The sequence below is a fragment of the Neoarius graeffei genome, chromosome 14 (assembly GCF_027579695.1).
Source record: "Neoarius graeffei isolate fNeoGra1 chromosome 14, fNeoGra1.pri, whole genome shotgun sequence".
In the NCBI taxonomy this organism is placed as follows: Eukaryota; Metazoa; Chordata; class Actinopteri; order Siluriformes; family Ariidae; genus Neoarius; species Neoarius graeffei.
The window spans coordinates 54,893,904-54,965,992 of NC_083582.1; the positions used below are offsets into that span (position 1 = coordinate 54,893,904).

Consider the following 72,089-nt stretch of genomic DNA (forward strand, 5'->3'; position numbering starts at 1 on the left):
TGATTTATTAAAGCATTAATACTAATAATAGAATACCATTTGATTCACCCTGCAATGTGCGCAGAGAGAGAGAGAGAGAGCTCAAAAATATCTTTCCTTGTCTTAAGGGTTTATAAAATTGTTAGAGCTGATTACATGGATCAAAACCAAATTTATCTGAAAATAAAAGGAAAAAGGACAATTCACTAGAGATAATATTAACTGCTTATATATCACACTAATTGTTCAAAAATTCTTGTACAACTTTGTATTATTGCACTTTGTTGAATAAAAGAAAGCCCAAAGTATGCAGTTCTTTTTGGCAGGAATCAAAGGTAGTTTTCGAAGTGGTTCCTGGAATTCAGTTTCAAAGCTTGGCACTGCAAATAACTGTGTGGAAAATAAATAATTAAGTTTGAAGGGTCAAACCTCAGATTCCAGACTAGAGATTCTTCCCCATGTCAGAGGTACACCTGGGGAGCCGACCCTGTAAAGCACCCTGCTGCTTGGAACAGAGACCAGATGGCTATCCTGCAGGTGTACAGGAGCCCTATACCCCCTATACACACAGTCACTGGTATGGCCCATGCAGGGGAAGATGTTGCACAACTCACCCGGTCCATATGGTAGTGGACTATGATAGGCTGGAAGGTCAGGGTAGGAGTATTGTCTATGAACAAGGCTGGAGGCCCTCCTAACACCTATGGCATCATGATGTACTGCTTCCCTGTAAGAGGGTATATAGGTGGACTGGGAATGCCTTAACTTCTGACCCTTTCTTGGCTGATGGCGGTATGACTGAAGGTAAATATGTTCCACAGGCAAAGGTTGGTATTTGTTATTTCTCCCTCTTCCATATACCTCTGTGAAAGGAAACAGATCTGGCATGTCCACTCGGTATGAAGCTTGGTCAAGGGACCGTTCATTTGGAAACTGCACCCTGCCTGGGCCCCAAGTAGCTTTAAGAAAGGAGGGTCTGCGATGGATTTTTCTCTTTCCTATTAAAGGCATGCCATCTAACCCATGATCTGTATATGTCTTAATGCAGGAATTACATGTTATATCTCCTGGTCGATAAGGGCTTTCCATAGTAGAAGGGTGTACATCATGTGCAAAATGGTTTGCTTGGACTTCTGCAAGACATACATTGCGACCTTTGTCATCATGTAATCCTCTAAGATCCACAGACTCCTCCAGACAATTTTGGGACCTCTTTTTCCAGCTGGGGCCTACAGAGGTGTGACGAGGTTCCTGATGCTCAGCGAAGATATCTGGTGCCTGTAGATCTTTATGTGAGATGAAACGAGAGGCCATTTTGGCTGACTTTTGGGAATGCAGATCATATGTTGCTAAATGAGGAGTACTAATACTAGACATGGGAAGCAGCCCATTATATAGGCCACCAGATCGGGAAGGGACAGTGGAGTGGAGTGGAGTTGGGTGTGATATCTGTCTTTGAGTGGATGCATGTGGTGGACTAGCAGTTTCAGCATAATGCTGTGTGAATTGGGGCGTTAAAGAGCACTGTACAAGGGATGAGTGGTTTTCTGTGATGTTAGTAATGTAAGAGAGATGAGCTGGGACTGTCTCAGTGGTGGTAACCTGTGGCATACGTGCTGGTAAACTTCCACCTTTCCGACTCCAGTTCTCAATGGTTTTTGTTGCTTTATCCAAAGAATTTTCCACCTTTGCTGATGAGACAATGTCTTTGGCTGTCTGAAGCATTTTAAGCATGTTAGCCTGGGCATAGTTTGCTGTGATGTCAAGATTCTGCATATTTCCAGATTTTTCCATGTCCTCAACACCATTAAAGCAGCTGTAAATTCCCTAAGAAAGACAAATTATCCAGAATTTTAATGTGAATATTTTATACATATTTAATATACATTTGAGCATAATTTTGTATGCTCCAGCTTCACAATGATGCAACCAATATGACCAATTCAATGGAGTTTTACAATTCCTTTATTCTTAAAAGTAACAAAAATTGTGAAAAATAAATGAGATCAGCAAAACAAGCAAAAAAAAATCAAATATATACAGTATATTCAGATATTAGAGAAACAAGCAGAATTGAATTATATATAAATTATATTATATAAATATACATTTCCCCCTGTCACATGCTACAGGGTGTTGGATATATGCAAATTTTCAGGCAGTTGCCTTTGTCTCTTTGGTTTTCTTGGATGATAATGGTCTCCGTAAACACTTTGATATCTTTTGATGACCTTCTCAAGCTCTGAGAAAGGTCAATATTTTCTGTTATGTGTTGTGATAGCTTTTTTCTAATCCCATTGACTTTTAACTTGACTGCTTGACAGCAAACTGCTTTGGAGTTTAAGCCTGTTCAAGCCTTTCATGACGAAATAAAACTTAACAGAGAAAACATGCTGACAGGTTTAAATCATTAGACAATAACGGAGAACATTCAAGCAATTAGAGCATGTTGATAGGGATACAGACATTGAGCAGTCTATTAAAGATATTGATGCAAATACTTTACTATTTAGTCTATGTGGCAGTAGGATTTTAATGGAAAACCACCATTAAAAATGAAACATAAATTTCTATTTTGTAGATCAACTTTAAGATGGTGTAAAGTTAAATTTATACATTCAAACTCATAATTAAATACAGAATGTTTTTGCTTCACAGTTTATCATCCAAGATTATTTTTCCTTATTTTTAAAATATAATGACATGAGCAAGAGCTCAATCGATCCAACTGTAGACATCTAACAATTTACAACCACATTAATGTAAACTGGGAGACTAGGAACAGACAGTGATATTTTACAACTATAAAACAAACAAAATGCTTCAGTATTCATCAAGAACACCAAATTTGACTTTGCTGCCTTAGTAGGAGAAAAAGCTAATTGTTTTTATGAAACAGCATGCTGTGGTTTGGCATACACCTACCCTGCTTATGGCCAAGAGGAAGTCTAGACGATCAGATTTGTGCACACAGTGTCTGATTTTCCAATAAAGCAGATGTTCCCAGGCAAAGACAAGCAGACTAAGACCCATAGCCACTAGTAGCATGTAGAAGACGCCTGCCATGTTGTCTATGTCCAACTTGGAACTCATCACCTCATTCTTCTCATTCTGGCATATTCCAGACAGCCATACAGTTTCCAGTCTCTGTGTGTCCCCTCCAAGAACATTAAAAGAAAGCCACTCAGTAATGCAAATTAGAACATTGTTCAACATGAAAATTTTAACAGACCATATGTCAAATGTGTTAGCATTTTTTTTATTTCTTTGTAAAATATCAGTCTATACTTTATACACTAATGGGTCCAGTGTGTTTATCTTCATGCTGTATTTAAAAATGATACTATGAGAGTTTTTCAAAACTAAAATCAAATGAATAGGAGCACATACAGTAAGTAAAAAAAGGAAATAGTGTGTTTAATCTTAAAAGTTAGTCATTCAAACTGTCACTGCAATAAACCTTAGGAACGCATGGACCTTTGATGATATTAGAAAGGCCCTGAGAGAGGACAGTAACAGCGTCACACTGTGATTGAGGATATTAACTGTGGAACAGATCTGATCCCCTGATGATGATTTACCATCTCCCAGGAACTGGAGGAGGGCCAGGTCTATGGGGCGTTTCCAGCGGGAGTCCTTCTGCAGAGCAATGCCATAGCCTGTTGTAGCAAACACCTTCCCACTGCCAATGGTCACCAGCTTGCAGCCCTCATCCTTGCCAGCCATGTAATTAAGCACTGCAGCATCATATATGAAGGCATCCAGCTTCCTGCAGCAAAGACCGCGTGACATTTATCTTACTGATAAGCTCACGATAAAGTAATAATTACACAGGGTTACATATAATTACATATACTTACATCAAACAAATAATTACTGCCCATTTATTTGACTTAATAGTGGCCTGTTGAAGGTGTATTAAAGACCAGCTGCCTTGGTTTATTCTAAATCGCAATAAAGTTCAGAGAAAAACACACCCTGTTTTGAGACTGTTGAGTGCATCTTCCACTCCCTTCTGGTTGTATTTGGTCATGTGGCTGTGCATGTCTGGATAATTGCTGCGAATGTTTCTCTCAGTGCTGCCATTTGGGACTGTGCCGAAGCGAAAAGGGGGGTAATGCTCCTGGGGCTTCTGAAACTGCAGGATAAGACAGACTGTGAACTTTGGTTAGATGTCTGATTGTTAGCTGTAGGCAGTGTCGAATTTTCACATAAGCACTTCATCAATACAACGTCAGTGCATTTTTCACTTGACAGTTTATGTAGAAAAGGAATTACATGCAAGTTCAGTGAATAAAAAGAGCTTAAAGTTACCATTCATAAAAGTTACAGCTGGCATTGTATTTTTGTATTGTATTTTCTTTCACACCTTATTGACAAATTATTTTGGCAAATACGTATCAGATTTCCCACAGTGCATTTTATACAGGTGAGGAGATATATTGCATTTGAATGGTTTGGACAATCTGGTAATTTCCTTCTAAAGCCTCTCTAATCCTTCTAAAGTAGAACAAGATCAGTCTGCAGCGTATAGGGTTTAAGAACAGATTTTTAAATTCATCCCAGGTTTATGCTAAAGCACAGTGCCTGTGAAATGCATACATTAAGAAAACTATGTATCAGCGCTGTTAAATCCGTTAAGTTTTCCTCCTCTGGGTTTATTTAGTTTTGTAGTTGTGCAGCACTTGAGAGGTATTATCAAAATGTAACTGAAAAAAACTCTTTCACTGGTGGTAATTTATTTAACTGTAATTATAGTAACTTCTCTAAGCAGAGTTCTTATGTGTCTATGTAAATGTCTTTACACTATGTGCAATTTGTGTGTTAAATTGCAATCTAAAGATAAACGGTCTGCTTATCTTACCTTTTTATCACTGAGCCCAGAAACAGTGTCAATATACTGCTCTTGGATCATGAAGGCAGCTAAATTTGCAGTATAGCTTGCGAGAAAGATGACAGCAAAGAAGGCCCAAACTAACACCATAATTTTGCTGGTTGTTCCTTTAGGGTTTTCTATAGGGACAGAGTTATTAAAGACAATCCCCCATAGGAGCCAGACTGACTTCCCAATAGTGAATGTGGGCCCCCCAGGCTCTGTGTGGAGAGATATAGAGAAAGGAGATGGAGAAAAGAAAAAAAAACACTCAAGTATTACTTCATGTCATGGCTAGTATCCTATGTAGGATTTCTATGTATGTATGTACAGTATATATGTCAATATGTGTGGTGGTCTGTCAAAACTGGTCAGATCTCGCAACAGCTGAATTCTGGAAAACAGCAAAAAATCACAACGAAATTTTTTTTTTTTGCCAGGGATATAGTGTGACATCTCTACTTTAAGAAAACATAAATATATTTTACCAGAGCGATGTGGAATTGTTTTTACTTCGGCTATTTTCTAACCTTACCTTGGCTGCCTGTCTGCAGTTATCACGTCAGTAAGAAGCCAGGTTAACAAGCACAGCAGTAAATGCAGGCAGTCTGCCTAAAGATGTGTAAAATTGTCCTACTCTCCTGAAAAGGCACTTTTCTCATGATTAAATTTTTTGAATAATGACATGAGTGTAATCAATTCAGTTTATTAACAGATATTAAATGTCAAAATGTCTGTGATGCTCCTCTGCTTCACATCATCAAAACAAACAAAAGGCACTTGACCATACAGATGATAAATTGTAAATCAAGTTTTAAAATGTTTATATGATCAAATTAAAAAAGACATTATTAATAATAATAATAATAATAATAATAATAATAATAATAATAATAATAATAATAATAATAAATCAGTGATCATTTCTTCAAGAAATGTTAACAAGAACAGTCATCGGAACAGTGAAGAGACAAGAATGAGGCCTGCGTTCAAATGCAGCAAGTAGTGAGGTGATGAGACAGAGACTGAATTATGCTGATAATCAAAGTGATAACTCAAGTGGCAACTCATTTATCATTGTAAATATATAATTCTTTACAATATGTAAGTAGAGTATATTTAGAGGAAGGCAGGGCATCTGTCAGTGGCATTGTTGTGAAGTCTTTAAAACCAGTTTTCCCCCTCTTGAGGTTAAACAGATTTTACAATGCTATAACTTGAGATACTGTACATGAAAAAGGAAGACATATTGCAGTTAAGTCTGTAGTTTTCCTGAACTAGTAGAAAATGTCAAAATTTCGCCATGTGAGTTTTCCCAGACCACCACACATATATTGTTTTTCTACCCTTCATAGTATACATGTAAGAAACACAATGATAAAGTAAGGAAGCATGTACTGTACATACTGTGACTGTTCAGAATAAAGAAAATATATTTAAAGTTTCCTTGGCTGATTAGTGGTTTGGGTTTTCTGAAGGGGTTCTATTTTTGTGGCAAAGCACATGTGGAGCAGAGCCCCATACTTAAGAAAATATGGTAATGCATCAACCTGATTTTTAATGAGTTTGACTGTACAACATCCGTATGTACAAACGAGCATGCGTACGAACGATGAACGATGAATGCGTACCACCATGGGGAACCCGACCGTAAGTGCAAGCCAACATATCTCATGAACATGATCACCAGACAGCGAAATTTGTATCTTTATTTACATAAGATAGATGGGTTTTTAATCCAGTGCTTACTTTTAGTTTGTTTTTTAAAAAAATAATGTGGGATTATTTACTAACACATTTTACAGAAAATATTCATGACAGTTTCATATAAAACTAGCTAAAACAGTTTTATTAGTCCACTAGCTTGTTGGACAATTGACAGTTTCTGGTAGGATTGACATTCTGGTAGGATGTAATTGCAGGAAGAGTTTTATTGAAAACTTGCTAGCAAACAGATCCAAAATGGAGACAGAGTCGAAAAACAGGCAGTGCTCGAGTGAGACACAGACAGGATATCAGAGGTAATACAATACTCACAATTCAAAAACACAAACAGGGTCAAAACCAGAAAAGCGATACAAATTACAAGGGCTCTTAAAAATCTCTGTGTTACTGAGAGTCCTTATACGTATGTGCTGTGATTGAGCTCTAATCAGGAACAGGTGCATGCTAATTAGTCCTAATGGTGTGCATGCACTTTACAGTGTGTGTCTGCACACTCCGAGCTCCAACACACATGGACATGAAAGATGTAACCAGATAACTGTCTGACATATCAAGTTTGATATTCGATAATAACTATAGTAATGATGTAAAGTGAAAGTGCTGGCTCACTGCCATCCACCATGCACTCAGCAGAGTCACAGCATAATAAATGTCGTGGTGTTGTTTCTGGCACATGGCATGCGGTGTCAAAGAAAGGAATAAATATGTATTCATAACTGTGATGTGCATCTCATTATTGGTATCACTGTCACAGGGCAATGCAGCAATTTATTGATGAAAAATACACTCCACTACACAATTTAATGGTTCATATGCTGTAATATGAATTCTATTCAGGTTGATTTTGTGCTCTTGCAGATATTTTGCTCATACACTCATCAGGAGCTCCACTTTTAGGCAATGCTTAAATATCTATATTATGATTAGGAGAGCATACATAGACTAAGTTGGCTAGTTTTGTTCTGTTCCTTATCTGTAACAGAATTTTGATGGAAGAAGAAAAAAATTATCACCAACCTTTGGCATTGATTAGGCTACGGTTGTATCCAACAGGGCTAAAGTACTCAAAGATGAACACTGTTACAGCCACAACAGTCAGGCACATAACGAACATCATGACCCACACTGCTGGACTGTAAGGCTCTGCAAGGGGAGAAACATATTAACCCACATTTCACTACTTCCATGAGAATACAAAATGGCATTATTAACCACTGCAATCAGTAATGATGAGATCTATTACATTATTTTAGGTCTCTACTGTCCCATTAGAGGAAGAATAATGACTTGATAAATGATTAGATTTAGAAACAAAGCAAAAAAATGGTCATGCTTTGTATCAAAAAGACCAATGGGACCAGTGTTTTTTTTTTTTTTTTTTATCTTTGCTGCATTCGGGACATGTCCCCATTTTGGTTTAGAAAATTACTCCAAATGTAGCTGATCAAAACAATTAGCAGTTAATATTTAGTGCTGCCTGTAACTGTTTCACAAGTCTATGTGACTGCCAAAGGGGAGAAGGACTGTGAATAAAGCTTTCTCACCTAGAAAGGCAGATGGGGAGACAGTGCCATTGCTCCTAGCTACCATGACACTAATCCCAGTTTCCACAAATGGCACTGAAAAGTCAATGATCTCTGAACGCTCCTCATTAATAGTGAGTGATCCAATAGCCATATCTGCACGCTTGTAGAAGACCTAGAGATAATTAAAGATAAATAAATAAATAATGAGTACAGCCAATTATTGGCAGTTTCCTTCACTGGTTAACTGGTTTATTTGCTCATGTAGTTGTGGTGTGCTTTTGTGCTTGGCTTTATGAGTCCTGAATAACAACTAAAATGGCATCTAATTATCCACAGACAGGATTAATCAGGCGAAACACAACCACTAGCTAACACCACAGTGTGAACTAAGTGTGCAACAGCTCCTATCAACATGACATATACACTCGGTAACATTGCCTAATGAGAAACCTCAAAGTGAGATGGAAAGATGCTGTCAAACAGTTATGCAGTAGTAATTTAAGTTAGCTCATCAATTGCTTTTTCATGGCAAACAAACATTTAAATACTATCAGATCTTTGCTAATTTTAAATGTGGGACATGTGGGGAGATGCAGGTGATAGAAATGCTGAAAACACCAACAGCTGTGGAAGACACTTAAACACCGGATCAAGTGACACTATACGCGGCAGGAGTTGACAGGATGAATGTTGTTGAGATTGTATTTTAAATTCAGTTCACTCTGTGAACACATTTAATGACACAGGCTGCATCTCACATAATAATTAGACAGACACATACAAGCAGATTTGTGCTGAGGAAAGGATGTTCCATTCGAGGCTATTGCCAGTTTTAAATTTAGATCAACATGTTCACTGCTAATACAATTGAATTTTGATGAGGATTTAATCAAAATGTCTGTGTGTGTGTGCGCATGTGCGAATGTGTGCGTGTGTGAAGGATAGAATCTCTCATACCTCGCCTATCATCCCATTCCAGATGCCTCGGACGAGCTTCCCATGTTTACCATTGGTGACCAAGTAAAGATCATAGGAGAACTTGATGGTGCGCGAGAGCTTCTTGAGAATGTCGATGCAGAAGCCCTTACAGCACAGTTTAGTGTAAGGCTCTGAATGACCAGTACCACTGCAAACAGAGGTGAGGAACATGTACCACTTTAGAGAGAATGATCTGTCAGAGTATGAGAAAACTGACCACAGCCCACAAGAAACACAGCTGCATTTTACAAGCTTTTCTGGAACATTCAATAACGCTATCATTAATGGTAAATTAACCTTAAGGTCCATACTATTCAGGGCTTTGCAGATAGCTGATAGAAAGTAAACCATTTTAAATATTGGGGATAACTGAGAGCATTAATACAGACAAATACTGTACATAGACAGACATTACAGATAGCACTTGGTTTAATGTCAGGTGATTAGCATCAAATGTCATGTAAGTAATTATGAAGCATAACATAAAGCACTTAAATGCAGATAGAAAATCCTGATATACATTTCAAGATTGGAATTTAAATTATATTATCTGGTTCCATCTGACTGTTCCATGATTTTAAACTACTGAACCATAAAGTTTTAACCCTCAATGATAACTTTCCAACTTCAAACTGAAGTAGTTGATGATGATGATGATGATGATGATGATGATGAGGATGAGTTTATTTAGTAAAATAATGTACAAAATACAAGTATAGTGTACATTAAAATACATGGATAGCACAATAAAGTGTAAACACATTTCCATTGTAGTCCAAGTACATCAAGTGCCAAAAAAGGGGGTATAAACAAAAGGGGGGAGGGGAAAAAAGTGTCCAGAAGGTATACAAAATAAAGTTGATTAAATTTTATCTAGTACATAAGATAAGCTTCCTATACTGTATATAAAATCCTACATCTACATAATTCTAAGTATACAGATGGGATCCTGATATGACAGACAGACCAACAGACAGACAGACAGACGTAAATACACTGCAGTCTGAAGGAGACCACTCTTCCTCACTCATGAGAAAAAATGCTTCTCTTTTGCATTCTTCTCTAATTTAATACAATAATTTTCATTACAAATTAGATTATTGGCAACAACTTGAGTGAAAAGTAGAATCTTTGAAATATTTACATGAATTTCAGAGTTTCTTAATATTTGGTATGCCCCCCCGCTTTTTTCCCTTTTTCTTAGAATGACTGTGTGCACTTGAACTGGCATGGAATCCACAAGTTTGTGCAAAACTTTATGATCCCTTTTAGATCAAATCCATCTGTCTGAAGAGTCATCTGAACGGATCTCTTTAATTAATAGAAGAGATTATGCATGAAGAAAATCTGACCTTTTGTACACAGTAGTTAACATGGTCAGGATCACAAATTTGCTTACATTTAAATAGGGACCTAGAAATAGTGCAGAACCTTGATTATTAAATATATTGAAGATGTTGAACATTTACTTTGCTTGCCTCAAATATAAAAAAAAAAGAATCCCAAATTTTCAATGTAGTCTTAGACTTTTGAATCCCAGACAGACAGACAGACAGACAGACAGACAGACAGACAGACCCTAACCCTGATGGACTGGTTAATCTGTTGCTCTATTGATCTATCAATCTACAAACTAAACCTGTCAAACTTAGGGTTCCACATCTATACACCTGAGCATACTGAGTTGGGGGAGAGTTGACCATATTTGCCCCCCAGTTCTACACATTCCACTAAACATGAACTGTAGATCTTCACTGTAAAAGTTCCTTTAAACAATCCAAACACAGTGATCTGTTTAGCCATTAGTTAGAGGGAGCACATAACAGAGAAGCTCCAGGAATAATGATAGTGCATCACCTCTGCCCTTCACCAGACCTCCCACCTACTGTGTTGTGGAGGAAGAGAGACAGGACACAGGACTCCAGGAGAGGTGGACATCAAGCACAACAAAGTGAAACAAATGAAGTGTTGATGTGAAGATGAAAGTCTCCATGTGCAAGCAACTCAGGCAGAACATAAACAACCTTGTCCCCTGCTACCCTATCTTTCTAGCTGAATGTTGCACTTGAGATTTTGGGTTAAGTGGGCTGTGAATTGTTGCGAGATTCTTTAATCAGTCAAGAGCTTATGTGGGCTCACACATACACTATAGACACACGATGCACTTATACTTGTGTATGTATGTCCAGACTGAGGGAGCAAGGTCACAGTAAGGAGTATGAGGAGAAAATTGAGGTCCGAGTTCATTGGTTTCTTTAGTGGACATGTGCACACATACTTTTTCTTACTATTTCTGTTTTCAAATAAACATGCCATTAATGAGCTGTTATTGCACAGTTAAAGGAGTAGCACTGATGTGCCAAGACTGTTTTCTTTAAGTAAATTTGTGCACATGGATGATTTCCTAGCACACTTAGTGGACACAAATATTCAATATACACAAGCAAAACATTGTTCCCTGAATGTGGCTTCCACATTTATGCCATAATCAATGGTGTTACATTAGAATATCTTGTTAACAAGCAATAGTTTTAAGAACCTTGACTGATTTCACTGTTTCCACAGCAAGAATACATAATCCTGGGATTTGCTTCAAAATGTGGCCAAAGATTCCAAACCTTCCCAAACAGTACTGTCATTTGATATGTAGATTTGTGACAGCCCATGGCACTGATATAATCATTACTGTTATTTATCACCATACCCCTCTTGGGCATCCCATCTTCCCTGAGGGGTGATTACTCCATTCACTCACTGATTTATTAACATGTTCTCCTCTCAGCATGCTGTCATAATGAAACTGTCATTTCATCCCCCAGGGCATGAGGTGCTCCTCACTCACTGTGTGTTTCTTTTTACTGCCACTGCACAACTCATTGAGCCATCTCTCATTTGCCACAGGGGTTGAGCAACACCAACATTCACAACACTACTATTTTGATGTCATTCATGCCTGGGAATATACCAGTGACAGAAGACACATACATTGAGGATCCAAAAGTTTGAGACCACATTGAAAATCTGGGATTGTTTTAAAAATTGGAAACACAGAAGGTTTTATAATAATAATAATTATAATAAAAATATATCCATCCATCCATCCATCCATCCATCCATCCATCCATCCATCTTCTACCGCTTATCCGGATCCGGGTCGCGGAGGTAGCAGCCTAAGCAGAGCAGCCCAGACTTCCCTCTGCCCGGCCACCTCCACCAGCTCTTCCGGGGGAATACCGAGGCGTTCCCAGGTCAGCCGAGAGATGTAATCTCTCCAGCATGTCCTGGGTCTGCCCCAGAGTCTCCTCCCAGTGGGGCATGCCCAGAAAACCTCAAGAGGCGTCCAGGGGGCATCCTAACAAGGTGCCCAAACCACCTCAACTGACTCCTTTCGATGTGGAGGAGCAGCAGTTCTACTCCGAGTCTCTCCCAAATGACCAAGCTTCTCACCCTGTCTTTAAGGGAGAGCCCAGCCACCCTGTGGAGAAAACTCATTTCTACCGCTTGTATCCGCGATCTCATTCTTTCGGTCACTACCCATAGCTCGTGACCATAGGTGAGAGTGGGAACGTAGATGGACCAGTAAATTGAGAGCTTTGCCTTTTGGCTCAGCTCTCTCTTTACCACAACAGACCAGTTTAGCGTCCGCATCACTGCTGACACTGCCCCCATCCTTCTGTCCAACTCCTGCTCCCCCTTACCCTCAGTCATGAACAAAACCCCGAGATACTTAAACTCCTCCACTTTAGGTAGCAACTCCCCCCTGACCTGGAGTAGGCACTCCACCTGTTCTGGCTGAGCACCATGGCCATGGACTTGGAAGTGCTGATCCTCATCCCAGCAGCTTTGCACTCAGCTGCAAACCATCCCAGTGCATGCTGTAAGTCACAGATTGATGAAGCCAACAGGACCACATCATCCGCAAAAAGCAGAGATGTGATCCTGATGTCATCAAACCAGACACCCTCCACCCCTTGGCTGCGCCTAGAAATTCTGTCCATAAAAGTTATGAACAGAACCGGTGACAAAGGACAGCCCTGGCGGAGTCCAACATGCAACGGGAACAAGTCCAACTTACTGCCGGCAATGCGAACCAAACTCCTGCTCCGGTCATACAAGGACCGAATGGCCTGCAGTAGTGGGCCCTGACCCCCATACACGTACTCCCGAAGCACCCCCCACCATGAGGGAGGGCACCATGAGGGACACGGTCGTAAGCCTTCTCCAGGTCTACAAAACACATGTAGACCGATTGGGCAAACTCCCATGCACCCTCCAGTACCCTTGCAAGGGTAAAAAGCTGGTCCAATGTTCCACGACCAGGACAAAAAACGCATTGTTCCTCCTGAATCCGAGGTTCAACTATCGACCGGACTCTCCTTTCCAGCACCCCAACATAGGCTTTCCCAGGGAGGCTGAGAAGTGTGATCCCCCTATAGTTGAAACACACTCTCCGGTTCCCCTTTTTAAAAAGGGGGACCACTACCCCAGTCTACCAATCTGGAAGCACTGTCCCTGACCTCCACGCACTGTTGAAGAGGCGTGTCAGCCAAGACAGCCCAACAACATCCAGTGCCTTCAGGAACTCAGGACGAATCTCATCCACCCCCGGAGCCTGACCACCGAGGAGCTTTTTAACCACCTCGGCAACCTCAGCCCCTGTGATAGGCGAGCCCTCCCAAGCACCCTCAGACTCTGCTTCCTCCTCAGACAACATGAAGGTGGGATTGAGAAGATCCTCAAAGTATTCCTTCCACCGTTGGATGATGTCCCCAGGTGAGGTCAACAGCACTCCATCCTCACTGTAAACAGTAGGGACAGAGCACTGTTTTCCTTTCCTGAGCTGCCGGATGGTTTGCCCGAATCTCTTCGAGGCTGACCGAAAGTCACTTTCCATGGCCTCTCCAAACTCCTCCCACACCCAAGTTTTTGCTTCAGTGACTGCCAGAGCCGCATTCTGCTTGGCCTGTCGGTATCTGTCAGCTGCCTCTGGAGACCCACAGGCTAACCAAGCCCGATAAGACTTCTTCTTCAGCTTGACGGCTCCCCTCACCACAGGTGTCTATCAGCGGGTTTGGGGATTACCACCATGACAGGCACCAACAACCTTGCAGCCACAGCTCTGCATGGCCGCCTCAGCAGTGGAGGTGTGGAACATGGTCTACTCAGACTCAATGTCCCCATCCTCCCCCGGTATGCAGTTAAAGCTCTGCCAGATGTGACAGTTGAAGAGCCGACGTACGGGAGCCTCTGCCAGATGTTCCCAGAATACCCTCACTACTTGTTTGGGCCTGCCCAGTCTGTCTGGCCTCCTCCCCCGCCATCTGATCCAGCTCACCACCAGGTAGTAATCAGTTGACAGCTCTGCTCCTCTTTTCACCCGAGTGTCCAAGACATACGGTCGTAGATCAGATGAAATGACTACAAAGTCAATCATTGATCTGCGTCCTAGGGTGTCCTCATGCCACGTGCACTTATGGACACCCTTATGCTCGAACATGGTGTTTGTTATGGCCAAACCGTGCATGGCACAAAAGTCCAACAACTGAACACCACTCGGGTTCAGATCAGGCAGACTGTTCCTCCCAATCACACCCCTCCAGGTCTCACTGTCATTGCCCATGTGAGCATTGGAGTCCCCCAGTAAAACAATGGAGTCCCCTCGTGGTGCACTGTGTAGCACCCCACTCAAGGACTCCAAGAAGGCCAGGTACTCCGAACTACCATTTGGCGCATAAGCATAAATGATAGTCAGTGACCATTCCCCGACCCGAAGGCGCAGGGAAATGACCCTCTCATTCACTGGGGAGAAGTCCGATGTTAGTGCACCAAACTGGGGGGCTACTAATAGCCCCACCCCTGCCCAGCACCACTCACCCTTGGCAACTCCAGCATAGAAGAGAGTCCAACTCCTCTCCAGGAAATTGGTTCCAGAGCCCAAGCTATGCGTTGAGGTGAGCCCAACTATATCTAGTCGGTACCACTCAACCTCACACACAAGCTCAGGCTCCTTTCCCACCAGATAGGTGACATTCCATGTCCCAAAAGCCAGTTTTGTCAGCCAGGGATCAGTACGCCAGGGCCTCCACCTTTGGCTGCCACCCGATCCACAGTGCACCGGACCCTTACGGCACCTCCTGTGGGTGGTGGGTCCACAGGAGAGTGGTTCTGTGTTGCTCATTCGGGCTGGGCCCGGCTGGGCCCCATGGATATAGGCCCAACCACCAGGCATTCGCTGATAAGCCCCTCCCCCAGGGCTGGCTCCAGGGTGGGGCCCCGGTATCCCTGGTCCGGGCAAGGGTACTCAGATACCGTTTTTTTCTTTCATAAGGGTCCTTTTTGAACCGCTCTTCATCTGACCTCTCATCTAGGACCTGTTTGCCTCGGGAGACCCTACCAGTGGCAATTGCCCCGACAACGTAGCTCCTAGAATCCCTCAGGCACTCAAACCCCTCCACCATGTTAAGGTGGCAATTCAAGGAAGGGATAATAAAAATATATATATTTAAAATAAAGAAAGCAAAGGTTTAATATACAACCCCAAATCAGAAAAAGTTAGGATGGTATATTGAAATTGAAATGAAAACTGAAAACAGTGATTTGTAGTATAATCTTTGACTTGAGCCCTGTGATGACCTGGTGACTTGTCCAGGGTGTACCCCACCTCTCGCCCGTAGTCAGCTGGGATAGGCTCCAGCTTGCCTGTGATCCTGTAGAACAGGATAAAGCGGCTAGAGATAATGAGATGAGATGAGACCTTTGACTTGTATTGCACTCAAAACAATACAATAACACATTATTTGATATTTTACCTCATGAATTTGTTGTTTTTTCAAAATAAACACATTTCAATTCTGATGGTTGCAACACATTTCAAAAAAGTTGGGATGGTAAAGCATTTACCCATTTATAATGTTGCCATTCTTTCTCACAACACTTAAAATATGTTTAGGGACTGAAGACACCAAGTGATGAAATGTTTCAGGTGTTATTTTGTCCCATTCTTCCTGCAAGCATTTCTTATGGTGTGCAACAGTACGGGGTCGTCATTGTCATATTTTTCTTTTCAAAATTTGCCATACATTCTCTATTGGGGACAGAGGGGACAGGAATCCTCTCCTTCCACAGCCATGATTTTGTAATTGTGCAGAATGTAGTTTTGTTTTGTTACATTGAAATATCCCTAGAAAAGATGTTATCTTCAAGGTAGAATATGTTGCTCCAAAATCTCAGTGTACTTTTCTGCATTAATGCTGCCATCACAGAAGTTACCTTTGCCAAGGTTCTTATGGTGTGCAACAGTACGGGGTCGTCATTGTCATTTTTCTTTTCAAAATTTGTCACACATTGTCTATTGGGGACAGAGGGGACAGGAATCCTCTTCTTCCACAGCCATGATTTTGTAATTGTGCAGAATGTAGTTTTGTTTTGTCATGTTGAAATATCCCTAGAAAAGATGTTATCTTCAAGGTAGAATATGTTGCTCCAAAATCTCAGTGTACTTTTCTGCATTAATGCTGCCATCACAGAAGTTACCTTTGCCAAGGTTCTTATGGTGTGCAACAGTACGGGGTCGTCATTGTCATTTTTCTTTTCAAAATTTGTCACACATTGTCTATTGGGGACAGAGGGGACAGGAATCCTCTTCTTCCACAGCCATGATTTTGTAATTGTGCAGAATGTAGTTTTGTTTTGTCATGTTGAAATATCCCTAGAAAAGATGTCATCTTCAAGGTAGAATATGTTGCTCCAAAATCTCAGTGCATTAATTTCTGCATTAATGCTGCCATCACAGAAGTGTAAGTTACCTTTGCCAAGGGCACGGACACAACCGCATACCATGACAGATCCTGGCTTTTGGACTTGTTGCTGATAACAGTCTGGATGGTCCTTTTCATCTTTGGTCCGGCGCACATGGCATCCATTTCTTCCAAAAAAGCCCTGCAACATTGACCACAATGCACGTTTCCACTGTGTGATAGTCCATCCCACATCACAGAAGTGTAAGTTACCTTTGCCAAGGGCACGGACACAACCCCATACCATGACAGATCCTGGCTTTTGGACTTGTTGCTGGTAACAGTCTGGATGGTCCTTTTCATCTTTGGTCCGGCGCACATGGCATCCATTTCTTCCAAAAAAGCCCTGCAACATTGACCACAATGCACGTTTCCACTGTGTGATAGTCCATCCCAGCTCAGAGAAGTTGCCGGTACTTCTGGACACAGTTAATATAAGGCTTCCTTTTTGCACAGAAAAGTTTTAAATGGCATTTATGGGTGTAACAAAGAGAATATGCAAATCCCTTTGTATCTTTCTTTGAGGAAGATAATTTTTTAAAAACATTTTAATAATTTTCTTATGCACGCGTTAACAAACTGGAGATCCTCGGCCCATTTTTGCTCCTCAAAGACTCGGCTTTTCCTGGATACTGATTTTGTACCAAATCATGATTACATTCATCTGCTGACATCACCTATTTCAAGTAATTTCATTTACAAGTGAAAGTAAATTTAGAAATCACTGCTTTCTTTTTTTAATTTGCATTTTCCATCCCATCCCAACTGTTTCTGATTTAGGGTTGTATGATAATGATGAGGGCGGCACGGTGGTGTAGTGGTTAGCGCTGTCGCCTCACAGCAAGAAGGTCCAGGTTCGAGCCCCGTGGCCAGCGAGGGCCTTTCTGTGCGGAGTTTGCATGTTCTCCCCGTGTCTGCGTGGGTTTCCTCTGGGTGCTTCGGTTTCCCCCACAGTCCAAAGACATGCAGGTTAGGTTAACTGGTGACTCTAAATTGACCGTAGGTGTGAATGTGAGTGTGAATGGTCGTCTGTGTCTATGTGTCAGCCCTTTGATGACCTGGCGACTTGTCCAGGGTGTACCCCGCCTTTCGCCTGTAGTCAGCTGGGATAGGCTCCAGCTTGCCTGCGACCCTGTAGAAGGATAAAGCGGCCAGAGATAATGAGATGAGATGACAATGATGATGGTAACTGCTTTGTCCAAAAGATCAGATTTTCCTCATGCCTAATCTCTTCTATTGAAGAATGTGCTCAGACGACATACTGAGGGATTTGATCTAAAATGGATCATCAGGTTTTGCACAAACTTGCAGAGTCTATGCCAGCTTGAGTGTACACTGTCATTAAAGCAAAAAGCAGAAGCACCAAATATGAAGAAACTCTAAAATTCATGTAAATATTTCAAAGATTCAACTTTTCACTCAAGCTGCTGTCAATAATGTAATTTGTAATAAAAATAGTTGTATTAAATTAGAAAAGAATGCAAAATAAAAGTATTCTCACTAGTTTTCTCAGACTATTGGACTCCACTGTAAGCTTTGCTAATGACTGGTTTTAATTGTAGTATTCAGGTCAAGATAGGATGCTCAAGCTGAGAAAAGGCATGCAGTGTAGCAAAAATAATCTCTAATAATAGTAGCTTTTGAGTAAAAATTTATTTATTTTTTCTATAAAGCCCATTGGTAAAAGCAGACAAGGTCTAATTGATAGGCTTCATATAAGAGCTGAATGTAAGTGTGTTCTTAAATGTGTTTAGGCTTGACCATGTAGTGATTTAAATAGAACTTCAGTTCATTTACCTTTAAAGAGATGTTTTCTTTAATCGTATTCATTTTGTAATGTAAAGAATAAAACATGATGCAAAGCAGAAGGACATCCTGGAGTTGATCATTTTACTATAACAGCGTGTCCTGGAGATTTTTATTCCTCTGATACAGTACTGTTCTGAAATTTGCCAAAGATTTTTAAAAAAATTTATTAATGAATCACATATCATGATTTGTAACTGATTATCGTTATATTTGTGGTTGTGGAATGTCTGTGGCATAAGTTTGTTCTGGTTATCTCTTATGTTATAGCAGCTGTAAATATTACTTCATCAGCCTTTCTTACTTCTCTCCCTTAAATTAATAAAAAAAAAATGCAGCTAAACATCAAGAGACTAGAAAGTCCTGTGTCCTGAAGTCTTTCCTATGGCAGAAAACTTATAAACTGACTTACAAATCGCTGACACCTGAGACTCCTTCCATGAATGTTAAATAAAGACCACTTAAGAGAAAGCCTCACCATATCAACTATATGTTTTTTTCTGTTAAATAGCATTTTTAGTTTGTTTTAGTTTATTATCATCTTCAGATTATTTGCCATGTTTGCCATTCAACTCCCTGTGAATGAGCTGTTACTATAAAAATGATAACTCATTAGAATGAGTGCATTAATATAAACCCATGGTTTGAATTACAGCTAATACTAGTGTCAGAGCTGTGCCGTCCTGGAAGATTAATCAACACCTCCTGACATATCATATTTTGGAATTCAACAGCACTATGGTATAAATTCTAATACTTCAATTCACCAGTATTGTGCTCTGGGAGACAGATCTCTTACTTTTAAATATTTATTGGTAACACTTCCTGTACACTCACCAGCCAGTTTATTAGGAACACCCATACACCTGCCGTTTTATGCAGTTATGTAATCAACCAATCCCTTCACAGCAGCACATTGCATAAAATCATGCAGATACAAATCAAGAGCTTCAGTTAATGTTCACTTCAAACATCAGAATGGGAAAAATTGTGATCTCTGTGACTTTCGCTGTGGCATGGATATTGGTGCTCGATGGACTGGTTTGAGTATTTCAGAAACTGCTGATCTCCTGGGGTTTTCACACACAATGGTCTCTAGAGTTTACACAGAATGGTGAGAAAAAAAAACATTGAGTGAGTGACAGCTCTGTGGGTGGAAATGTCTTGTTGATAAGAGAGGTCAGAGGAAAATAGACAGATTGGTTTGAGCTGCCAGGAAGGATATAGTAACTCATATAATCACTCTTTACAACCATGGTGATCAGAAAAGTATCTCAGCATGCAACAGGTGAGACCACATTACATTCCACTCCTGCCAGCCAAGAACAGGAATCTCAGAATCAAGAACAAGTTCCTGTTAAAGTCACCAGTGAGTGTGAATCATGCATTCATAATACAATATAAATGCATCAATAACATGTTATATACCATCCATTCTAGCTTACGATACCTGGAATGAACCTGCATAAAAAAAAAAATCTTCACTTTAACTTCCAAGTGATTGTTTTACTTCAAATTCAGTTTTGATTTTGGATCAGTTGGAGTGCAACGCCAAAACTAAAATTATCCAGTTTTGGAGTGCAGTGTATATTATTTCCACCTCTCCACCCTAAACTTCCTGCTTTTTAAATCACCTTGCTTTCTACTAAGGAAATAAACTGCCTGACCAATAAAATAGTTGCACCATCTCATATTTTGTTGGAGTGCCTTTAGCTTTGATTACAGCACGCCTTCTACATGGCATTATTTTTGACATTATGCAAAGTCACAACATTTATTTCTGTCCAGAGTTGTATAATTTTTTTTTGCTGAGATCTTGTATTGATGTCAGGAGAGTCAAATCACTCTGTAAAGTCTTCCCTAGCACATTCCAAAGATGGGGTTAAGGTCAGGACTAAATGAGGGCAAAGGAACCACTCTTTCACAATCTAAGCCCAGTGAATCTTGTTATTGTTGTCCTGGAAGATGCCGATGCCATCAGGTAAAAAAAATTCCATTGATCGGATTATTTAGTCATTCAGTACATTCAGGTCATCAGCTGAATTCATTTTACTGCCATAGAATGTTGCTGAGCTTCAACCTGACCAATTGAATCAACCCCAGATCATAATACTCCTTCAGAGGCTTGTACATCACTTCATGCGCTTCCCTTCTTGTACTAAAGCACCCATTGTTCTGGAATAGGGTAAATCTGGATTCATCAGACACATGACTGTTTTCCATTGCTCCAGAGTCCAATCTTTATGTTCCTGAGCAATTTGAAGCCTTTTCTTCTGATTAGACTAACAAGTGATTTCTTTTGCCCACTCAGCTGTTTTGTCCCAATCCTGTGAGTTCTTGTCACATTGTGCATGTAGAAATTCTCTTATTATATAGCCATGACTATTTAAATATTATATATTATAGCCCGGGCGGCATGGTGGTGTAGTGGTTAGCGCTGTTGCCTCACAGCAAGAAGGTCTGGGTTCGTGGCCGGTGAGGGCCTTTCTGTGTGGAGTTTGCATGTTCTCTGTGTGGGTTTCCCCCACAATCCAAAGACATGCAGGTTAGGTTAACTGGTGACTCTAAATTGAGTGTGAATGGTTGTCTGTGTCTATGTGTCAGCCCTGTGATGACCTGGCAACTTGTCCAGGGTGTACCCTGCCTTTCGCCCGTAGTCAGCTGGGATAGGCTCCAGCTTGCCTGCAACCCTGTAGAACAGGATAAAGCGGCTAGAGATGATGAGATATTATCGCCCACGGGATAAATGGCTACAGATGATGGATGGATATTATAGCCCTCAGTTCTACTGTCATTTTTTATGATTTGACTTTTTTGTTTTGTTTTGTTAATGGCTTGGACAGTTCATAACCCAATTCCAGTAATTTCAGCTATCTCCTTTGTTGTTTTCTTTGCTTGAGTGCAATAACTTGAGCCTTCTGAAATACAGTCCCTTTTGTCCAAAATCACTCACTACTCACTATATAGTGGACTATATAGTGAGTTTGCCATTTTGTAGTGCTGTCCGAATGTATAGTGAGAATTATTACACCCTATATAGTGGACTCATAGTATCCCACAATGCATCATGAAAAGTAGTGTACAACCGATGGTCACTAACAAAGCAATATATACCATCATGCATTGGGGTCATGCTGAAAGAAAGCTGTAAAAGCTGTTTCATAAGGACCATTAAGTATTTTAGACTGAGTATAGCAATAGTTTGTTTTTCCTTATGACAACGGACACGAGACAAATTTATAAGTTGTGGTGCGAAAATGGCAATAATTTTGTAGTGTGTCGGGGTGAATGGATGGAGAAAGAAACATATTATAAATGGACATTCAAGTACAATTAAAAATAGTAAGAGAATAGAAAATAACCTAAAATAGAATAAGACAGATAAAATACAAGAATAAAAGTTACAGTGCAGAGTGAGGAATTAATCAAAAGCCTCAAATTTGATTTCATAAAAAGCAGCGGCAAAGAAGAAAGTATTTGGCCTTGATTTAAAAGAACTGAAAGATGCAGCAGACACAAAGTACTTTGTATTTATTAATGTGGGAAATGCGCTCAGTATAATATGTATTTATCACAGAAATACATGCATGTATTTATTATTTTGAAAACCCACTAGTCGACTGATCTGGCACATTTTAATTGTGTGACAGTAATGATGTAAATAACAGCACGGCGAAGTAGTGTCCGAAAGTGTGTTTTTTTCCATTTTACCAATGAGCTCACTATATAGTCCTCTATATAGAATTCACTAGATAGTGAGTAGAGAGTACTGAATGAGTGAATGAGTTTGGACACAACTATTGACATCTTTTCCATGACCATGGGATACGTCTGTTGTTTAAGAAATGAGAAACTACTCACTGCATCAGTTAGAGTTAATAGAATTGTTGCCAGCTGAAACATATTAATCACTGCAGTAATTATCCAGTCAGAGGCTCTTAAGTATTTGGTTATATAAATCTAAATGGTGACTTTTTTTGGCCAAGCAGTATATATTCTCACGGTGGTCATAACAGCTGCTGTGTGAAAGGTAAGATGTATAAGACAGTAGTGAGACCAACTGTGATGTATGGATTGGAGACCGTACCCTTAATGAAGAGACAGGAGGCAAAGTTGGAGGTGGCGGAGTTGAGGATGTTAAGGTTTGCGATGGGAGTGACAAGGTTGGACAGGATAAGGAACGAGCACATCAGAGGGACAGCACATGTGGAGAGCTTGGGAATTAAGCTAAGAGAGATGAGACTGAGATGGTACGGGCACATCCTGAGAAGAGATGCAGAGCATGTTGGAAGGAGAATGTTGAGGATGGAGTTGCCAGGCACACGAAAACGAGGAAGGCCAAAGAGGAGATACATGGATGTGGTGAGAGAGGACATGAAAGTGGCAGGTGTGGTAGAGAAGGATGCGGAAGACAGGGAGGAATGGAGATGAAAGATCCTCTGTGGCGACCCCTAATCGGGAGCAGCCAAAAGAAGAAGAAGAAGGTCATAATAGCTGCTCTTTGTTTACAAAGTCACACAGAAAGCCATACCAATACATAAGATCACACAACATCAAAAGGAAAGAAACATTTCTAACAACTTACACTTCAGTCCTGTTGGCCTGGCGACGGCAGGGCACAGTATTCCTCACACATGTCCCTGTGCTTGGATCAACACTCTCCACAATGACAAAGGGCCTCTCCTCCAATGTGGCTACTGTTAGATGACGGTTATCAGACACAGGCTCCAAGAAACTGCCATAGCGTGGCCAAATTGGGTAGCGCATATGCAGAATTCCTGCTTCATAACTCCCTACCTGAGGAAACACACAATGAAAACTCTGTAACTTCACTTGAAAGCTTTAGGATGCTGTTGTAAAGAGGTGACAGAGAAGAGGTGACAAAAAAGGGCACTGAAATTCTGCAGGTGAGTGGCAGCAGTAATAAAGAAAAGACAGCCCATAATTCAATTGAGCATTTACTCCCCACAGGTAGTGCACATCAGTTTCATGCTGAATAAATCATTTGCTCCTCAGTGTGATGCACTTAAGTAGTGCCATTCTGTCAGGCATGGTATGAAGAATAACTAGCAATAAAACATGAAACTCACAATGTGTTCCTTTCATCCAAGATTCCATTTCTTCCCTAAACCTGAAAAAGTTTCCCTTTACTGAAATAAATGCCACTGGAGTCGGGTTTAAATCTGGCCATCTGTGTAAGAAACTGGGAGATGACCTTAACTCTTCTTCTGTGGACCTGGAAGGACCTTCCTATTCTTCTTGGGCATATTTATTGAGCAGAAAGAGAAAAAGGTGGAAAGAAAGAGAGAAATTTTTGCTGAGTTGAAATAAGAAGAAAAGAAATGAAAATATTATACAGAGTAAACAATTCCTCATGTTACACTTCAGATCCACAGAAACTAACACGGCCTGTGTGCTATGCTTGTTTTTTACGAATTTAAATAGAGATAGAATTGACCGAGTTAATTTAATGTGATCACATTATTAACATGGCAAGATCTTAGAAGTAAAACTTTCTTCTGCATGCTATGTAAGCAGCTTACCAAATGAACTCTCAATCAATACCCAACACGTGTTTCTGTGGGACCTGCCATTTCATTCACCACAAAGATTCACCTTAAAACGTTTATGTACACATTTTTATTTACAGACTATATTATTGTAATAAGTCCCTGATGTGGGTGGAGTACAAAAGCACGGCAGGTGGGAGCTGAAGTTCTCACACACTTTATTTTCCTTTACTTTGCTGCTTTTCAGCTTCACTCACTCGCTGCTCACACACAGTCACACGCACACACACGTGTTCTAGTCGGGAGAAACCTCCTCTTTGCTCTCCCCCTCCTTTTATGCTCCACCATCACTGCAACACACACACACATACACACACACACACACACATACATTAATTGACAACAGGTGTAATGACTTGGCCACTCACCTTCCCTGACCCGGCCCTCCATTCACAAACTAACACTTGGCCACGCCCCCGCTGCCACAATTATCAATTGATCTCTTCTGAAAAGCTCTATCAGGTATAGTAGTCTTGTAATAGTCTATTTAGTCACGTTTGCAGAGATACATCTGCTGGTATTACATTACTTAAGGGTGGTGTTTATAGTGCTACATTACAAAATTACCAGCATAAACATTTATATTATGGGAGAGCCATGGCCTAATGATTAGAGAAGCAGCTTTGGGACCAAAAGGTTGCTGGTTCATTTCCCTGGACCAGCAGGAATGGCTGCAGTGCCCTTGAGGTATGTTGTACATCACTCTGGATAAGAGCGTCTGCTAAATGCCATTAATGTAATGTAATATGTTACATAGACATGGGTGTTTTACTGGGAAATACGCCACTTGTATTTTTCATGTGAATTACGTCTGGGACATTGAGAACCACAACCATGACATATTTTCCAATATCCTCACTCGTGAGGAAATCAGTGAATTGTTTTGATAAATTTGGGTACTTTTTGTTTGTGAATGTGCCTATATAATAAAAAGAAAATCACACATTGGCTTGAAGATAGGAAGTTTATTTTCTCTTGTTGAAAAACTCATATTTTTCATACAAAATACATCATGGACCTGAGTGACATATTTCCTGATATTTCACTCCCATTGTTTTCCAGCTGAATTGACTGTGAGGGAAATTTAATGGACGAACATTATTATTCTCTGTGTTTCTGTATGTTGAGCTCAAGTGACTTAGTGAACCGAGAAATATGTTTTTCCCATGTTGTAATCGCCTTTCTGTGGCCTTGGCTGGTGATAAACAGGGTGCCTGAGTTCTCATAACTACGCATCCGCCTGCACATACCAGAGCACGCCAGGTGCATGCTTTAACAAAGCTTCATAGAAAATCTTGAGCCAATCACGTGAAGATGCAAGCAGTAAGCGAATGCCTTTAGAGTATAATAGATAACAGCCACTAAAACACAACTCAGAGTGCGCGTACTGTCGGCATCACTGAAGTGGTGTCTTCTACTCTTCTTCTATTCTTCTCTTTCCTTTTCTATTTTATATATCTGTTTTATATGATTTACCATAATAAATGACTGAAAAGACAACTGCTAAGCGTTCTGAAGTGTTTATTAGAAATTTCCATTACATGACGTGCATTGTCAAAATGCGAACCGGTTCAAAATGAAAATTCTTTTGATTAACTTGTGTATTTTTTTTCGCTTTTTTGTGTGTGTGGATGTGTCCATATAATATAAAGAACATTACACGGTGGTGAAGATATGAAGTTTACCTTCTTGAGTTGAAAAGTATTTCACTCATTTGCTTTGTTCAATTATGAAATATACATTCACCACTCGAAGATAAACTTCATATCTTCATGCCACTGTGTAATATCCTCTATATATTGTATTCTGTCTGAAGACAGCCTTCATAAAAATGACGGACATACTGCTTTTATAAATTTTTGATGTCAAAGTGATATAACACATGATTCAAGTAACAGTTTTGTTGAAATAAGGTTGTGTTATGATACTTTCCAGGTTGACTTACCTTAGAGCTTCATTACAACTGAATTGCATTCCACTACACTTGAGGTATGTCAAGATTTCATATTTTCTATTATAAGAAATTTTTAGGAATACTTATGGCAATCCCATGACACTGTAATGAACTCCAGTATGTACTGTATGTTTTCTCTGTCTCTTTGACAACGTGTTTCATGCAGCTTTTTATATGATTGTGCTGAAATGCTATGACAAAACAGTAGAATTATATATGCTACTCCTGATCCTATGTGTATAGATTGTCATGACATTCTAACCAGTGGTGGCTGGTAGTCTTTCAAACAGGGGAGGCTGGTCGGTTATGATATTTCCAGATTTAAAAAAAAAAAACACATCAATTTTGCCCATACTCTTGCCTCTGATCTGGCTGATTGTTTGCAGGGTTACAAACTATGAAATAACAGGTTCTTTTGGCCCATTAGCCTACTGTCCAATATACATGATGTTGGAGGGGGTGTATATTTTAACATTTTATATTTTAAAATTGTGGCATGTTGTTTAAAAATGGATCATTATTGAAAGCAGCTCTTTGTCAGGAACCTCAGCAGTAACAGCAGAGTGTTCTGGAATAGGCACAAGCACTGACCTTGGGGAGCCAAACATAGAGCTGGGTGCCACACATTTCATTCAATGACACTTTCCCTATATTTTACTTATTTTGACTGAGAAATGTTTTATTGACAATTTTGATAACCCTTCACTTTTAATCCAGGTCTGTAGTGTGAAATGTTCTCGGCTGTGTTTTTGTTTAAAAATGTTTTCCAAATTGTAGCTGTGTTTAATTCATATCCAGAGAAATATATATTCCAATATAATATACTCAGCATAAACATTTTAAATAGATTCTATATTTTTGGTCCATCCATGACATATTACTAAAGTAGCCTATTTACTGTTGTTGATGTGGGTCACCACCATATCAGTATTATTTAAAAGAAAATTCTGCCCTCCTTTCTTTTTCTAGAAAATGTTCAGTTACCCTGTCATACCAGGTGGGAGTCTTCTCTAGAGACTTCACTAACTTCCTCTCAATTGCAAGTAGAGCAAGGTTGCTGAGTCGACTTTGACCCATGGTGTTTCGGCTGTATGACTTCACCCATTTCAAGCAGGAGAAGCTCCTCTCTACGCCTGCCGACGTAACCCCAATTGTTGCCACTAAGGTCAACAGCTTGTACAGCTCAGGCATTGCACAATCCAGCCCCATGTCTTTAAAGAAAAGCAAATGTTCGCACAGCTTACCCCTGTTGCCCTGCAAGTCACGATCTGCATACAGGACTTGGAGTTCAGAGCTCAGTCTACCTGACTCAAAGAAATGGCCATACATTTCCAAAACATTTTGAAATGCCTCCGTGCGCAGCTTTCTTGCTAGCTGACTAGCCCCCTCAAGTTCAAGTTCAGTCACTCAAATAAACGAAATTTCTGGAACTAAGATAGCAAACTTGACAACACTATATTTACACTTTATTTACAATGGAAATATATACAAACTAAAAAAGCTGGTAGAAACCGTATGTAATGAATGAAATCGAAATGTAAGCTGATCTCTTACACCACAGCACTTGCGAATCCGCATGGGACTGAACTGAAATTCACCTCTGCCTGTCTATATTTGAAACGAGCTGTCAATCAAAGAAAATATCCGGCTGCTTTCACCAATCAGCAGTCTCCTCGCGGAAAGCTTTGCCATGTCCCTCCCACTGTGAGGCTGGGAGTCCGTGGGCGGGCGTTTTCGCAGTATTTGTCCAATAATCGTCTTGCATTTTGATATTGAAAAGCACATAGCTCCCAAATGCCATTGAAGTCCACTGAGGCTGGGCTGCATCACGTTGTCACGAGGGGGAAAAACTCATGCACACATTAGGCGAACTGGGGAAAGTTATAACGGAATGATTTCGCACTGTATTTGGATTGAGCACATATATTTCTATGATTCTGGATCTGAAATAGCAATGTTATAAGGTTGGCTATAACATAAGCCTAGCGCAATTCATCCTACACAATGTTCGTCATTTTTAGAGGAGGCTGAGCCTCCCTCTTTGTCTTGGAGCAATCGCCCGTGATTCTAACATAATTCAACCCAGAAAGTGTCATAACACAATATTATGGTAACAAAAACTGTCACTTAATTCAAATGTAATTTCAACTTGACATCCGAATGTAGCTTTTATGACAGCCTATGCCTGTTGGAATAAACCTTTATAAATGTTCATGCAAGGTTATCTCAGCTGCCAGAAATGGGTTATGTAAGGTCATGTAGACCTATAATCATAGCTATAATAAAGTCTTACCCATCTGCTATTGTTCCGCTGATCTGAATGCAGAGGCAGGAACTGATTCAGAATCAGATTAGAGATAGTCCATATCATTGTAATCCATGTTTGCTCATGATTAACAAGCATGATAAGCCTTGACAACAGAGATTTATTGAAGTATTATTCACAAACTCAGCAAAGCAAACAAATCCAATCTTGTAGTTTTCAGGTGTTGGTAATAACACAGGCCTGCAGCATGATAACATTGTCCTTTGAATCATTAATAATCACTACTTGGTCATTGTAAATATAAGACACCACACCATTCTTTTCACACATGAATGAAGTAGACAGATGTGTTTCAATCAAGCAGTGTCTTGGTTGTTACTCACAGGACAACTTTACAGGTACCTCAGAACAATGAAGTAATGTAATTCTTAATTCATATTGTTTGGGAAGGCAGATTTTTTGATGGATGCATAAACTAGTATTTGTATAGAAATATGGGTGGTAAAATAAAAGTAATCTATCTAACAGAGTATTACGTTAATGCTGTGAATGATAAATTTACTCCTGTCACAAGAAACAATGCAATGTATTTTTGGTGAGAAATCTATTTTTATATTCATTCAAAAAGGGGCAGTGTAATACCTTGGCATATAAACACTCTCAATGATCATCAGTCCAAATGTCTGAAGACTAAACAGCCCACATGATCATGTGTCCAAGAATTCAATTTCACTATTTGAAACAATGTCATTGTAATTCTTTTTGCACCTATTTGTTAAAAGTCATATGGGAGGCATGGTGGTTCAGTGGGTTGTCATTGGTTGTCCATCGCTAGCGATGATGAATGCTTCATTAGGATGCACAGAAATGCAGATGGACCATGAAAACTGCACCAGAGCAACAGAGTTGTCTGCAGTGGCAGCATGAATGGCCCGGCCGAGTAACCATGGAATGCCTGGCCTCATGAGCTCTTGTACAATGGTACTTGAAAGTTTGTGAACCCTTTAGATTTTTCTATATTTCTGCATAAATATGACCTAAAAACATCATCAGATTTTCACACAAGTCCTAAAAGTAGATAAAGAGAGCCCAGTTAAACAAATGAGACAAAAACATTATACTTGGTCATTTATTTATTGAGAAAAATGATCCAATATTACATATCTGTGAGTGGCAAAAGTATGTGAACCTCTAGGATTAGCAGTTAATTTGAAGGTGAAATTAGAGTCAGGTGTTTTCAATCAATGGGATGACAATCAGGTGTGAGTGGGCACCCTCTTTTATTTAAAGAACAGGGATCTATCAAAGTCTGATCTTCACACACATGTTTGTGGAAGTGTATCATGGCACGAACAAAGGAGATTTCCCATCTGTGAAACATGGTGGTGGTAGTGTCATGGTTTGGGCCTGTTTTGCTGCATCTGGGCCAGGACGGATTGCGGTCATTGATGGAACAATGAATTCTAAATTATACCAGTGAATTCTAGAGGAAAATATCAGGACATCTGTCCATGAACTTAATCTCAAGAGAAGGTGGGTCATGCAGCAAGACAACGATCCTAAGCACACAAGTCATTCTACCAAAGAATGGTTAATGAAAAATAAAGTTAATGTTTTGGAATGGCCAAGTCAAAGTCCTGACCTTAATCCAATCGAAATGTTGTGAAAGGACCTGAAGCGAGCAGTTCATGTGAGGAAACCCACCAACATTCAAGAGTTGAAGCTGTTCTGTACGGAGGAATGGGCTAAAATTCCTCCAAGCCAGTGTGCAGGACTGATCAACAGTTACTGGAAACATTTATGCCGCTTTTCCACTACAAACGCGGCTGAGTCGGGCTGAGCCGTGCCGTGCTGAGTTGGACTGAGTCGAGCTGAGCGGGGCTATTGGAGTTGCATTTCGACTACAACCGCGCTGAACCGTGCTGGCTGGAAGTGGGTGGACACATTGGGTGGAGTTAGCGAAAGTGGGTGGACGTCACGTGATGTCGTTAAGCGGCGCAAACAGTGACATCAGTGATCTTTTAAGCGGTAGTCTCATGACCCGGATAGTAAACAATAAACATGGAGGACATGGAGTCGTTAGTGTTGCTGGTCTTGGTGCTGTGGCTTGTTGTCACCGACAACGCCAACAGATACTGGCAAGAGCGTATAGATGAGGCGAGGCGCATAAGGCTCCAGAAATTCTCGTAATTCTTCTTCTTCCGGGTTTACGGTGTTTACAGATCCCAGCGTGCTCGCGGGGCGTGTGTGGGCGTGTGAGGACACTCCTCCTCACCAATCAGTGCACAGGGGAGTGTCTGCTCACGCCCCCAGCCTCACTCAGCTCGGTTTGGCTCGCTTCAGCCCCACTCCAAAACTGTGCGAGTTTTGGGTGCTAAGCAGGGCTGAAGCAAGCTGAGTCGTGCTGTTTTGAGATAGTCGAAACGTGAGCCGTGTTGGGCTGAAGTGAGCTGAAGCGAGCTGAAGTGAGCTGAAAAAGGGTAGTGGAAAAGGGCCATTAGTTGAAGTTATTGCTGCACAAGGGGGTCACACCAGATACTGAAAGCAAAGGTTCACATGCTTTTGCCACTCATAGATATGTAATATTGGATCATTTTCCTCAATAAATAAATTACCAAGTATAATATTTTTGTCTCATTTGTTTAACTGGGTTCTCTTTATCTACTTTTAGGACTTGTGTGAAAATCTGATGATGTTTTAGGTCATATTTATGCAGAAATATAGAAAATTCTAAAGGGTTCACAAACTTTCAAGCACCACTGTATACTATTCTCCTCTCCTAGTGAAACACCTTGCACAGTAAGGTAAGACAAATGATGTCCTGCCCCATCATGTTGTATATCTGGACCTCCAGACCTGATGCCAAGTAGTGCACAAGTGCCACAGACCTGATGGGTATGGAAGTTGCCCCGCAGTGACAACTGACTTGCCGAGTGATGCCGTCCATTGTCCATTTGAACGGCTCTTCCGCATGCCATCTGGTGGTGTGCCATTGACTCTATTGGGTTCATCTGCAACAATGCAACGAAAAGCACCCTGTTGCCAGCGCCTTATTGGTGATGTACTATTTAACCCATAGCTGGAACCCAGGCAGGTGCTACCACTCCAGGTCAGAGTGGACCTGGGAGCAATGGTGATTAAGGGGTAACTCCACTTTCCCCAGTACTCAAGCCCTCCCAGACCTGAGACTCACCATCGGTTGCAGTTTAAAGTCATACCCAGGACTAAGGTTTAGTGGGTAGTGTTGCTACCTCAGAGCTCGAGGGTTACTGTATCTGAGTTTCCACCGGGTTCTCTGGTTTCCTCACTCCTCCCAAAAACATTCATGTAGGGGGACTGACTACTCTAAATTGCCCCTAGGTTTGAATGATTGTATGAAGGTGCATGTACACGATGCCATGTTATGGACTGGCATCCCATCCAAGGTGCATTCATGCCTCACACCCGATTTTGGTTCTGGATTCACTGCCATTACTGAAGAAAGATGAATGTTAAAACTTTTAAATTATTATAAAGTATCCTCTCAGCTAGGTTTTAAATTAATACTTAGACAATTTTGCATTGACAACCTACAAACTGTGGTGCAGTGATCAAATAGTTCAGTAAGTAATACAAGATTGTCAAAGATCAAGTCCCCCAGACACAGTAGATATAGATAGTGTCTAGGATGTCTTCTGGCTGGCACTTTAAAATAGTACAATGGTGATTCATACCGCTAATCTAAGCAGTATCCTGGCAGCATGAGCGACAGAAGTGGCACTGATAGTGTTGATGGGAAAACAAGCAAGGTTACAGATAGAGCTAAGTTGTAAAGCAGGAGACATGACTCTTTTCTAATCTAATACTGCTGAATGACAAAATATTTTTATCTTGTCTTTGTGGTTAACAGCATGCTCATTCTTATTATTTTATCCTCTCATTCACCTCAAGGAGGATCTGATTGACCTATTTATATGCACATCTGCTTCTGCAGTCAGGTGGCATTAGCACACTGCCAACCAGTCTCCACATGTCTCATGTCATCAGAAAGAACCATAGCCCTGGGGGTCTGACTAAATGAGGGCAAAGGAATTGTTTTAGACAACAAACTGTAATTGCATCATCTGTTGTCACTGACAATGACAAATTAACTGTGCATAACAGTATATCAGAATAATTAAAGCTATACTTGAATCCTAACAGTTGTAATTTATTGCCTTCAGTGGGAACTTACCATTTTGAACTATCTGGATTTCTGCATGGATTGTACCTAAAGTGTGACATGATCTCCATTTCCATTATAAAAAGACACATATTTACACTATGACACTGATATTGAACAAATCATCTATTTTTTTCTGTGGAATAAATATGTGATCCCTTACATGTACAGTGGTGCTTGAAAGTTTGTGAACCTTTTAGAATTTTCTATATTTCTGCATAAATATGATCTCAAACATCATCAGATTTTCACACAAGTCCTAAAAGTAGATAAAGAGAGCCCAGTTAAACAAATGAGACAAAAAATATTATAATTGGTCATTTATTTATTGAGGAAAATGATCCAATATTACATATCTGTGAGTAGCAAAAGTATGTGAACCTCTAGGATTAGCAGTTAATTTGAAGGTGAAATTAGAGTCAGGTGTTTTCAATCAATGGGATGACAATCAGGTGTGAGTGGGCACCCTGTTTTATTTAAAGAACAGGGATCTATCAAAGTCTGATCTTCACACACATGTTTGTGGAAGTGTATCATGGCACGAACAAAGAAGATTTCTGAGGACCTCAGAAAAAGTGTTGTTGATGCTCATCAGGCTGGAAAAGGTTACAAAACCATCTCTAAAGAGTTTGGACTCCACCAATCCACAGTCAGACAGATTGTGTACAAATGGAGGAAATTCAAGACCACTGATACCCTCCCCAGGAGTGGCCAACCAATAAAGATCACTCCAAGAGCAAGTCGTGTAATACAACCCCAATTCCAAAAAAGTTGGGACACTGTGTAAAATGTAAATAAAAACAGAATGCAATGATTTGCAAATCTCATAAACCCATATTTTTTCACAATAGAACCTAGACAACATATGAAATGTTTAAACTGAGACATTTTACTATTTCATGAAAAATATATACTCATTTTGAATTTGATGGCAGCAACACATCTCAAAAAAGTTGGGACAGGGGGCAACAAAAAGCTGGAAAAGTAAGTGGTACTACAGTAAAAAGAAACAGCTGGAGGAACATTTTGCAATAATTAGGTTAACTGACAACAGGTCAGTAACATGACTAGGTATAAAAAGAACATCTTAGAGAGGCTGAGTCTCTCAGAAGTAAAGATGGGCAGAAGTTCACCAGTCTGTGAAAGACTGTGTCTACAAATTGTGGAACAATTTCAGAATAATGTTCCTCAATGTAAAATTGTGAAGACTTTCAATATCTCATTATCTACAGTACATAATATAATCAAAAGATTCTGAGAATCTGACGAAATCTTTGTGTGCAAGGGACAAGGCCAAAAATCAATACTGGATGCCCGTGATCTTTGGGCCCTCAGGCAGCACTGCATTAAAAGCAGACATGATTCTGTAATGGAAATCACTGAATGGGCTCAAGAACATTTCCAGAAATCACTGTCTGTGAACACAGTTCACCGTGCCATCCACAAATGCAGGTTCTAGCGCTAGTATGCAAAGAAGAAGCTATATGTGAACATGATCCAGAAACACCGCTGTCTTCTCTGGGCCAAAACTCATTTAAAATGGACTGAGGCAAAGTGGAAAACCGTTCTGTGGTCAGGCGAATCAAAATTTGAAATTCGTTTTGGAAACCATGGACGCCACTTCCACCGGCCTAAAGAGGAGAGGAGACCATCCAGCTTGTTATCAGTGCACAGTTCAAAATCTGTGATGGTATGAGGGTGCATTAGTGCATATGACATTAGTAGCTTGTACATTTGGGAAGGCATCATTATTGCTGAATGATAGATACATGTTTCAGAGCAACATGCTGCCATCCAGACAAAATCTTTTTTTAGGAAAGGCCTTCCTTCTTTCAGCAAGACAATGCCAAACCGCTTTTTGCACATATTAAAACCGTATGGCTCCATAGTAAAAGAGTCTGGGTGCTAAACTGGCCTGCCTGCAGTTCAGACCTGTCTCCCATTTAAAACATTTGGTGCATTATGAAGCGAAAATTTTACAAAGGAGACCCCAATCAGTTGAGCAACTGAAATTGTATATCAGGTAAGAATGGGACAACATACCTCTTTCAAAACTACAGCAGTTGGTCTCCTCAGTTGCCAGATGTTTATGGACTATTGTTAAAAGAAGAGGAGATACTACACAGTGGTAAAGATGCCCCTGTCCCAACTTTTTTGAGACATGTTGCTGCCATGAAATTTAAAATGACCTTATTTCTTTCTTAAAATGGTATATTTTCTCAGTTTAAACATGTGATATGTTGTCTGTGTTCTATTGTGAAAAATATATGGGTTTATGAGATTTGCAAATCATTGCATTCTGTTTTTATTTACATTTTACACAGCGGGCGGCACGGTGGTGTAGTGGTTAGCGCTGTCGCCTCACAGCAAGAAGGTCCTGGGTTCGAGCCCCGGGGCCGGCGAGGGCCTTTCTGTGTGGAGTTTGCATGTTCTCCCCGTGTCCGTGTGGGTTTCCTCCGGGTGCTCCGGTTTCCCCCACAGTCCAAAGACATGCAGGTTAGGTTAACTGGTGACTCTAAATTGACCGTAGGTGTGAATGTGAGTGTGAATGGTTGTCTGTGTCTATGTGTCAGCCCTGTGATGACCTGGCGACTTGTCCAGGGTGTACCCCGCCTTTCGCCCGTAGTCAGCTGGGATAGGCTCCAGCTTGCCTGCGACCCTGTAGAAGGATAAAGTGGCTAGAGATAATGAGATGAGATGAGATTTTACACAGCGTCCCAACTCTTTTGGAATTAGGGTTGTAGTTGGCGAGGTCCCAAAGAACCACATGGTAACTTCTAAGCAACTGATGGCCTCTCTCACATTGGCTAATGTTAATATTCATGAGTCCACCATCAGGAGAACACTGAACAACAATGGTGTGCATGGCAGGGTTGCAAGGAGAAAGCCACTGCTCTACAAAAAGAACATTGCTGCTCGTCTGCAGTTTACTAAAGATCACATGGACAAGCCAGAAGGCTACTGGAAAAATGCTTTGTTGGATGGATGAGACCAAAATAGAACTTTTTGGTTTAAATGAGACGCGTTATGTTTGGAGAAAGGAAAACACTGCATTCCAGCATAAGAACCTTATCCCATCTGTGAAACATGGTGGTATTAGTATCATGGTTTGGGCCTGTTTTGCTGCATCTGGGCCAGGACGGCTTGCCATCATTGATGGAATGATGAATTCTGAATTATACCAGCAAATTCTAAAGGAAAATGTCAGGACATCTGTCCATGAACTGAATCTCAAGAGAAGGTGGGTCATGCAGCAAGACAACGATCCTAAGCACACAAGTCGTTCTACCAAAGAATGGTTAAAGAAGAATAAAGTTAATGTTTTGGAATGGCCAAGTCAAAGTCCTGACCTTAATCCAATCGAAATGTTGTGGAAGGACCTGAAGCAAGCAGTTCATGTGAGGAAACCCACCAACATCCCAGAGTTGAAGCTGTTCTGTACGGAGGAATGGGCTAAAATTCCTCCAAGCCGGTGTGCAGGACTGATCAACAGTTACCAGAAACGTTTAGTTGCAGTTATTGCTGCACAAGGGGGTCACGCCAGATACTGAAAGCAAAAGTTCACATACTTTTGCCACTTACAGATATGTAACATTGGATCATTTTCCTCAATAAATAAATGACCAAGTATTATATTTTTGTCTCATTTGTTTAACTGGGTTCTTTTTATCTACTTTTAGGACTTGTGTGAAAATCTGATGTTTTAGGTCATATTTATGCAGAAATATAGAAAATTCAAAAGGGTTCACAAACTTTCAAGCACCACTGTAGCAACTAGATTGGATTAGTCTCAGATTCTGTGTCTCAGTATGTTGAAACAAAAATAAAGTGTATAAAGGGTGAGTGAATATAAAAATATGAAATATAGAAAATCATAATGAACAACATTTTTTCTCACTGCTGGTTGGTCAGGAAGGATTTTAAATATAACTAATAAAAAATGTCTTCTTTTTCAGCCACTATTTATTATTTGTGAGATTTGGAAAATGTTTGCATGACCTAACATATTTTTAGATCACAGACAGATATTATGCTGTACGATTTCCTAGAATTCCTGCTGTGTAAATCACTGGTCCCTCAATGATGCTACATACAGTATGTACAGTAAGCGGGTCCTGAAGTAGCAAGGTACATCATTATTATACATATTCTCCAATGTTTTAACATGTTTGCAGTTAGATTTTGGCTTTAGTATTTCTTTATGCAGTTTTCTCCAAGCATAATTCACTGTATATTTACAAAATCCTGTCAATTAAACCCAATTCTGGGGAACATACAGGTGGTTTTTGGCACACCTATAATGTACATCATGTTAAAAGAAAGCAGTGGTTTCTCCCATAGTTACCTTCTGCTAATAGAATGATGTGTTTCTGTTTTCTTAATATTTGTGAGTGGCGTAGTGGTTCACACTGTTGACTCACAGCAAGAAGTTTCTAGGTTTCAACCTCATGGCTCACTGGGGCCTTTCTGTGTGGAGTTTGCATGTTCTCACTGTGCCTGCGTGGGTTTCCTTTGGGTGCTTTGGTTTCCTCCCACAGTCCAAAGACATGTGGATTTGGTGAACTGGCTACTGTAAATTGTCCATAGGTGTGAATGTGAGCGTGAATGGTTGTTTGTCTCTGTGTTAGCCTTGCGATATGTTGGCGACCTGCCCAGGGTGTACCCCGCCTCTCGCCCAAAGTCAACTGGGATTGGCTCCAGCTTTCCCTACAATATCCCTGATGGATAAGCATATTGATAATGGATGAATGGCTAATATTTGTGTAATTCAGAATAGCTTGTCATTCTTGGTTTCTGTTTTTTGTCACTTGTTGGAAAATCTCTTTGCTTTGCCCAATTTTTATTTATAGACAATTCATTCACTAGCATATCTCCCTACTTCCCAAAGAAAGTGAGGTCTAACCCATACTTCCTCAAACATATCAGCCCCCACATCTTTTCAAACTGTTGCACAGAGCCAAACACATTGCATTTCAGTGCTAACTGTGTACATGTTAAAAGTTACCTGTGATTGTCTCATGTTGCCCTCATCATCATGGAGAGAGAAGAAAGGTGTTCATCCCACCCAGGTAACAGGGCTAATTATACTCTGTTGGACTTCTAGCCATATATAGCCATGGCATCATTGGGATTTGAAGTCTTCAAATGATACCACAAGGAGTGTATTGTGCCATTATAGAGCCATGTAAGAGACACATTCTTCCAACTTTGTAGGACACTCTTTGTTGGATACAATACTATGAGCTCAGGTAATCATCTAATGTTCTCTAAAAATCTCTTGTATAAATCGATGTCAAAGCTGACCTGAATTGTTAAAAAGCAAATAAACCAAATTATTTACCTGATTAAAATAACTAATTATTACTCAAGAATTTCCCATATTTTCTGTAAATTTTCATGATTGTTGAAACCACAATGAAAAAAATATTGTTTAGTGATTACTGTTTGTTGTAGTGTTTATTGTATCTATTACCTTTATTATTATATTAATTAACTTTGCACTGTTTGTCACTGTGTTATTATAATATTGTCTGACATGTTCAGGATTAGGGGCGGCACGTTGGTGTAGTGGTCAGCGCTGTCGCCTCACAGCAAGAAGGTCCAGGTTCGAGCCTTGTGGCCGGCGAGGGCCTTTCTGTGCCGAGTTTGCATGTTCTCCCTGTGTCTGCGTGGGTTTCCTCCGGGTGCTCTGGTTTCCCCCACACTCCAAAGACCTGCAGGTTAGGTTAACTGGTGACTCTAAATTGACCGTAGGTGTGAATGTGAGTGTGAATGGTTGTCTGTGTCTATGTGTCAGCCCTGTGATGATCTAGTGACTTGTCCAGGATGTACCCCGCCTTTCGCCCGTAGTCAGCTGGGATAGGCTCCAGCTTGCCTGCGACCCTGTAGAACAGGATAAAGCGGCTAGAGATAATGAGATGGGATGTTCAGGGTTAAGTGTGATTCTGAGGGACCTAAAATTAATTCCTACATTATATTTGTTTGTAATGGGGAAATGACAATAAAGCTTACTTGATTTTCAGTTTGTGGATTAATTTTGGTTTCTCTAGAATATTTCTGGAGCATTCAATAAAAAAAAAATATTTCTACCAATTTTTAAGACCTTTATTATTGTCCAACTGGGGACATTGTGCAAAATGTAGTAACAATTCTTTAACACAAATATTATGATATCATACAAGAGCAGGGATATGTGTTTTGAGGGGGAGCATGGTAGTGTAAAAATTATATCCTCCTAACATGTTACAATACTGATTCCATTGAGGAATTAGTTCATTTACAGCCATTGTGTTCTGAGTTGTTCACATTAGTAATCATGAAGGTCTCGTTTTTCCCTTACCTTGTCCCAGAGTCCCTCTCGGTCCAAAGCGATGATCACCATGGAGGGCTTTGTGAGATAGCCTTGAGCATTGAAAGATAAGTCTCTGTGCTCCCATGTCACATTTAGCATATGTCTATAAAAAAAGACAGTTTTAAATGCTGAAATTCTGCCAATCAAACAAGTTTAATCAGAGGAATTAATTATTTCATATTTGCCATTTCTTGAACTTTTATATATATATATATATATATATATAATATATATATATATATATACAGTAGCCAGCACAAACTATGAAAGAACAATGTCTTTTGGACAAAGGGAATGGACAATCAGAATGTGTAAGATGAATGTGGTAAGTTAACTGTTTATTATTTTAGGCATGCATGAAGTAACCTCTGCCATGCCCATTTCTTGAATGCCTTTCACAGTTGTTTTGGTAAAAGTGACACATTTAAAATGTCAGAAAATAGCAGACCAACAGTCAAAGGACTTGGCCATGCACTATGAAAACTTTTGCCAAAGACACAAAATAGACTGCATCTATGAGTCATTAAGCCACAACAGGCCAATCTGAGAATATAATCAATGGAAATTCAGTCTCCAATGTGCCTCTGAAACTCTTGATCATAGACAGTCTGGGGAAGCAATTCAAGCAGTCTTTAATGAGGTCAGCTGCTCCCAGGTGAAAAGCTGATTTAACTAGGAAATCTCTGAATCTCATTAGAAAGGATAAGACTGATCAAAAAGCACCTATGTGATCTTTCATTTTTTGTGGGTGGACTATTTAGACCAAACAGAATTTCTGTGTTAACTTGCAATAGACTCAATATTTTTTTCTAAACATAGTTAAACTTCTCTGTAGTTGCCTGCACAGAGTTTTCTAATACAGTTACAAACATTTCCTAAGTCAGGAAGGAGACATAAGGATATAGGACAAAGAAGGATTACAGTTATAACTTCAAAAAAGATTTCTAGGAGTCTGGTCTATATGTATAAAAAAAATCTCTGCATATAGAATACACATGTATAAAGTCAAACCCACTTCTTTTCAGTCTTCATAACTTACTATCCATATTTTTAAAAACAGACTGACAAAAAGACTGAGCAGTTAAGAATACTCCATAATCAGTAGGTACATAAAAATACCTGTGGCTAATGATTACTTTCAAGGAAATGTTGAAATCTCACCTAAAAAGTGAATAATAGTCATAGGGCTTTGCTGAACTGTTACATTGACTGTGAGCTTCAGGAACAAATCCTCTATGCTTGTGGAAACTGTACACCCCTTGTACCACCACAGCCACTCCTTCCCTCACTCTCTGGCGCAGAGTTTTCCTCCAGTGGTCTGAAATAATGCTGATGACCCCAATTGGAAAACTATCTGGAGGCGAAGCTTCTGGGTTTCCTACTGCCAGGCTGGGGATGACCCAAATGTAGCCAGGTCCCAAGAGCCCGACATCAGACGCCATCCTGAACAGATACTGAGCCTCCTCGTGTGAGCAGTACACCAGATAAACCTGCGCATCCACCTGTTGCAGCAGCCGGCGTGAGCGGATGTCATTGGCTCCCACTGACATCTCGAAGCTTAGCACATCCTGCAGTTCCCAAAGAAAGTAACTGGAGTCTGTGAAAGAGCGGATGTAGTCCACAAAGTTTTCATAGCCTGGATAAAGGCTGGTGATCACCACAAAGCTGCCCCAGTTGTATTCTTCCATTACTTTGAACATAGTATTGACCTGTTGCTCAATGGAAGCTCCCATCTGGAGGAAAGTCGAACCTTCAGCCTGAAACAAAAGTGTAGAGACAGAGATGCCAATACTGGTGAAGTGATTCTGTACATTACAATTAATGAGTCAGATGGTAGAGTTGTTAGAGTTCAGTCAACATAGTCAAAGATGACTGCAAACTCAGTATTCCATAAGTTGTTATTATGCGATATTAGTTTGTTTAGTACATTGTTTTATTGAACGACAATCAATACACCTGACAACACTTGTTATATCATAATGTTATATTGGAACCATGAATGATTATCTATGATGCAAAATAATTGGCTCTTCTTAAAATCAGTGGGCTTTTTAAATTGCATTCTGTTTACTTGAGTAAAGCCAAAATAAAGGATGCCCTAAAATGTGAGCTACATCATCATTCTGACAAAAGTAGATTTAGCCAGTGCCTGAGAGAACAGTGTAAGAATAATTTAGGGATGAATGAAATGCCAGGTTTCATTTTTGCACCTGTTTACTTCACAAATTATGTCTTAAAGCAGCACAAAAGGGACTAAATGGATTCTTTTGTAGGGAGACAGAGTTGAGACACAGTTTGTGGTCTTTGGAATTTGTAATAACTATCACAGTGTATCCATGAGTCACTCTGAACAATTAACCTTGAACACCTTTCTTGAGTGTGGAAGACTGGAGCCACACTACAAAGATAAATTGCTGGAATATTGATCATACTGTACAATTGCCACAAGCCACAATCATGATTTATTGCCCAACTTTTAATAATTTTTCTTTTCACATTTGAAAATTTTCTTTCAATATCTGTTTGGACGGGGTGGCACGGTGGTGTAGTGGTTAGCGCTGTCGCCTCACAGCAAGAAGGTCCGGGTTCGAGCCCCGTGGCCGGCGAGGGCCTTTCTGTGTGGAGTTTGCATGTTGTCCGCGTGGGTTTCCTCCGGGTGCTCCGGTTTCCCCCACAGTCCAAAGACATGCAGGTTAGGTTAACTGGTGACTCTAAATTGACCGTAGGTGTGAATGTGAGTGTGAATGGTTGTCTGTATCTATGTGTCAGCCCTGTGATGACCTGGCGACTTGTCCAGGGTGTACCCCGCCTTTCGCCCGTAGTCAGCCAGGATAGGCTCCAGCTTGCCTGCGACCCTGTAGAAGGATAAAGCGGCTAGAGATGATGAGATGAGAGAGATGAGATCTGTTTGGACATGTATCTGTTATATACAGCAGTTGTAAATGCATGTGCAAAGTTATACACACAAGTACACAATTCTTCTTGCCTCTTAATTCTGTCACATTAGAAGATGTCTTCGTGTCCTATTCTGCCAGCAGCCCTTACCTTTCCAAGGTAGCTGAAAATGCAGAAAGGAGATTGAAATGTCCAATTAAGCTCTGATCTGAGAAAAATGAGTAGAAAGGTCTTGTCTTGTCAGGAGCAGGGAGGCATTTTCCCAAGACTCCTATATGACAGCAGCTTGCTCAAGCCCATATATGCTGATCGAGTGTCCTTCAGGTAACTTCTACAGCTTACCTAAAGTAGGCTGGCTCTGGGAATGAGAAGGGCTCAGGCTGACGAGAGCTGTGGGACTCAGTTTTACTTTTCAGTGCAACTTTTCTTTATTTTAAGAACAAGAAAAAAGATCACATAGGTTCAGGCCTCCAGAGTCTGACACCCAGATGCATCCAATTAGTTGAACTGGAAGTAATAGGATTGTTCCTGCATATCTACCATAAAAGAGCTACTTAACTGGCGATCACTCAGGTCTACCATTTTGACTCACAAATGAAACATGATTATTTCAAAACAAAATGTCTTCTTGATGATTGCATGTCATACATGTGCCGGATTTCTTGGTCTTTGCATTCTTTCTGTGATAATAATAATAATAATAATAATAATAATTAGTAGTAGTTCAATTTATATAACGCCTTTCTCAAACCCAAGGTCACTTTACAATTACACACACACACACACACACACACACACACACACACACACACACACACACACACACACACACACAAATATATAGATTTGATATAAATGATAAAAAGACATACAATGAATACACAAGGAGAAGTAACTAAGAACTAAAAATGGTCCCTTGTTCTTAGAACATCCCATACCAGATGCTTTGATTCTCCAAGCAACAGGAGACTTTTCAAGGTGAAAATTTCTCACAGGAGAATATATGACTTCCTCTTCAATTTGAATGAAAGGTTTACTATAATACCTTAAATGACCATTTATAGGAATGTACCCGTACAAATACATATATTTTTCAATGTGTGCAAAAATGAAAAGCAGTTACTCAATTAATTTAGCTAAATGGGATTCCAATGCTAGCTTCTTATAATGCCAATATATTTTAAGATTTATGTAGTGTACCATTTTGCCCACACAGTCATCGGGCAAAATGCTGTACATTTAAGTGGTATAAATGTGGAGGAGAAAAAGGCAGCTATGTGTGGTCTATTTTTAACACTGTTTTTCCTTTTACTGTTACCAAAGGAAAGATGCATCCTCTTTGTATTAAATGAACATTTTATGGCAAATAATTACAAAGTTATTGGAAGAACTGGAAAGAGCAGGTAATTGCGTATCAAATACAGGAATAGAAAATGCTGCAATACAAAAGGCAAAACCCATCTGCTGGTATTTAACACACACACACACAGACATACACACACACACACACACACACACACACACACACACACACACACACACACACACACACACATAATATATATGCATGCTTGAAAGTTTGTGAACCCTTTAGAATTTTCTATATTTCTGCATAAATATGACCTAAAACATCATCAGATTTTCATACAAGTCCTAAAAGTAGATAAAGAGAACCCAGTTAAGCAAACAAAAATATTATACTTGGTCATTTATTTATTGAGGAAAATGATCCAATATTACATATCTGTGAGTAGCAAAAGTATGTGAACCTCTAGGATTAGCAGTTAATTTGAAGGTGAAATTAGAGTCAGGTGTTTTCAATCAATGGGATGACAATCAGGTGTGAGTGGGCACCCTGTTTTATTTAAAGAACAGGGATCTATCAAAGTCTGATTTTCACAACACGTTTGTGGAAGTGTATCATGACACAAACAAAGGAGATTTCTGAGGACCTCAGAAAAAGCGTTGTTGATGCTCATCAGGCTGGAAAAGGTTACAAAACCATCTCTAAAGAGTTTGGACTCCACCAATCCACAGTCAGACAGATTGTGTACAAATGGAGGAAATTCAAGACCATTGTTGCCCTCCCCAGGAGTGGTCGACCAACAAAGATCACTCCAAGAGCAAGGAGTGTAATAGTTGACAAAGTCACAAAGGACCCCAGGGTCTAAGCAGCTGAAGGCCTCTCTCACATTGGCTAATGTTAATGTTCATGAGTCCACCATCAGAAGAACACTGAACAACAATGGTATGCATGGCAGGGATGCAAGGAGAAAGCCACTGCTCTACAAAAAGAACATTGCTGCTCGTCTGCAGTTTGCTAAATATCACGTGGACAAGCCAGAAGGCTATTGAAAAAATGTTTTGTGGATGGATGAGACCAAAATAGAACTTTTTGGTTTAAATGAGAAGCGTTATGTTTGGAGAAAGGAAAACACTGCATTCCAGCATAAGAACCTTATCCCATCTGTGAAACATGGTGGTATTAGTATCATGGTTTCGGCCTGTTTTGCTGCATCTGGGCCAGGATGGCTTGCCATCATTGATGGAACAATGAATTCTGAATTATACCAGCGAATTCTAAACGAAAATGTCAGGACATCTGTCCATGAACTGAATCTCAAGAGAAGGTGAGTCATGCAGCAAGACAACGACCCTAAGCACACAAGTCATTCTACCAAAGAATGGTTAAAGAAGAATAAAGTTAATGTTCTGGAATGGCCAAGTCAATGTCCTGACCATAATCCAATCGAAATGTTGTGGAAAGACCTGAAGCGAGCAGTTCATGTGAGGAAACCCACCAGCCTCCCAGAGTTGAAGCTGTTCTGTACGGAGGAATGGGCTAAAATTCCTCCAAGCCGGTGTGCAGGACTGATCAACAGTTACCAGAAACATTTAGTTGCAGTTATTGCTGCACAAGGGGGTCACACCAGATACTGAAAGCAAAGGTTCACAAACTTTTGCCATTCACAGATATGTAATATTGGATCATTTTCCTCAATAAATAAATGACTAAGTATAATATTTTTGTCTCATTTGTTTAACTGGGTTCTCTTTATCTACTTTTAGAACTTGTGTGAAAATCTGATGATGTTTTAGGTCATATTTATGCGGAAATATAGAAAATTCAAAAGGGTTCACAAACTTTCAAGCACCTGTGTGTGTGTGTGTGTGTGTGTGTGTGTGTGTGTGTGTGTGTGCGTTTGTGTATATATATTTATATATATAATGTCTGTGTGCGCACGCACACACACACACACACACACACACACACACACACACACACACACACACACACACAATTAAAGCTCTTTCCAATATCATTATGATATGAAGGATGTAAGCATATTCATAGACCATTTTTTTGTTTCATTTTTTTTACTTTGTTCAGTTTTATTTCTCTTTATATGACATACAAAGTGAAGATAAACATAATTTGAATAGCAGTAATTAGACAGCAGTGTTCAGAACTAAATATTCTTATCTATCTCATAATTCCACAGACATTGTGTTTTTCATTTCAATTTAGACCCCCTGTGCATTGTATTTGCATAATTCAATGATTTCCCCTCAGTATTTGGTACTTGATTCCTGTAAATATGATGAGCAATCCAAGACATAAAATGAGTGTTTATGATGGTTAAACATATCTAAAATTACCTTGCACATCAGTGAGTGCAGTCTAACCCAAAAATTAGAAACTTGTAGATATTGTACTGTATAAAATTATAGTAGTTTACAATTCACTGAAACAGCTGGTGTTAATCCTTATGTATTTAGGACTATAAAGCCTACATGATCATATTATCTTCATCGTCTTTACATTTGTGTGACCATTGCAAGCAGTGTAATATTATGTTGTTTAAGGTGTTTGCTTTTTTTTTTAAAGCACTTCCTGTTCTAGATAAATCACAAGTAGAAAGTAGGACACTGAACTTTTGGGTCTCTATGATCTTCATAATTCCTACTGATTTCAAGTCCTTACAAATCTCAGCAGTTGTATTTGCACTATTTTTTGGACTATTTCTTGTGAAAATGGTACTGTGAATATGAATATGATTGATTAGGTCTGGATTGAATGCTTTAAACGGTGTGAAGCTGTATAATAGTTTTTAAAAAGTTGTGAAACTTGTCTGTTTAAGATTCTGATCTGCTTGACAGCATACAACTGGGAACACATGATATTTGACTTTTCTGTCACTTGCTGTGTGTTATGCTCCTGGTTAAAAATACTTGTTCGTATGTGTAGAACTCTTTTAAATATTTGCAATTTTTAATTTTGGCAGTTTTTCAAAAACATCTCTTTACCCAGTTTCAGCTTGCCCTGACTTGCTTTGGCTAGGCTTTAGCCTACAACAAAGACTGCTTTATAGTACTAATATACCTTTTCTATTCTATTTCAAGCATCACATCCACCTCTCATTACTGTTAGTTGTTAGCAAGACGTTCCTCAATTAGCTCTAAAGCCTTATTAATATGAGCTTCAAATAACTGGAATCAACATTATTATTAAACCTATTGATGCTATATTTAGATTAAAATTATAACTGCTTATCTCAGTAATGTCTACTATTTGTAAAATTAATTGTAGGTCCAAAACTCTATATGACTTATGGATCACCTTGTACTCTCTACAAATTATAGATGTGGACAAAATTGCTTGTACCCTTCCATGAAAAAAGAAGAACCCATAATTTTCTCTGAAATAACTTGAAACTGACAAAATTAACTAGCATCCATCATTATTTATTCCATATTTAATAAAAACAGACTTTGCTTTTGATTTGTGATACAACAGAATATTTTAAATAATAATAAAAAAATGAAATGGGCGGTCTACGGTAAAAAAATTGGCAAAACTGTGCTTGAGACTTGCGCGAGACTTGTGTGTGTTCAGCGCCGTAGAAGATCGCAGACTGGCTGTGAAGACTTTTGGTCCTGCACATGCAAATTCTACGGGTCTTGCGACAAATCAAGAATGCATACACTACGTATGGGACCCATACTCCTTTCTGTACGCCTGAACCAAGTCAGCAGCGCGGCTAGTAGGGGCTTTTTGCGATGACAGAAAGACGCATGAGTGACGCACGGTCATTGTACAAGTGACGTGCCTCGGAAATACTACACAAGTATTCCACACTTGCTATTTGTGTGGTGCGCAAGACAGAAGTGCATCTCACTTTCTTCCCCATGTGTGGTGTGCATGCAGCGCATGCAACCTGCATGCAGCGCACGTGACCTGCACGCGACATGAGGGGCAAGACTCTGGATATATATATTGGAGAGGAACCAAGGAACCGATCATGTAGTGTGTAGCATTGTAGAAGGGAAGAAGACCACCTCATTTGCTGTTTTTATTTGAGTATATGTTAATTTACCATGCAAACGTCAAATAATAAAACATGAGTATAAGGGAATAACGCATTTTATTACATTGTAAAAAATCCCAACTAAATAGCCCAACAGTTTGAGCACTGAAACACACTTTGACTCCAAGCTGCTGTCCTGCTCTTACTCCTGCTGAGTGGTGGAACGGGGTGTCGGGATGTCCTTGTCTTAATCACTGAGCATAGCACAATGGCCTGACAGCAATAATGAGATTGCAATGTCCTCACTTCTGGGCATCGTTAGCTGAAACATACATGAAAATCACCATATATAATAATTAATTACATAAGCATATAGATACTGAAATGAATGTTTAAAGCATGTGTATTTACCTGTGAAAATCCCTCTGGCGGGGTGCTGGGCCTTCTGCCGGCTTGAAGGCATACTTCTCCCTGTCCGTGCAGGGCTTGCTTGATGATGATGATACCATCATCATCATCATCAAATTGTTCCTCCTCCTCCCCCTCTGCTGTTTCAGGCTGGGTTACTTCACTTTTGCTCACTTCTTTAAACTGAAACTTTAAACTGAAATTTTTTACATTTTTCCCACAAAATATCCAATGTTTTTCAGTCGAAAGACAGATGTAGAATGCTGCAGACACACTGGTTTTATACCCACTCCTGGCTTGCATCACACACAAGTTATGAGTGATTGTCATGTGCTAATCACATGCATCACACACGCTTCACAAGTGCAGCCCGAACTCGGAGTGCAGGAAACTGGTAAAATGCAAGTCTCATGCACTCCACACTCACTGAACACACACTGATCACGTGCGTCAGATATACAGTGCTGAGTGTAAATGAGTACACCCCCTTTGAAAAGTAACATTTTAAACAATATCTCAATGAACACAATTTCCAAAATGTTGAAAAGACAAAGTTTAATATAACATCTGTTTAACTAATAACGTGAAAGTAAGGTTAATAATATAAACTTAGATTACACATTTTTCAGTTTTACTCAAATTAGGGTGGTGCAAAAATGAGTACACCCCACAACAAAAACTACTACATCTAGTACTTTGTATGGCCTCCATGATTTTTAATGACAGCACCAAGTCTTCTAGGCATGGAATGAACAAGTTGGTGACATTTTGCAACATCAATCTTTTTCCATTCTTCAACAATGACCTCTTTTAGTGACTGGATGCTGGATGAAGAGTGATGCTCAACTTGTCTCTTCAGAATTCCCCAAAGAAAATAATTTCTTTACACCACAAAGGTGAAGGCTACAAGAAGATCAGCAAAGCTTTACTTATCAGTCAGAATACTGTAGCAAAAGTGGTACAAAAATTTAAGAAAGATGGAACTGCAACCATCTCACAGAGACGTCCAGGTCATCCACGGAAGTTAACACCTCGACAGCTGTGTCTTCTGATGAGAAGGGTTGAAGAAAATCGGCATGCAAGTTCATTGCAGTTATCTAAAGAAATAGAAAGCCAAACTGGGGTGACTATTTCCCATGACACAATACGGTGTACACTGCAGAGGAATGGCATGCATGGATGCCGTCCACGAAAGAAGCCTCTCCTAAAGCCCAGGCACAAAAAAGCCCGCCTAGAGTTTGCCAGGGTCTGTGCTGACAAAGATGAAGACTACTGGGACTCTATACTCTGGAGTGATGAGACCAAGATAAATGTTTTTGGAACTGATGGCTTCAAAACTGTATGACGTCGCAAAGGTGAGGAATACAAAGAAAAATGCATGGTGCCTACAGTGAAACATGGTGGTGGCAGTGTCCTTATGTGGGGCTGCATGAGTGCTGCTGGTGTCGGGGAGCTGCATTTCACTGATGGCATCATGAATTCACAGACATACACTACTGTTCAAAAGTTTGGGGTCACTTTGAAATGTCCTTATTTTTGAAAGAAAAGCACTGTTCTTTTCAGAGAAGATCACTTTAAACTAATCAGAAATACACTCTATACATTGCTAATTGGTAAATGACTATTCTAGCTGCAAATGTCTGGTTTTTGGTGCAATATCTACATAGGTGTATAGAGGCCCATTTCCAGCAACTATCACTCCAGTGTTCTAATGGTACAATGTGTTTGCTCATTGCCTCAGAAGGCTAATGGATGATTAGAAAACCCTTGTACAATCATGTTAGCACAGCTGAAAACACTTTAGCTCTTTAGAGAAGCTATAAAACTGACCTTCCTTTGAGCAGATTGAGTTTCTGGAGCATCACATTTGTGGGGTCGATTAAATGCTCAAAATGGCCAGAAAAATGTCTTGACTATATTTTCTATTCATTTTACAACTTATGGTGGTAAATAAAAGTGTGACTTTTCATGGAAAACACAAAATTGTCTGGGTGACCCCAAACTTTTGAATGGTAGTGTATTGCTCCATACTGAAAGAGAAGATGCTACCATCACTCCGTGCCCTTGGTCGTCGTGCACTTTTCCAACATGACAATGATTCTAAACACACGTCTAAAGCCACTGTTGGATTTCTGAAGAAGAACAGGGTGAAAGTGATTCAGTGGCCACTTATGTCTCCTGATCTGAACCCAATCGAACACCTACGGGGAATTCTGAAGAGACAAGTTGAGCATCACTCTCCATCCAGCATCCAGTCACTAAAAGAGGTCATTGTTGAAGAATGGAAAAAGACTGATGTTGCAAAATGTCACCAACTTGTTCATTCCATGCCTAGAAGACTTGGTGCTGTCATTAAAAATCATGGAGGCCATACAAAGTACTAGATGTAGTAGTTTTTGTTGTGGGGTGTACTCATTTTTGCACCACCCTAATTTGAGTAAAACTGAAAATGTGTAATCTAAGTTTATATTATTAACCTTACTTTCACGTTATAAGTTAAACAGATGTTATATTAAACTTTTTCTTTTCAACATTTTGGAAATTGTTTGTGTTCATTGAGATATTGTTTAAAATGCTACTTTTCAAAGGGGGTGTACTCATTTACACTGAGCACTGTATGCTTTCCACGGGTGTCAAGGGCTAGGGGTTTCCCAAGACAATACAAGAGGACGGAGGTGTACGCAATGTCTCTATACATTTATTTTAAAGTCAATAAATAAGGAGTTACACAGAATGAGCATAAAAGAAAACAAAAAGAGCAGCAGCAGCCTGGTGTAACGAGAGTGCCAGAGAGACCGAGCTGACATCTGAGGCGCTTCTTATAGGAGCCGGCCACGCCTGTGCACCTGGTGTTGCTGATCAGCTGTAACGAGAACACACCTCAAAAGCCAAGCCTGCTCAAAAAAAATTAACATGTTATGGTTTGGCCACTAGGGCCATCACAACGGGCTAACGGTGCAATTTTTCCCACGCCTCGAGGAAGTCAGGCGTGCAACCTGTACTTGACAAATACTTTGCCCATACTCCTCCCCCAAACTTTCCCCCAGGTTCACCACGACCCTGCGGCACGGCTGCGGGCTACCAAACCCTGCGACCTGTGCGTGTCCAAAACACTTGCGGTGGGTTGTGAGTGAGGCTTTAGGTTTGAAGGGTGTCTTCTCCACACTGCATGTTTCAACTCTTTCCAGAGATGTTTGATAGGATTCAGATCAGGGCTCATAGAAAGCCACTTCAGAACAGTTCAAAACAAGTTTTGTTCTTTGCCATTCTTGGGTGCTTTTAGCTGTGTGTTTTGGGTCTTTATCCTGTTGGAGGACCCATGACCTGTGACTGAGACAGTGCTTTCTGATATGGGGTAGTACATTTCACTCTAGAACGCTTTGATAGTCTTGAAATTTCATTGTGCTCAGTGCCAGGCACAGCAAAGCAGCCGCAAATCATAACCAAGCCTCCTCCATATTTCACAGTAGATATGGTGTTCTTTTCTTTGAAAGCTTCTTCTTCTTGTACAGTGGTCCTTGAAAGTTTGTGAACTCTCTTAGAATTTTCTATATTTCTGCATAAATATGACCTAAAAATCATCAGATTTTCACACAAGTCCTAAAAGTAGATAAAGAGAACCCAGTTAACCAAATGAGACAAAAATATTATAATTGGTAATTTATTTATTGAGGAAAATGATCCAATATTGCATATCTGTAATATTGGATCTGAACCCGAGTGGTGTTTTGTTATTGGACTTCTGTGCTAGTCATGGTTTGTCCATAACAAACACCATGTTCGAGCATAGGGGTGTCCATAAGTGCACGTGGCACCAGGACACCTTAGGTCGGAGGTCGATGATAGACTTTGTTGTCGTTTCATCTGATCTCTGGCCCTATGTCTTGGACATTCGGGTGAAGAGAGGGGCTGAGCTGTCAACTGATCACCACCTGGTGGTGAGTTGGATCCGCTGGCAGAGGAGGAAGCTGGACAGACCTGGCAGGCCCAAATGTATGGTGAGGGTCTGCTGGGAACGTCTGGCTGAGCACTCTGTCGGGGGGATCTTTAACTCCCACCTCCAGGAGAGCTTTTCCCAGCTTCCGAGGGAGGCGGGGGACATTGAGTCTGAGTGGACCATGTTCTCTACCTCCATTGTGGACGCAGCTGTTCGGAGCTGTGGCCGCAAGGTCTCCGGTGCCTGTCGTGGCGGCAAGCCCCGAACCCGGTGGTGGACACCAGAAGTAAGGGATGCTGTCAAGCTGAAGAAGGAGTCCTATCAGGCCATGTTGACCTCCGGGACTCCTGAGGCAGCTGACGGGTATCGGCAGGCCAGGCATGCTGCAGCTCGGGCAGTTGCGGAGGCAAAAACTCGGAAGTGGGAGGAGTTTGGGGAGGCCATGGAGAAGGACTACTGGTCAGCTTCGAAGAAATTCTGGCAAACCATCTGGCGCCTCAGGAGGGGGAAGCAGTACTCTGCCAACACTGTTTACAGTGCAGGTGGGGAGCTGTTGACCTCGACTGGGGACATTGTCGGGCAGTGGAAGGAATACTTTGAGGATCTCCTCAATCCCACCGTCATGTCTTCCATTGAGGAGACTGAGGCTGATGATTCAGAGGTGGACTCGTCCATTACCCAAGCCGAAGTCACTGAGGTGGTTTGCAAGCTCCTCTGTGGCAAGGCACCGGGGATGGATGAGATCTGCCCTGAGTATCTCAAGTCTCTGGATGTTGTGGGGCTGTCTTGGTTGACACGCCTCTGCAACATCGTGTGGCGGTCGGGGACAGTGCCTCTGGAATGGCAGACTGGGGTGGTGGTCCCTCTTTTTAAGAAAGGGGACCGGAGAGTGTGCTCCAATTATAGGGGAATCACACTTCTCAGCCTCCCAGGGAAGGTTTACTCCAGGGTACTTGAGAGGAGAATTCGACCAATAGTTGAACCTCGAATCCAGAAGGAACAATGCGGTTTTCGTCCTGGTTGCGGAACACTGGACCAGCTCTATACCCTTCATAGGGTGCTCAAGGGTTCATGGGAGTTTGCCCAACCAGTCCACATGTGCTTTGTGGATCTGGAGAAGGCATTCGACCGTGTCCCTCTTGGTATTCTGTGGGGGGTGCTTCGGGAGTATGGGGTTCGGGGCTCTTTGCTAAGGGCTGTCCGGTCCCTGTACGAATGGAGCAGGAGTCTGGTTCGCATTGCCGGCAGTAAGTCAGACCTGTTCCCAGTGCATGTTGGACTCCGGCAGGGCTGCCCTTTGTCACCGGTTCTGTTCATAATTTTTATGTACAGAATTTCTAGGTGCAGCCAGGGGCCGGAAGGAATCCTGTTTAGGAACCACAGGATTTCATCTCTGCTTTTTGTGGATGATGTTGTCCTGTTGGCTTCTTCAAACCAGGACCTTCAGCATGCACTGGGGCGGTTTGCAGTCGAGTGTGAAGCGGCTGGGATGAGAATCAGCACCTCCAAGTCCGAGGCCATGGTTCTCGACTGGAAAAGGGTGGCTTGCCCTCTCCAGGTTGGTGGAGAAGTCCTGCCTTAAGTGGAGGAGTTTAAGTATCTCGGGATCTTGTTCACGAGTGAGGGAAGGATGGAGCATGAGATCGACAGGTGGATCAGTGCAGCCTCCGCAGTGATGCGGTCGCTTTACCGGTTCGTTGTGGTGAAGAAGGAGCTGAGCCAAAAGGTGAAGCTCTCAATTTACCGGTCGGTCTACGTTCCGACTCTCACCTATGGTCATGAGCTTTGGGTAATGACCGAAAGAACAAGATCGTGGATACAAGCGGCCGAAATGAGTTTCCTTCGCAGGGTGGCTGGGCGCTCCCTTAGGGTGAGAAGCACAGTCACTCAGGAGGAGCTCAGAGTAGAGCCGCTGCTCCTCCACATCGAGAGGAATCAGCTGAGGTGGCTCGGGCATCTTTTTCGGATGCCTCCTGGACGCCTCCCTGGGGAAGTGTTCCAGGCATGTCCCCCTGGGAGGAGGCCCCAGGGAAGACCCAGGACATGCTGGAGGGACTATGTCTCTCGGCTGGCCTGGGAACGCCTCGGTGTTCTTCCTGAGGAGCTGGCCAAGGTGTCTGGGGAAAGGGAAGTTTGGGCTTCCATGCATAGACTGCTGCCTCCGCGACCCGGCCCCGGATAAAGCGGAAGAAGACGAGACAAGACGAGATTACATATCTGTGAGTAGCAAAAGTATGTGAACCTCTAGGATTAGCAGTTAATTTGAAGGTGAAATTAGAGTCACGTGTTTTCAATCAATGGGATAACAATCAGGTGTGAGTGGGCACCCTGTTTTATTTAAAGAACAGGGAGCTATCAAAGTCTGCTCTACACAACACATGTTTGTGCAAGTGTATCATGGCACGAACAAAGGAGATTTCTGAGGACCTCAGAAAAAGCGTTGTTGATGCTTATCAGGCTGGAAAAGGTTACAAAACCATCTTTAAAGAGTTTGGACTCCACCAATCCACAGTCAGACAGATTGTGTACAAATGGAGGAAATTCAAGACCATTGTTACCCTCCCCAGGAGTGGTCGACCAACAAAGATCACTCCAAGAGCAAGCTGTGTAATAGTCACAAAGGAACCCAGGGTAACTTCTAAGCAACTGAAGGCCTCTCTCACATTGGCGAATGTTAATGTTCATGAGTCTATCATCAGGAGAACACTGAGCAACAATGGTGTGAATGGCAGGGTTGCAAGAAGAAAGCCACTGCTCTCCAAAAAACATTGCTGCTCATCTGCAGTTTGCTAAAGATCATGTGGACAAGCCAGAAGGCTATTTAAAAAATGTTTTGTGGATGGATGAGACCAAAATAGAACTTTTTGGTTTAAATGAGACGCGGTATGTTTGGAGAAAGGAAAACACTGCATTCCAGCTTAAGAACCTTATCCCATCTGTGAAACATGGTGGTGGTAGTATCATGGTTTGGGCTTGTTTTGCTGCATCTGGGCCAGGATGGCTTGCCATCATTGATGGAACAATAAATTCTGAATTATACCGGCGAATTCTAAAGGAAAATATCAGGACATCTGTTCATGAACTGAATCTCAAGAGAAGGTGGGTCATGCAGCAAGACAACGACCCTAAGCACACAAGTCATTCTACCAAAGAATGGTTAAAGAAGAATAAAGTTAATGTTTTGGAATGGCCAAGTCAATGTCCTGACCATAATCCAATCGAAATGTTGTGGAAAGACCTGAAGCGAGCAGTTCATGTGAGGAAACCCACCAGCCTCCCAGAGTTGAAGCTGTTCTGTATGGAGGAATGGGCTAAAATTCCTCCAAGCCAGTGTGCAGGACTGATCAACAGTTACTGGAAAGGTTTAGTTGCAGTTATTGCTGCACAAGGGGGTCACACCAGATACTGAAAGCAAAGGTTCACATACTTTTGCCACTCACAGATATGTAATATTGGATCATTTTCCTCAACAAATAAATGACCAAGTATAATATTTTTGTCTCATTTGTTTAACTGGGTTCTCTTTATCTACTTTTAGGACTTGTATGAAAATCTGATGATGTTTTAAGTCATATTTATGCAGAAATATAGAAAATTCAAAAGGGTTCACAAACTTTCAAGCACCACAGTATGTCAGCCATAGTTGACTGTAGATTTGTTAGCTAACTCAGGAGAACTACCCAGGGTGGACATTGAGGAGTTCCTACCAACTATTTACACACATGGACAATTTAGAAAAGCCAGTTAACCTAACTGCATGTCTTTGGATGGTGGGGGAAACTAGAGCACCCAGAGGAAACCCATGGAAAATATGCAAACTCCATGCAGAAAGGCCCCCATCAGCCATGAGGTTCAAACCCAGAACCTTCTCACTGTGAGACAACAGTGCTAACCACTACACCACTGTGCCTTTGAAAGCATCAGGTTTTCTTCTGTGGACATAGAGCTGATGTGACTTGCCAATAAACTTGAGTTAATTGAAAAGTCACCACGGCACGGTAGTGTAGTGGTTAGCATGGTCGCCTCACAGTAAGAAGGTTCCGGGTTTGAGCCCAGCGTCCGGCGAGGGCCTTTCTGTGTGGAGTTTGCATGTTCTCCCCGTGTCTGTGTGGGTTTCCTCCGGGTGTGCTGGTTTTCCCCACAGTCCAAAGATATGCAGTTAGGTTAACGTGGGGCAGCCTTGGGCTGAAGTGCCCTTGAGCAAGGTACCTAGCCCCTGACTGCTCCCTGGGCACTCTAGTGTGGCTGCCCACTGCTCTGGGTGTGTGTGCATGTGTGCACTGCTTCAGATGGGTTAAATGCAGAGGATGAATTTCACTGTGCTTGAAGTGTGCATGTGACAAATAAAGATTTCTTCTTCTTCTTCTTCTTTTGTCTCATCTGTTCAGAGGACATGCTCCCAGAAGCCTTGTGGCTTGTCAATACATATTTTAGAAAATTCCAGTCTTTTTTTTTGTTTTCTTTCAGTAATGGAGTCCTCCTGGGTCTTCTTCCATTGAGCCCACTGTCACTCAAAAAGTGTTGGATGGTACAAACAGACATTGATGTATCTTGACCTTGGAGTTCAACTTTTATCTCTTTGGAAGTTGGCCTTGGCTCTTTTTCTACCATTGGCACTATCCTTCTGTTCAGTCTGTGATGGATTTTCCTCTTGCAGTCATGCCCAGGAAGGTTGGCTACAGTCCCATGGAACTTTAATTTCTTTATAATATTTGCAACTATAGTCACAGGAACATCAAGCTGCTTGGAGATAGTCTTATAGCCTTTGCCTTTAACATGGTTACCTATAATTTTCATTCTGAGCTCCTCAAACACCTCTCTCCTTTGCTTTCCCTGGTCCATGTTCAATGTGTTGCACACAAATATAGCAAACAGCAAACTGATGACTTTTCTCTATTTAAATAGACTGAATGACTGATTACATGATTAAAGACACATGTAATATAATTAAAGAAAATAATTAGTTTAAAATATTGCTGTAATCCAATTATATATAATCTTTTCTTGGGGTACCAATAAATCTGTCCAGGCAATTTTATAATATCTTTATAGAAGAAGCAATAATTTATCTGTTTTCACACTTTTTTCTTTACTCTATGACATGCCAAAGGCATGCAAGTATACAAGAGAAAATTGCTTTTGATTTCATCACTTTTCAGGCTGAATAAAGCATTGCTTCAACAAGCTGTAAGGGTACCAACAAATTTGTCCGTGCCTGTATGTGTAGCACTCTAGTTTACACGTTTTGTGTCAATAATAAATAAAATTGTGTTGACAACATTCTACACACACACACACACACAAAATTAAAAAAAATTAAAAAAATTATATATATATATATATATATATATATATGGGGCTAGAGAAACAAAACAGCTTTGGGACCAAAAGGTCACTGGTTCAAATCCCTGGACCAGCTGAAGTGGCAAAGCACCCAACTGCTCCCTGGGCTGCCCACTGCTGCAGGTATAGAGAGTGTGCACGTGACGTCATGAGGTCATGTGATATTTGTTTATCTGCCATCTTGGATGGCATGGCCGCGCATAGAACTTAGACGAACCCGTTCTAATTATCAAGTGTGTGGGAGTAGATCTTTCGAGAATGGTTATATCTTGTTCAGCATTTGGTTGTACCAATAGACAGGGCCAAAAGGAGGGCCTGTCATTTTATAGATTCCCCGCAGACGAGGAGAGGTGCGTGAAATGGGTGTCCGCTGTGCGAAGAGAAAACTGGTACCCCAGTTCTACCAGCTGAATTTGTAGTGAACACTTCATATCAGGGAGGTGTAATCTTCTAATTCAATACTCCTAGTACATCTGTTAAGTTGATTTTCGGATTGAATGATAACTGCATAGTCGGTGATTTGTGATATTTTTTTTCAGACAAAAACATACATATTTACAACCCTGTCATTATCTGGAACTGAGTTTAGATTTCGAACATTCTTACGATAAAACGTCCTGCATAGTCTCTTTATGATAAACGTCTTAATGCCACTTACCCGTGAGGTTATCAAGTAGACATTCTTCTTCGGAACCTTCCAGAGGTATAGTTGGGATACCCATCCCGCAACAAAATATTTATAAGCTTCCAGGCTCTGGCAAAGCCCTCAAAGCTTACAAGTGTAACACGATTCACAATTAACAAGAAAATTGTAAATGTCGTGGTAGGCCAGATCGGGCAAATCGCCGGCACCGCAGCTCCGAATTTCCCTGAACAAGGATTGTGGCAAGTTGTACGGATCTGCAATCCCCAACCTGGAACACTTTTCCACGTAACGCTGCCTCACGTCACCTTCAAGATGCTGAACAAACTTAGACAAGTTATCGCGCGATGTAGATGGGGTATTTTCCGAATTTTCTTGGGGATTACTCCCTGGATCCATTACGCTCATGCAAGGTAAACAATCCTGAAGCCGTCCAATATGGCAGAGTAAACACGGACGGGTCACATGACTGCACATCCTCTATATCAGGGTCTTGTTGTATGTCACCTGCTAAATGCCTCTAATGTAAATACTCTACACAAACTCAGTGTCAGTTTTTTAATGCATGAGCTATTTGATTTAGCTGAACAGCAGCTGCCTGTATTCTGATAATGATATTGACTTGCCATTTCATTTTCATTTTATTATACACTGTTGTACACAAAATATCATATTTTATAACAATTTCACTATGTGACTCACTAAAATAAATAAATCCACACTTTAGTCGTGACTGAATGCCTCTGAACATCCTCTTTGTTTCTCAGAGATCATGTAAACAACACTGTTAATGCCCGCCATTTTGGAAAAAGAACTGTTTTATCCTATGTCGAACATTTCCTTTATCACTGCTGAAAATTTAATGAAATTCTATTCTCTGAATTTGTATTGTTATTTTCTACAGTTTGATTTCTGTGAATCTTATTGTTAATACTTCATGATAATGACTGTGTTGATAATAGATGTGTTGAAGTCATAAATAGTGTATTATTGTCATTAACTAATTTTGTGTCAAATAACACTTTTTGTGTCAGGTTTTAGGCATGCTTTTGGACACAATGTGTGTAGCCAAGTGTGTTAATATTGCACATGTTTACACAACTTCATGTTAACCTCTCTGACACATTCACCATGTTAAAATAATTTGCAGAGTGAATGTGTCAAAATTAACACGTGTTTCCCCAAAACTCACTCATTGATTTGTAAGAATTTACTAGTTTGTGTCAGTTTTAACACATCCTTTCTAACAGTGTAACAGTGAGTTTATTAACTTAGACATCTCTGACTAATAAATAATTACAAGGCAAGTTTCAATAAAAATGAACATTTACAAAATTACAAATCTCACTTCCAGAAAAGTTGAGATATTTTCCAAAATGCAATATATTTTAGGATTGTAGAGAGACATATGCTACCATCAAGGAAGTCCATGCTTACTTCAGCAGGCAATACCAGGCCTCATGCTGCACGGGCTACAACAGTGTGGCTTCGTAGACACAGAGTGCATGTGCTTGACTGGCTTGCTGCCAGTCCAGATCTGTTTGCTATTAAGAATGTATGGCGCATCATGAAGAGGAGAATCAAACAACAGCGACCACGGACTGTTGAGCAGCTGAAGTCTTGTATCAAGCAAGAATGGATCCAAATTTTTGTGTGTGTTGCAGGCAAAATACAATTAAGTTGGTCAGTAAGACTATTGAAAATCTTTTCTTTGTACTTTTGTCAGTTAAATGCAGGTTCATGTGAATTAACAAATCACAGATTTTTGTTTTTACTGCATTTTGGAAAATATCCCAACTCTTCTGGAAATGGGGTTTGTAGGTCAAAATTCTTGCAGTCAGGTATACTTGTGTGATGAAGTGGGTCTGCTCAAGAGCAAAAGTTTGCATACCCTAATCACAGAGCAACCAGGAAATTTGTGCCGAGACCCTCACTTACCACAGATATGTCAATTTACCTTGTGAGGGATGACTAAGGCAGAGCCTCCATTGATGCCAACTATGGGTATGGATGTCTGGGAGGAGAGAAAGTCTAGGATCTGAGCTACAGCCTCTGACTCAACATCATCCTCAAACACCACACCATGGAGACTCTCAGCAGCCATGGTCTGACAGAGGCGTGTAAGCAGTGCACTAGGGCTTGTGTCATTTACTAGCACAGTGATGGGGTTCACATCCAGTGGCAGGTCCAAGAAGTTCTCCCTGCTCAGACGGCCTTTTATTTCACCCTGGTGGCCAGAGCTGCTGAACACCACTGCCACATTAACTGTAGGTGGACCAAAGAAAGGACGAGCCTGGCAGTGCACTATGGCACTTAGCAACAGGAGGAGCTGGAGAGGGAGACTCAAACACCCCTGATGAATGGCCATTTCAGGCACCTACAGCCTACAAAGACAGAGAGAGAGAGAGAGGAAATAAACACATGCAATAAACTACAAGTTGAAATAATTCAATACCTTAGGCTATTTCCATTACACATAAATTCTAATTGCATGTGTCCTGTACAAAGTATATTAAGTGCATGCTGTGTATTTGTACACAATGTGTATTTGGTCTTGTCTACACCCCTGCTTTGCTCTCAGTGTGTGTGGGTTGTGTATGTGCATCTAAGTAATTCTGAAACACAACAAGTCATTAGCTATATGAGGAAGAAACACGTTGAGAGCTCAGTGAGGTGTTCACAGCAAACTGTGCCATATTAGCACTACCCAGTGTCCTCTCTTTGACTTGACTAACACACAGAGGGTGTCAGTCTGTGGCGCAATCACTTAAAGGGGAACTGAAGTCATTTTTAAACTTGTTTTATTTCTTAATTAATGTGTTATTCAATTACGTTTTTGATTTTATTAACCTTATATCATGACTCGTACTGGCATATTATATTACACTTATTGGCCTTTTCGGTTTTTAGCCATGCAGAATGTAGTTCATATGGTCCATGGCAGGTGTCGCTTATCCGCGCGATCTTCATGAGACTTTTGCAAGATTTCGAAACGTGAAATGTCAGCGCCGCCATTTTGAAAACTGTTTACACAGCGGCCAGATCGCCATATCATTCCAATTTAGATTAATTTCAAGATTTGCCAGCTTCATCAGTGATGGAGATTATTCCATACAATTTCGAACCAACATGGAGTAGAGAAGAGTTGGAAAGACGACAGGATAAGGACTAGTCCGTCGCGCTGGTATTTACGTCATTACTGTCGCACAATTTAAACATGCCAGATCAGGTGGCTGGTGGGTTTTCAAAATAATAAATACATGCATGTATTTTTGTGATAAATACATATCATACTGAGCACATTTCCCACATAATCCTCACTGAGGTTTCGGACAGCACTATAAAATGGCGTCCCCACTATATAGTGCCCTATATAGTGAGTAGGGAGCGATTTCGGACACAGGGAAAATTTCCAGCTTGATTACGTCAGCATTCGAAGGTGGGCACATGCGTCTTTTGACAATGTTGGCAGATGTTGGTCACTTTGATTTCCACTGTACGTTTTACTTCCGTCCTACAATGTCTCGCACAGGTCTCGGCAAATCTCGTTTACGGCCACTGCTTTGACATATGGACTGATATATTACAACCCCAATTCCAAAAAAGTTGGGACAAAGTACAAATTGTAAATAAAAATGTAATGCAATGATGTGGAAGTTTCAAAATTCCATATTTTATTCAGAATAGAACATAGATGACATATCAAATGTTTAAACTGAGAAAATGTATCATTTAAAGAGAAAAATTAGGTGATTTTAAATTTCATGACAACAACACATCTCAAAAAAGTTGGGACAAGGACATGTTTACCACTGTGAGACATCCTCTTTTCTCTTTACAACAGTCTGTAAACGTCTGGGGACTGAGGAGACAAGTTGCTCAAGTTTAGGGATAGGAATGTTAACCCATTCTTGTCTAATGTAGGATTCTAGTTGCTCAACTGTCTTAGGTCTTTTTTGTCGTATCTTCCGTTTTATGATGCGCCAAATGTTTTCTATGGGTGAAAGATCTGGACTGCAGGCTGGCCAGTTCAGTACCCGGACCCTTCTTCTACGCAGCCATGATGCTGTAATTGATGCAGTATGTGGTTTGGCATTGTCATGTTGGAAAATGCAAGGTCTTCCCTGAAAGAGACGACGTCTGGATGGGAGCATATGTTGCTCTAGAACCTGGATATACCTTTCAGCATTGATGGTGTCTTTCCAGATGTGTAAGCTGCCCATGCCACATGCACTAATGCAACCCCATACCATCTGAGATGCAGGCTTCTGAATGGAGCACTGATAACAACTTGGGTCGTCCTTCTCCTCTTTAGTCCGAATGACACGGCGTCCCTGATTTCCATAAAGAATTTCAAATTTTGATTCGTCTGACCACAGAACAGTTTTCCACTTTGCCACAGTCCATTTTAAATGTGCCTTGGCCCAGAGAAGATGTCTGAGCTTCTGGATCATGTTTAGATACGGCGTCTTCTTTGAACTATAAAGTTTTAGCTGGCAACGGCGTATGGCACGGTGAATTGTGTTCACAGATAATGTTCTCTGGAAATATTCCTGAGCCCATTTTGTGATTTCCAATACAGAAGCATGCCTGTATGTGATGCAGTGCCGTCTAAGCGCCCGAAGATCACAGGCACCCAGTATGGTTTTCCAGCCTTGACCCTTATGCACAGAGATTCACACCTTAATTTATGCACACCTTAATTCGGCTGAAATTGAACCGAACTTGATTTCTCGGAATCGAGCTACACGACCTAGTTTATGTGATTTCTGCCGAGCTACTTTGTGCATGTATACCCTATAGAGCTACTTGTCGAGCTACTTCCGGAAGTGACGAGTGACGAGACCACAAGCGGGGAAACACAACAGCCTCGGTCGGCATGACAACGAGTCATGACAACGGCATGAATCTTTTCTTTTTGTGGCATTGTTTGCACTGTTAAAATTTAGCTCACTTACTGTATCACCAAATACATCTGTACAGCTGTTGCATAGCTGTGAATTGTGTACATAAACAAGTCATTGTATTTGTGTGTGTGTGTGTGTGTGTGTGTGTGTATATATATATATATATATATATATATATATATATATGTCCAACATCTGAAGAATGTCAATAAAAACAAAACAATTGAACTTTTTGTGTGTTTATTAAGACATAAGTTAAATTGTAAGCAAAAAAAAAAAATTTTTTTTTTGTAAGCAAAAAATGGACTTTAGAAAAATATTATTGTGCAAAATAAGTTGTCTTACAAAACAGTGGTCTGCGCCGGACAGTTTGTAGCCATAGTCTGTTAGAGCAAGCCTAACAGCTTGAGCACGGAACTGCTAGTGTTGCCAGATTGGGGGTTTTAAGTGCATTTTAGCGGATTTGAACATGTTTTGGGCTGGAAAACGTCAGCAGTATCTGGCAACACTATAGCTCTTCTTCATGACGACAACCGGAAGTGTACCAACACGATGGGGCGTGTAGCGCCACGTGTGGCTCGGGTGCACAATGCACCTTGCACAATAGCCCGATTTCACTTGTGCATGTAGGATTGGATTTCTCTGGCACCCCTGCTGGGACCCTTTGCTCGATTACCAACAGCAGCTCGATTTGGACGTGCATGTAAACGTACTGACTGACTGTTGAACTCCTTTCTGATATTGCTCCACTATTTGTCAACGCAGAATTAGGGGGATTGGTGATCCTCTTCCCATCTTCTGAGAGCCGCTGCCACTCCAAGATGCTCTTTTTATACCCAGTCATGTTAATGACCTATTGCCAATTGACCTAATGAGTTGCAATTTGGTCCTCCAGCTGTTCCTTTTTTGTACCTTTAACTTTTCCAACCTCTTATTGCCCCGTCCCAACTTTTTTGAGATGTGTTGCTGTCATGAAATTTCAAATGAGCCAATATTTGGCATGAAATTTCAAAATGTCTCACTTTCGACATTTGATATGTTGTCTATGTTCTATTGTGAATACAATATCAGTTTTTGAGATTTGTAAATTATTGCATTCCGTTTTTATTTACAATTTGTACTTTGTCCCAACTTTTTTGGAATTGGGGTTGTACATAGCATATTTCAAACACTCATAACTTGCTATAGCAGTGACAAAATAGCTGCCAGAAATGCATTCCTACATTTTATAAAATGAGATAAATAGAATTTTGATAATAAAAAATTTGCCTTCAGGTCCCTTTTCAAGAGAGAAGCACAACATAAAGCAACTCTGTGTGTGTGTGTGTGTGTGTGTGTGTGTGAGAGAGAGAGAGAGAGAGAGAGAGAGAGAGACATTCTTTGATGCATTTCACACTTTAACATTTCCAAAAGAAATATAAGGACATTAGAATGGCTTTAATGATTAAATTACAAAACACATTAATAACTAATGTCATGACAGGTTACCAAGTTCTCATTTGTAATATGAATGTAATTTAAAATAAGGATTCAGCTGTGTCATAGTGAATACTCATTGAAGTAAACAGATAATTGCAGTGTTTAAAGGTACGACCCCTGAAATAGAGATGCAAATTTCAATCTGCATACTGCTTTAATTTCAGATGCATTTAAAATATTTCCCGAGGGAGAGTTGTAAGAACAAGTAAATGTATTGCTTCCTTTTTTTTCAAAATAAGATTTGCTTTGTGGCCGAAAATGTTAATGAGAGTCCACATGAATTGGATCGACTACAAAACAGTGGCAGGTGTGCTGCTGCTGGTGCTGTTTGAAGACTCAGTAAAATAAATAAAATAAATCACTAGTCATTTCAGATTGTCACTTGTCAAATTATTTTAGTGCACACTCTGACAATCATTCTGATAGCAATATATGATCCACAGTGTACATGCAGGCAAATAAGCACACATCCCTTCCAGACCCATTTACAGACAGATATCTTCATTCCAGCATTTGGGGCATCTAATATTTCAGGAACTATCAGAGTTATGGATAAACAAGATGACGTGAGGCATGATGAAGTGATAAATGCCAAAAATATATGGAAAACTCACCAATTCTCAATAGATCTACATAAATGTATAGTGTTTAATAATCAGTGTGGGTCCAAATTATGTGATGTCAAAGTGTGATCTTAATATGGTATCACATTTCTCAAAAGCAGTGGTCCTATTGCTGTATTAAACCATCCATAAAGACTCATTTCAACTAGTATAAGCTGTCATAAAGACTGCTTTTGTGATTTTTTTTTTTTTTTAACTTTGGGGAGTCTGTTAGAAGAAGCCTTTATTTGTCTAGTCAAGTTTATTTTTATAGTGCTTTTAACAATAGACATTGTCACAAAGCAGCTTTACAGAATTTGAATGACTTTAAACATGAGCTAATTTTATCCCTAATCTATCCCCAATGAGCAAGTCTGTGGCAATGGTGGCAAGGAAAAACTCTGTCAGATGACATAAGGAAGAAACCTCGAGAGGAACCAGACTCAAAAGGGAACCCATCCTCATCTGGGTGATAACAGACAATGTGATTATAACATTTTTAACAGTTTTAACATGAAGTCAGTTTTGTTGATGTTATAACTCTTCACTGCTGGAAACTTGAGTGCAAAACAGTTCATGACAACTGCAGTCCTAAAGTTAGCAAGTCAACTGTAGTCCTCAGCCATAAAAGCATTACTGTAAGTGTCCAGAGCATCTTCCAAGTGTGACTTTCAACTGTCCATATTTGTCACATGTACACTCAAGCACAGTGAAATTCCTCCTCTGCATTTAACCCATCTGAAGCAGTGAACACATGCATGCACACACAAGTGAGCAAAAAGCACACACACACACACACACACATCCAGAGCAGTGGGCAGCTATGCTACAGTGCCCAGGGAACAGTTGGGGGTTAGGTGCCTTGTTCAAGGGAACTTCAGCCATGATACAGAAGGAGGGGAAAGTGCTGTTTATTCATTCAACTCCCCTCACATATTTCCTGCTGGTCCCAGGAATCAAACTGGCAATCCTTTGGGCCCAAGGCTGCTTCTCTAACCTTCAGGCTATGGCTTCCCCCAGCTACAGCTGCCCCCAAAGATTCCAAGATAGGTCAAAGACCTGGGCTAGGTGAAATAGAGTCAAGCCCAAGTCTTAGAGGGACTGAGATCAAGTCAAGATCGAGAGCAAGAACAAGAGAAAAAGCCATCAAATGCTTTTTGAGGTCAAGCCTTTACTGCAACAAATTGGCTTTATTAGTGCATTGGTGCTCCACTGATTAGGTTATGTTTTCTATATGAAGGAATAACGTCTTGTCAAACTTTGTGCATGTGAAAAGATGTCACAAACATTATTTTTACAAACTCAGACAAGACCAAGGACATATTTAGTGAGACAAATGTTCAAGACTGAAACAAGTCCAAGTACAAATGCCAATAAATCCAAGACAAATCCAAGTTAATACAGAAAATGGACTTGAGAAAGATCAGACTTGAGTCTAAGGCCCATTAACACCTGGTATTAACACAAGTTCTGGGTGATTGGATCACAAGTGGACAGCACTAAGTACAAGTATGAATGGTGTCAAATGCATCTCGAAGACGCGTTGTGATCTGTTCACTCAAACCACATTTGGTGGTGATCTGGGATGCATATGGCAATATTAAATTTGTAGTGTGAATCTGAATGCATCTCTGTGCATCCCAGAAAGCAACAAAGGCCCACCTGATCAACTGCTTCATTGCCTTAGCCAGAAAATATGTAATCATTGCGATACTGTTTGTAAATCAAGCTGAACAGTACAGCTCTCTGCCACTAGGCTAATGGATAAAGGCAATGCTATAATAACAGGGATGAAAGGAGCTACTTTTCATCGCTTCATTCATCTTTGTGTATCTCATTAAGTTATAAGTTTTGTAAGCAGACCATGCAATTAAAATGTTTGAAACAGTGCGTAGAAGAACGGGATATGACTTGCTGGACATTTCATGCCTGGAAATAAATGCTGCAGAAGACTGAAGTAATAAATCTGCATGACAGCTTTTCTCCAATAGAAATGATGTATGAAATCTGATCACAAGTGGTCAGTGGAGACCCATTCATAATGCCAGGTCTGAATGGCTATGCATCCACTTATGATTCGATTACCCATGACACATGTTAATGCCAAGTGTGAGGACTGGATTTGAGTCCTACAGCCCTAACTTTGGGTATGTGAGCGTCTATATAAACATACTGTAATATGACACACCAAACATAAAGCCAAAACTAATTTAAAATCAGAGGAAATGTACAGACTTATAGCATTTATGGTGTTGTGACATTATTACAGGTTTTCATAATTTTATAAATAGGAAAAGTGTCACTTTAGATAATTTTTCAATTAAAGCTAGGCAGCCTTTCTATTTCATAAAATTGGTGAAATTTGGTTCCTTCTGAAATTTGGTCATTGTGATATATGTTTATTTCTGTGATATCTCAAAATATCAGGTCATTCTGTGGCTGGGAAGTTATTTAATTTGAGGGGATTCCTTAGCAAATAATGTGCATGAAATCGCTCGCTTCACACAGTCAAGCAGACCGAGGAAGTCCGTGTGCGCATGCGCAGGTTTACCTTCTTCTTCTTCTCTTGGGTTTTATGGCAGCTGGCATCCAGTGTTGCGTTACTGCCATCTACAGGTTTACCTTGACCGTGCACTGACAGTTAAATCATTCGGTGTGATCAACGAACAGCTGATCACATCGAGGTGTTTGCTGACTGCCGATATTTATTAGTTTGGTCCTGTGTCTCCTTTCCTTTGCAACATAACATCTTTTGTTCTTGCTTTCTGTTACTGTAGTCGGGCTTTCACATTTCATTCGCACACTCATGTCCTCCATTTTTCTTTCCTGTTTCAAATTTGTATCCCACAATGCCTTGCACGAACGGGGAAAGCCCACCACATGATGCATGATGTAGTATCTTGAATTGGGTCATGGTGAAGCAGGAAAACATAGCGGAGAATTTAGGGCCATGTGGCCTTAAATTCATTAATTGTTCTATTTTTAAAAAACTAATAAAATTGGAAGTCTGTGATTTGAATTCAGTAGCTTTCGGTCCACTAAACAAAAATAATTGGGTGTCAGGGAAAATTCTTTTTATGACCTACACTTGAAAAATCTGAAAGGCAATCTACCTTTAAACTTTTATATCATCATCATCATCATCATCATTTGAGAAGTACATTTGTATAAGTCATTTGATGAAGGGTAATTACAGAACCTAATTTCATAAATCTGTCACACTAACACAGTCTTTAAGCTTTTATAAATGTTAATATTGTTATAAATCAGTTGTCATGAAGGGTTTATGCATGTGTCTATTGTTAGCATTATCCATAAAGGACTAGACAGTACGCAAAATTTACAGAACTACACAATATCCCCAGTGTATGAATTAACTATTACAGTGATAAGCAGTATTCAGCTAATGCAGATTGTTCACTGTAGCAGATACAATGTAGTGATATTAGAGCTATATTTGGAACTGTATTCCTGCCCCACACAACACAGAGACTTAAATTTAAACTCTAGACTATATCCCTGCATTTATGGATCAGATCAGGAGATACATCTTTCAGGAGTTCAGTCCAGCACATTGAATCATTGCTGATGCTAACTCATTAATTAATTACAAACGAGCAAACTGGCCATTACGCACTGACTGCTTGTGATGTTCCCACAACATGTTGGCCTTGTCTTTTAGATCTATGATAAGGTTAAAAAAAAGAAAGAAAAAAGAACCGAGTCCAACACACATTTTCTGTGCTGTGTGCATTACTGAAAGCAGTTGCTACGTTCAAGTATGAAGCCAAACAGCATCACAGCCTAATGAGATGAACCTGATTTACTAGCTTAAAGGTTATTCCCATCAATCCATGCCAGCATTTTACAAGTGCAACCATGCAACCTATTAAGCAATCAGAGCAGCTACAACACTCATTTAAATTATAGAGGCTGATAAATATCTGTTGGTATTTGCAGTTTTGTAATAGTTCACTCAATAGTAGAATTTTTAAACTCCATGATAAAAACAGCTCCTTGTTTAATTGGAGATCACAAGAAGTGTCCAGTTCAGATGAAACAGATGGCAAGGGAGATATAATGACAGAGTTCATCTAAATGAGTCTCAAACCAAATCAGTGCTTGCCTTTCTCATTAAACCATCTCCATTTGATCACACTCAATACTGGTTGAAGAAACCTGAATCCTTACTTGTGTTATGCAGGCAGGGCAAATTATTCCACGATAAATTACTTTCCCATAAGAATGAACGTACCGTATGATAAAAAAGGAGGCAAAGGCACAGATATTGTTAAGTAAATGATGTCTGAATGTCAGAGATTTTAATAACATTCAGGGCATCAGGACCCATTCATATTGGACCAGATAAATAAGCTGTTCGAATCAATGGACAGAATAAAACTGGCAAAAAAAAAAAACAAGGTCCATGATTCTGCTTAGTAAACTGGAATGAGTTTAAAGCCATGCTGAGCTAATATACGGTATGTGTCACATATAATACAATACACTATTTCATTTATCTTACTGTTCCCCTTTTTGAGGAAATGAGGAGGATGATTACATTTTTTCTGTCCCGCTTTTATGGTTTATTCTTATTCATATCCTTCCAGCAGTATACTCTCAGAAGAAAGTACTAAACAGTACCTTTCCATGTTGCTGGGGTGGAACCCCCAAGGGTCTCCTCATCTCATTATCTCAAGCCGCTTTATCCTTCTACAGGGTCGCAGGCAAGCTGGAGCCTATCCCAGCTGACTACGGGCGAAAGGCGGGGTACACCCTGGACAAGTCGCCAGGTCATCACAGGGCTGACACATAGACACAGACAACCATTCACACTCACATTCACACCTACGGTCAATTTAGAGTCACCAGTTAGCCTAACCTGCATGTCTTTGGACTGTGGGGGAAACCGGAGCACCCGGAGGAAACCCACGCGGACAACATGCAAACTCCACACAGAAAGGCCCTCGCCGGCCCCGGGGCTCAAACCCAGGACCTTCTTGCTGTGAGGCGACAGCGCTAACCACTACACCACCGTGCCGCCCGGAACCCCCAAGGGTATCCTGTATATTTTGTGCCTTTAATATCCATCTTTTACATGGAAATGTGGAAATAGTATACCTTAGGAAATTAAGATACATAAATGGGCTGTAATTAAGTTTTAGAGTCACGTTTTAAAGGTACAATACATGCCCTTTTCTATGTAAAAGTAAAAAAGTAATAGTATCACAAAGTTCCCTTTCACTGCCCTTGTTTGTTTTGTTAGCTATAGCCATGTACTTTTTTTTAATGCCTCCACCTCATGTTGTACTTGGTCTGCTCTTTCATATGTTTACCTGATTAGTTTGGTTATATAAACCTCTGTTTTATTTTATTGCTTCTGTTCTTCACAACAGTGTCTTGGCATAGATTTGAGCATTTACTGAGCATTGCAGTCTATATTTGTTTGGTCATGGTTTTTCCAACTAGTGCCTGTTTGTTTTTTATTAAAGTTTATTACTTTTCGACATTCCCTGTATGTGTATTGGCCTCTATATCCTATCATGATGATGACTTGTATTGCCCACAATAAACAACACACACTTCATCACAGTGTGTTGCATACTTACATACTAAAGGTACAAAAGGTGTGCCATTGAGAGTACAATCCAGCAACAAGGAAAGCTACAGGTTAGTAACCTTTTTTCCCTAAAGTGTAGAGATGGATTATTATTGGATATATTATTGTTAGATTAGTTTACACATTTCAAGGTTTTAATGTTTATAGTGTTACTGGGAGCTGGGTTTTTTGTTTTTTGAGGGGGAATACGAGACAAAATATCTTAAAGGTAGACTGCCTTTCAGATTTTTCAAGTTTAGGTCATAAAAATAATTTTCCTGACATCCAATTATTTTTGTTTAGTGGACTGAAAGCTACTGAATTTGAATCACAGACTTCCAATTTTATTTATTTATTTATTTATTTATTTTTAATAGAACAATGAATTTAGGGCCACATGGCCCTAAATTCTCTGATATCCTTTTCTTCATTCACCATGACCCAATTCAAGATATTATGCCATGCATCATGTGGTAGGCTTTCCCCATTTGCGCAAAGCATTTTGGGATACAAATTTGAAACAGGAGAGAACAATGGCAGACGTGAGTGGGCGAATGAAACTGGAAAAACCAACTACTGTACACTACAGTACCGGAAAGCAAGAAGAAAAGACGTTATGTTGAGAAGGAAAGGAAACGCAGGACCAAACTACCGTAATAAATATTGGTGGTCAGCGAGCACCTCGGTGTGATCAGCTGTTCGTTTAGAGACAGAATGATGTAACTGTCAGTGCACAGTCAAAGGTAAACCTGTAGCTGGCAGTATTGCAACACTGGATGCCAGCTGGCATAAAACCCAAAAGATGAAGAAGAAGATGACAACTCAGGTAAACCTGCGCATGCGTACATGGACTTCCTCTGTCTGCTTGACTGCACAAAGCAAGCAATTTCATGCATATTATTTGCTAGGGGATCCTCCCAAATTAAATAACTTCCCAGCCACAGAATGGCCTGTTTTTTTTTTTTAAGATATTACAAAAATAAACATTCATCACAGTGACCAAATTTCAGAGGGAACTAAATTTCATCGATTTTATTAAATCAAAAGGCCATCTACTTTTAAAATAGCAAGAGTATTTCAAACTTAAAATGACCAAATAGGCTTAATAAACACATTAGGTTTATTGTAATTGTATAATAGGAATACTAGATAGATTTCACTATTTATTAGTTTGTGCACTATTTATTAGTTAGTAACACTTGTGGAAAATGAGGTATAGATGTGGTGACGTTACTCAACATACAATTGAAACACCTGCAGCCCTGCTTTGATGGCAGCCAATGACACATAAGCTAGGAACGCTGTTAATATATTCACATTACATTCACATTTCAACATGTTGGATGTGCTGGAGATCTTCTCATGTCTGTCATTTAAGCTCCTCTGATCCTTTTTCAGACACTTTGATCTGTTTGATCACAGGTCCTTGTCAAAATGAACATCACAGCTTGTGCATTTGCTCCCTTGATGAATCACGACCATCATGACAATAATTAAAGAACATGAATCAAGTTAATTAAATTTTTATTGAATCTTTTCTTCACAAATGTATTCCCTCATATTTGGTATCAGTATCAGGAGAACAATAATTTTGCAACAGTTAAGGGCTGTAGTGCAGGTACTTCAGTTCAATGTCATTTTTAATTGTATATATATTTTTAACAATAGACATTGTCTAATGATAAGCAGTTTGATATAAATATGGATTTAGATTTATATCTCTGAGAAGCAAGACAGAAACAACAACAGCAGGAAAATCTCTTGGAAATGACAGGTGAGAGAAACCTAGAGAGGACTCAAAATGGAACCTCTTTTAGGTGATACAAAACCACCAAAATTGTTGATGGATCATACGTTTGTTTTTTTTTAATTTCACCTTCATCTTTTTGTTTTAACTTCACCAGTGTCTTATTAAGTGATTTTATACTGTATAATCTGCAT

At 40.3% G+C, this 72,089-nt stretch overlaps 1 protein-coding gene across 1 annotated transcript; it reads right to left on the reverse strand.

Moving 5' to 3' along the window:
* Positions 1 to 402: 402 nt before the first annotated feature.
* grin2cb (glutamate receptor, ionotropic, N-methyl D-aspartate 2Cb) lies at positions 403 to 59,929 on the reverse strand. Its single transcript, XM_060939021.1, has 12 exons — positions 59,519 to 59,929; positions 40,188 to 40,783; positions 39,015 to 39,129; positions 23,269 to 23,480; positions 9,061 to 9,229; positions 8,122 to 8,275; positions 7,595 to 7,720; positions 4,844 to 5,073; positions 3,957 to 4,117; positions 3,561 to 3,748; positions 2,905 to 3,137; positions 403 to 1,806 (listed from the first exon to the last, which is right to left on the reverse strand). Exons 1-12 carry the CDS (start codon positions 59,927 to 59,929, stop codon positions 403 to 405), a joined length of 3,999 nt encoding a protein of 1,332 aa, XP_060795004.1.
* Between the last annotated feature and the right edge of the window lie 12,160 nt (positions 59,930 to 72,089).

What these genes read in the sequence shown, in the direction of transcription:
- grin2cb (XM_060939021.1), bottom strand. Translation starts at nt 59,929, where the DNA reads ATGGCCATTCATCAGGGGTGTTTGAGTCTCCCTCTCCAGCTCCTCCTG. An exon ending in CCTCCAGTTCCTGGGAGATG is followed by an intron (nt 3,138 to 3,560) that starts GTAAATCATCAT and finishes ATGTTCTTGGAG; the next exon opens with GGGACACACAGAGACTGGAA. An exon ending in TCCTCTTGGCCATAAGCAGG is followed by an intron (nt 1,807 to 2,904) that starts GTAGGTGTATGC and finishes TGTCTTTCTTAG; the next exon opens with GGAATTTACAGCTGCTTTAA.